General features: G+C 35.9%; 2 protein-coding genes and 1 pseudogene across 2 annotated transcripts; 1 reads left to right on the top strand and 2 right to left on the bottom strand.

Annotated features, from left to right (window-relative positions):
- The first annotated feature begins 12580 nt into the window (after positions 1–12580).
- LOC116599888 lies at positions 12581–13511 on the top strand (annotated as a pseudogene).
- A 5920-nt stretch (positions 13512–19431) lies between these two features.
- Positions 19432–20358, bottom strand: LOC116599886 (olfactory receptor 4P4-like). Its single transcript, XM_032359834.1, has one exon. The coding sequence runs from the start codon at positions 20356–20358 to the stop codon at positions 19432–19434; it is 927 nt and encodes a 308-aa protein (XP_032215725.1).
- A 20749-nt stretch (positions 20359–41107) lies between these two features.
- LOC116599733 (olfactory receptor 4C16-like) lies at positions 41108–42040 on the bottom strand. Its single transcript, XM_032359715.1, has one exon. The coding sequence runs from the start codon at positions 42038–42040 to the stop codon at positions 41108–41110; it is 933 nt and encodes a 310-aa protein (XP_032215606.1).
- Positions 42041–52170: the final 10130 nt, after the last annotated feature.

Here is a 52170-nt window from a genome sequence, read left to right as displayed (position 1 = left end):
TGAAATGGAGTAAGCAGAGTGAATACGAACATCAGTTGGAGCATGAGAATTGTTACAGGAAAGAATATATAACAAAGGCCAGTGGGTAAAAATGAGTATACAGGAAACCTCGTGAATTCAATGTGGCAATGGCTGGTAATTCATCTATTTAATCAACAATTATTTATTGAACTCTGACCATGTGCCTCGTGCTAGACAATGAGCTTATAAAAGGTAAATAACTTGATATGAACCTGGAGAGGGAGGAACAGGGAAGATGATAAAAAGTCTCCTAATCATGTTAAAATTTACTGTTGGGGTGCCTGGGTGGCTCAGATGGCTAAGCTTCTGCCTTTGGCTCGGGTAATGATCCCAGGGGCCTGGGATGGAGCCAGGCATCAGGTTCCCTGCTCAATGGGAAGCCTGCTTCTTCCTTTCCCTCTGTTATACCCTCTGCTTGTGCTCTCTTGCTCTATCAATATCAAATGTGTTTTCCTTAATGAACAAATTAACAGATTCTCAGATACCTGATATTCAGCGAGTGATTTCACTAATTGTTTCTTCTCTCCCTGTCAGTAAGGACCATTAGAAATAGTTTGATTTCAGCTTACAAGGCCACCAATATGCCTTCCGTGCCCTACCTCAGGATGTGTCAACACTACAGCACTATATTATAATTTAGTTCATGAGGACCTTGAGGACCTTGATTTATTCTATGAGCTATCCACAGTGGTCCATTATATTGATGACATCGTGTTGAGTGGATTGAGTGATCAAGACTTAACAACTCTAGATTTATTGGTAACACATGTCTGTCAGAGGAGGGAAACTAAACACAATTAAAACTCAGGGGACTTAAATTCAGTGAATTTTCCAGTGGCCCAGAGTATGGAGCATATCAAGATTCACCTTTGAGGGGCACCTTCATGGCTTAGTGGGTTAAGCCTCTGCCTTCAGCTCAGGTCATGATCTCAGGGTCCTGGGATCAAGCCCCACGTTGGACTCTCTGCTCAGTGGGGACCCTGCTTCCCCCTCTCACTCTGCCTGCCTCTGCCTACTTATGATCTCTCTCTCTCTCTCTCTCTGTGTCAAATAAATAAAATCTTAAAAAAAAAAAAGATATCACTTTTGAAGGAAAAACACAATAGGATAAAACCAGAGGCAGACGAACTACAAGACATACCTAACAATAGTGAACAAAACAGAATTACTGAAAGGGAGGTAGGTAGGGTGATAGGGTAATTGGATAATGGACATTAAGGAGGATGCTTCATGTAATGAGAACTGGGTGTTATATGCGACTGATGAATCACTAAATTCTACCCCCAAATTAATAATATACTCAATGTGAACTAACTTAAACTTAAATAAAACAAAACAAAATATATCCCTTTTAAGGTGAAGGGATAAATACACCCCTATCTTGGTCCATCTATCCTCTCCAACACCAAAAGATGCACAATACCCAATGGGCTCCTTTGGATTGGGGAAGCAATGTGTTCTTCATTTGGGTGTTTTACTCTGGTCTCTTTATCAAGTAACTCAAGAAGTTGCTAGTTTGCGTGGAGCTCAGAAAAAGGAAAAGTTTCTGCCACAGGTCCAGACTGTGGTCCAAGCTTCTAATCCACATGGCTGTTAGGATTCTGCACGTCTTATAGTATTTCATGCATCAGTGGAAGAAAGGAATGTTGTTCGGGTGTTTGGCAGTTCTCCATATATGAATTGCAGTGCAGGCCCTCAGGATTTTGGAGCAAAGTGCTGCCATCCTCTACAGATAACTACTCCCTTTTTGAGAAATTGCTCTTGCCCTGCAACCAGGCCTTAGCAGGGACTAAACACTTAACACGGGCCATTAAATTTCTGTGAAACAAGAATTGCTCATCATGAACTTGGTGTTTTCTGATTCATAGAGCCATAAAGTTGGGTGTGCAAAGCAGCACTCCTTTATCAAATAGAATAGTGTCCTAATATACAGTTTTCCCTTCCATGTTTTCAGAAGTTGATGATCCTCCTTCTGACATACTGCAGAAGATAAATAGTAGCCTAATGTTACAACACAATGCTTGTGTCATTTACCTCACTTCATCTTATCACAATGACATTTTATCATCTCACATCATCACAGGAAAAAGGGTATATACAGTACAATCAGGTTTTTTGAGAGAGAGAGAGAGAATATTCAGATAACTTTTGTTACAGTTTGTTGTTATAATTTTTATGTTTTATTATGAGTGTTATTAATCTCTTACTGTGCCTAATTTATAATATAACTTTATCACAGGTATGCAGATATAGAAAAAACATACTATAATGGTTTTTGGCACTACCCATAGTTTCAGGAATCACTGGGCATCATGAAACACATTGCTCTCCCCATATAGGTAGGGACGTCTGTACAGAACTTCTGGCCCAAGACGGAACTGAACAAATGGTTACATGAAGAAGTACCCAAATTCAGCCTGAACCCAAGGCCTTATGGAAAGTTCACTATGATCAGTTGACTTAAGGAGAAAAGATTTGGGCCTGATGTACAGAAAATTCTGCAGTGATATGTAGATACAGGTCAAAAGTGAATAAAAGCAGCACCACAGCCCTATTCTGGAAAATCCTTCAAGGTCAGTGGGGATGGGAAATTCCTTCAATGGGTAGAAATTTAAGCAATGCACCTGGTGTTCATTTTCTTGGAGGGAGTAATGGCCAGAAGTACAATGTATACTAATTTATGGGTTTTGACCAATGGTTTGCCTGAATGGTCAGGAACATGAAAAATAAATCACTGAAAAATTAGTAATAAGACAATCTGAAGAAAAGGCATATTTCCATACTTTTCTGAATAAGTAAAAACATACAAAGATATATTTGTCCCTTGTGAATGCTTACCAAGAGGTCACCAGCAGAGGAGGATTTTAATAATTAAGTGGATAAGATGAACCATTTTGTGCATTAAGCCAGTCTTATTCCTAGCCACTTCTACCTTCATTTGATGGACTCATGATCTCATCATAAGAATAATTCATGAGAACTTGTTATCCACCATTATAGTATTGCACACAGTTTTTCCTCTAATCAATGGTCTCACTTCACAGCAAATGAAGTGCCACAATGGTCCCATGCTCATGGAATTCAGTGTTGTTACCATATTTCCCAGTATCTTGAAACAACTGGCATGATAAAATGTTTGAATAACTTTTTCCAAATTAGTTGTAGTATGAACTAAGTAGCAACACCTTCCAGGGTTGGAGCAAGAGTCGTCAGTTCTATGGAAGGCCATATATGCTCTGAATCAGCATCCAATACATGTTGCTGTTCCTCCCATAGCCAGGTCCTGTAATCAAAGGATAGAAATGGGAGAGCCAACATTCATACTGCCCTTAATGAATGACTAACAAAATGTTTCATTTCTGTTCCCATTAACTTGTGTTTTTCTTGCTTCTAAGTCTTAATTCCAAAGGGATAAATTCTTCCAGCGTGAGACATAACAAGATCCTACTAAACAGAATCAAGACTGCTGTCTGACTTTGGGCAGTTCATGCCTTTGAATCAATAGGTAGAGAAATAAGTTGCTGTACTGGCTAGAGTGATCTATCATGGCAACAAAGGGGAAATTGGACTACTACTCCACAATGGAGATAAGAAAGAGTATATCTAAAATATAGGAGATCCCATAGGACCACCCTTAGTATCACCATGCTCTGTGTTAACATCAACAGAAAACTACAACAAACCAATCAAGGCAGAACTACTAAGGACCCAGACCCTTCAGTAATGAAAGTTTGTGTCACCCCACCAGCTAAAGAACCATGACCAGCATTTGTGCTTGCTAAGGGCACATTGAATATAGAAGGAGTAACAGAAGAAATTATAAATTAACCATGTGACTGTTACAAAAATGCATACTGTAGTTATTATATTTACTCCTTATAGTATAAATATTTGTTTTATACACATACACACACATCTTAGTTTTCTTCCCTTTCTTGCTACCTCATTATGTAACAGAAAATATGTTGACTTTCTGTCATAGCATGTTACTGTTTTAATTTCACATCATAGTATTTAACTTACTGAATATCAAGGAGAAAGTAAAAATCACTCCCCCAAAATTGCCTTTCCTTCTTGTAGAGGTTTTAGTGTATTTTCAGTTGTATGCAGGAGAGTTGTATGATGTTAGGTGGAATTCTGACCTTGTGTTGTCTTTGTTTTTCTTTAAACATTTTATTTATTTATTTATTTGACAGGGGGACAGAGAGCTCAAGCAGGCAGAGAGGCAGCCAGAGAGAGAGAGAGAGAGAGCAGCAGGTTCCCCTCTGAGCAGGGAGCCCATCATGGGTCTAAATCCCAGGACTCTGAGCCAAAGGCAGATATGTAACCAACTGAGCCACCCAGGCTCCACATGATTTCTTTACTTGGAGATTAAGTACAGTTTAATGAGATATGTGTAAGAGCTAGATGGTTAAGAAATAAACTTGTACTGACTGATTTTATGTGTTAACTCACCTAGACCACAGGGTGCTCAAATATTTGTTTGACTATTGCTTTGGGTTGTGACTATGATATTTTTCTAGATGATATTAAGTTTTGAATTGCTAGACTGAGTAAATTAATTTGTTCTTACTAAAGTAGGGTCTTCATTCAACCAAAGAAAGGCCTGAAAATTTCAAAAAGCTAATGTCCCCTGAGTAAGAGGAACTTTCCTGCCTAACTGAACCCTTAGCTTTTCCTGTCCGATGACCTGCACACTGACACATTAACTCTTCCTGACCTAAGGAGCCTCCTACCTAGGGACCGGAACTGCGACATTGGCTTTTACTGGTTTATAGCAGTTTCTTTAGACTCCAAAGGGGACATAGACTTTGCAGATTTTGTGGTACATGTACAATGGAATATTATTCAGCATGGAAAAGGAAGGAATTTCTGACTCCTGCTACAAGATGGATAAACTTTGATGACATTTTAAATGAAATAAGTTGTTATTTTTAGTAAGCTATATGTTATAACAAATTTATATTTACAGGGAAATTGTAGAAATGATGCAGAGTTCCCTTATGCTCTGCACTCAGTTTCCCCTGTTACCATCTTACATAGTATAGTACAATTGTCAAAACTAATTCAGTTTAGGCAAACACATTATTTTAAACTAATATCCATACTTTTAACAAGTCACTTTGATTTTAACTAATATTGTTTTTCTTCTCCAGAGTCTTATCAAGATACCACAATATATTCAGTTGTCATGTCTTCTTCAGGAGCTCCAGACAGTGGCAGTTTCTCCTAAGGTTCTTGTATTTATTTATTTCAAGTATGATTAACATATTAGATTAGTTTCAGGTGGGAAAAATAATGATTCAACAATTCTAAGGATGCCTTAGTAGGTTAAGCGTGTGCCTTCAGCTCAGGTCATAATCCTAGGGTCCTGAAATAAGTCTAGCAATGGGCTTTCTGATTAGTGGGGAGCTTGCTTTTCCCTGTGCCCATGCTGCCCTGGCTTGTCTCTTTCTCTCTGTCTCTCTCTGACAAATAAATAAAGAAATAAAATATTTTTAAAAAATCAATAGTTTACTCAGTGTCCATCATAATAAGTGTTTTCTTAAATTTTCTGTTTTTTTTTTCTTTATTTGAGAGAGAGAGAGAGCTCAAGCAGAAGGAGAGCAGAGAGAGAGAGGCAGAGAGGCAAACTCTTTGCTGACTTTGGAGCCCCATGAAGAGCTCAATCCCAGGACCCTGAGATCATGACCTGAGCCTAAAACAAGGGTCAGAGGCTTAATCAACTGAATAGAGCAGGCACCTCTGAACTTTTCTTGTTTTTGATGAAATTGACAATTTTGAGCAGAACTAGACAAACATTTTATATAAAAACCTTCATTTAGGGTTTGTCTGTTATTTTACTCAAGACTGGACTGGAGTTATGGGTTATTGGGAGAAAGGTTGCAGAGGCAACGTGCCATTTGGATCACATACTGTTAAGGAATATGTACTTTCTTTTTCTTTTTCTTTTTTTTTTTAAGATTTTATTTATTTATTTGACAGAGATCGCAAGTAGGCAGAGAGGCAGACAGAGAGAGAGGAGGAAGCAGGCTCCCTGCTGAGCAGAGAGCCCGATGCGGGGCTCGATCCCTGGACCCTGGGATCATGACGTGAGCTGAAGGCAGAGGCTTTAACCCACTGAACCACCCAAGTGCCCCAGGAATATGTATTTTCAATGTGACTCATCAACATTAATGTTAAACTTGATCATCTCATTGAGGTAGTGTCTTCCATATTTCTCCTCCGTAAATTACTCTCTCTGTCCCATTCCACAGTGAGCCTGTTGGAAGAAGCTCCCTGTGTACAGCCCACATATAAGAGATCGAGTGTTGTCTTATAACGTTTAAGAGCAGAGTACCTTCTCTGCTTGACTTATTTCACTAAGCATGATACGCTCTAGTTCCATCCATGTTGTCGCAAATGGCAAGATTTCATTTCTTTTGATGGCTGCATAGTATTCCATTGTGAAATAAGTCAAGCAGAGAAAGACAACTATCATATGATCTCCCTGATATGAGGAAGTGGTGATGCAACATGGGGGCTTAAGTGGGTAGGAGAAGAATAAATGAAACAAGATGGGATTGGGAGGGAGACAAACCATAAGTGACTCTTAATCTCACAAAACAAACTGAGGGTTGCTGGGGGGAGGGGGTTTGGGAGAAGGGGGTGGGATTATGGACATTGGGGAGGGTATGTGCTTTGGTGAGTGCTGTGAAGTGTGTAAACCTGGTGATTCACAGACCTGTACCCCTGGGGATAAAAATATATGTTTATAAAAAATAAAAAAAATTTTAAAAAATTGATTAAAATTAAAAAAAAAAAGAGCAGAGTACCTACAAAATCATTATGAATTATTTTTATGGGAGCTTTATCTATTATCCCCTATTTCTTGTTTATATCATCATGAATTTACAGAGTTTTTAAACTATGAGTAATATTTCAATTCAATGTCATTTATTTTTTTGCTCAAATCTTTTCCAAATTTTAGCACTGGAGACTCTTTCCATGGGCTTTTGTGTTCCTTTGGCATATTCTCATCACAGTGTGACCTCGTGTGTGTGTGTGTGTGTGTATGTGTGTATTAACACTTCTTTACCTTCTAGAATTACAGGACGTTCCAGTTCATCTCCTACATTCCCTGCCACAGGCCTAGAATCAGTCATTTCTTTAAAAAATCCTGATTCATTTCCTTTGATAATGGTATCAGAAACCATGTTGTGGCCACTAGGTAACTAGATAATCACTGTTTTGTTTTGTTTTTATTATAGTCAAAATAGGTCATTTATGGCCCAAATAAACCCCTTAAAAGAATTGATCAGCCTTTTCTCCATAATCTAATAATACATATTGAATTAATTTTGTTCTCTTATCTAGCTAATGCTTCTTAATTAAAAGGGAAAGGACACTTTAGGGAATGACCTTCCCTAGACTCTTATATTTTACATCATTCATGTTTGAATACTAGTGCAGGAAAGGCAGAGGGGAAGCCTTTGCATGTCAAAATTACATGTGAGGATGGGTTTTGGAAAGTGTGGGATGGATCTAGGACAAACTTTGTCTTCTGGCATGTGTGTGAGAACCTAAGCCACAGTGACATCAAAAGAGATTGGACAGAATTTTAAAAACACATTTTTTTTTAAATTCTCATTTGAATGAAGTGTGGCCAAATTACCTTGAGATGAAAAGAGTATGCTATTACACCCTATCCTTTGCAAAAGCTCTTATCAAAACTGGTAAGATTTGTTTTGGGGAAAAATTTAGTTGTTTTTACTTAGTTGTTTTAATACTCTGAGAAAATTAATTTGAACAATGCTACAATGTTCATCTAACACATAAAAGGTATCTGTGGAATGATAGAAAATTTAGGGAATTTTCTAGAAGAGCTTTACAACTGAAACTGAGAAGATGGAATTAAAGAAATGCAGCTCCGGGTGAAGAGATAAGCAAATAGAAATAATATCTGAGTGTCCAGGAAATGCTCTATGGAGATAATGATTTTACTTTGGGATGGAGCAGGCTTCCTTTTTCAGTGGTAACCACATATTGAATAGGATCAAACGCTACTGGACTGTATCAATAAGAAATTCTCTTAATTCTTTCATTTACTTTATGAAAATTTGTTATTAAATATATACTTTTTTCCGGATGTCAAATTCATCAGTGAACAGATGAAAATTCCCTTCCTTATGTTGCTTTGTTCAAATGTATATCACTGTTATATTTATGATTATGTGAACTATACAAACATCTGTCTATCTCTACCAAATAGATAGATGATAGACTAACAGATGGATCAATACATAGATAAATAGATGTCTTTTTATTATACTTAACTGTTAGAAACAACAGACAATTTTCATTCCTCTTTGCTGAAGAGCTGGACAAAGAACATATTTGGTAAACTCCAAAGAATGCAAGGGAACCTGTAGTGAATGGCAGTGTGGTTGGGGCATGTTGTGGTTAAGAGCTGTGAGTCCAGAACTGCCTCTACAGTGACTCACTCTCTGATACATATTTAAATCTTACTCTGGCCCTGGGAATATTGCTGTCCCTGCAGCCTATGTCAGAAGGCAGTTGTTATGAACCGGTAATGTAACTGGCAATATGAACCAGTGATTAGCAAACCATCTACTAAGAGAAGGTTTCTTTCTTTTTTTTTTTTTTTTTTTTAATTAGGTTATTTTTATTGTTGAGTTTTATTTCTTTTAATTTTTATTTATTTTTTTAAATTTCTTTTAAGAGGTTTCTAAAAGCTTTATTTTTTTTAATGCACCATTATTATGACATGTTTTCAATACCAAAGGGAATATTTTAAAATGCAGGTCATCCTCCTAAATTTGAGTCCAAAAAAAAAAAATTTCCCCATCCTGATTCCAAAAATATGTTTTTAAAAATTTTATTTATTTATTTGACAGAGAGAGAGATCACAAGTAGGCAGAGAGACAGGCAGAGAGAGGGGGGAAACAGGCTCCCTGCTGAGCAGAGACCCCCCCCACCCCGCCGCCGCTGATCAATGTGGAGCTCGATCCCAGGACCCTGGGATCATGACCTGAGCTGAAAGCAGAGGCTTTAACCCACTGAGCCACCCAAGCGCCCCTGAATCCACAAATATTATGTAAGTTTGGTACTCTCTTAAATACAATGATATGGTATGAGTCTGTGTGTGTGTGTGATATATATTATTCTTCTGATAATGATTACACTACCATCCTCTGCATAGAATCCTGAACTCTATCACTTTTCAACATATTTTAGAAACCACTGCATATATGTATCCACCTCCTTTTTATTGATGATTCATAAAATAGCATCCCTGATTCATTCAGCTTCCTTTCTGATGGGCTTGAAGTTGTTTCTTCCCCTTTTCTGACTTGGAAAGTACTGCTGTGACTATCTTTATGCCTGTGAGATTATTTTCAGCAAATGGAATCAGTAGACCTGTGTCTAAGTGCCACTGAAATATCCTCAGCAATGAAAATCAATCCCCAAGAAATTGCACCCCCTTAAACTCCTACCAAAAGTATGTGGGATCCGTTGTTTCCCACATCAATTTCAGTAGTGTTTGTTAGGATACATTTATCAATGGGGCACTTGAGTGGGTCAGTAGGTTATGCATCTGCCTTTGGCTTAGGTCATGATATCAGGATCATGGGATTGAGTCCAGCATCTGGCTCCCTGCCGAGCAGGGATTCTGCTTCTCCCTCTCCTCTGCTTGCTGCTCCCCATGCTCTTTCCTCTCTCTATTAAATAAGTAAATAAAATCTTAAAAAAATAAAAATACATTTATCAAAAAGGTCAATTTATTAATCTGATAAGTTAAAAGATATATAGTTAGAATTTAAATTTGAATATATATATATATTTTTTATTTGACAGAGAGAGATCACAAGTAGGCAGAGAGGCAGGCAGAGAGAGAGAGAGGAGGAAGCAGGCTCCCTGCTGAGCAGAGAGCCCAATGCGGGACTCGATCCCAGGACCCTGAGATCATGACCTGAGCCGAAGGCAGCGGCTTAACCCACTGAGCCACCCAGGCGCCCCTAAATTTGAATATATTTAGATATTAATTAAATTTATTATCTTTCCACATTTTTAATAAGAAGTTTCTTTTGAAATCAATTATTTGGCCCTATTCATTTGCACAGTTTGGTTTTTTAAAAAGATTTTACTTATTCAGAGAGAGAGAGGGAGAGTGTGTGTGAGAGCAAGGGAAGGGGCAGAAGGAGAGGAAGAGAGAGAATCTTAAGCAGGCTCCACACAAGACACAGAACCTGGCATGGGGCTCTATCTCACAATCCTGAAATCATAAGCTGAGCGGAAATCCAGAGTCAGACAATAACTGACTGAGCCATCAGGTACCCTAAACACTGTGTTTTTAAAGATTGATCTTTGAAATCTATATTTGAGAAAATTTTGCTTTTGTCTGGAACACATGTTGTAAATATACTTAAATGCTTTGGCATTTGTGCTTGTAATTGTTTTACTATATGGAAAATATCTGTTATGAGGACGGAGAAGATTATTCCACCATTTGGCATCTATAAATAAATATTAGCTCCCTTCCTGTTTCTATCTTCTCTTACTAAAATCAAGGTGTGGGACACTCAAGAATCTAGATTCCACGAATTTTATTGAAAAGTTTCTGCTATGAATTGGAACTTCCTTAATTCATCTTCTAAATCCCTGGTGCTTAAAGTAACATGAACTTTGGGAAAAAAAGAAGTATTTTGCTTTTTATGCCGAATGTTCTTTATTTATATTTTATTTAGTCTGAGTCTCTGTGTCTTAAGAAAATTTGCTGAGAGACCCATTAATATACTGAACAAGGTGAAGAATAATTTCAAAAGAACAAATTTTTATAGAAGCTGAATTTAAAACTACAAACAACTAGAAATTATTGAGAGTTAAAGTAACAGGAAATAAACAGTCAAACTAACAGATTAAAACAAATTTCAATATGGACTGGACCAGTTGAAGGAATGTTCACTACTAAAATATTATTTCTCCTTTCTCTCTCTCTTGCTCTTTTTCTCTCTTAGGTTTCATTAAGGGAAACGCTATCAAAGTTTCTACATCATTCTTTGAATGTTCAAAATATTTATGATAAGATATTTTATAACCAAATTACCAGGTTCAAGTATTATGAAAAAGCATTATGTATATCATGCATGAATTCTCTCCACTTGGCAACATTCCAACCTGATGGGTCTTTGGTATAAACTCAAGAAAGACATCCAATTCAGAAAGATACCCTCTCAATCCAAATCCCCTAATTTAATATTTTTATGGCTGAAGAATTAAGTCCTCTTTCATTAATGATATATTTCATTGTTTCCATAAGCAATCAGGTGAGTAGATTATAAATAAATATTATGATTTGCACTTTATTCAGAGGAAAATATCATGGAAGGTAGGGATTATAGGTGGGTAAGAATATAGATTTGAGGGCGCCTGGGTGGCTCAGTGGGTTGAGCCGCTGCCTTCGGCTCAGGTCATGATCTCAGGGTCCTGGGATCGAGTCCCGCATCGGGCTCTCTGCTCGGCAGTGAGCCTGCTTCCTCCTCTCTCTCTCTCTCTCTCTCTCTCTCTGCTTGCCTGCCTCTCTGCCTACTTGTGATCTCTCTGTGTCAAATAAATAAATAAAATCTTTAAAAAAAAAAAAGAATATAGATTTGACCTCCAAATGGAGTACTCATTTCATAATACTTCTTTCTTTGCAGATTAATTATTTCTTTTTTTTTTAATTTTTTCAATTTATTTAGTTTCAGAAAAACAGTATTCATTATTTTTTTCACCACACCCAGTGCTCCATGCAATCTGTGCCCTCTATAATACCCACCACCTGGTACCCCAACCTCCCACCCCCCTGCCACTTCAAACCCCTCAGATTGTTTTTCAGAGTCCATAGTCTCTCATGAATCACCTCCCCTTCCAATTTCCCCCAACTCCCTTCTCCTCTCTAACTCCCCTTGTCCTCCATGTTATTTGTTATGCTCCACAAATAAGTGAAATCATATGATAATTGATTCTCTCTGCTTGACTTATTTCACTCAGCATAATCTCTCCAGTCCCGTCCATGTTGCTACAAAAGTTGGGTATTTGTCCTTTCTGATGGAGGCATAATACTCCATAGTGTATATGGACTGCATCTTCCATATCCATCCGTCCGTTGAAGGGCATCTTGGTTCTTTCCATAGTTTGGCAACCGTGGCCATTGCTGCTATAAACATTGGGTACAGATGGCCCTTCTTTTCACGACATCTGTATCTTTGGGGTAAATACCCAGGAGTGCAATGGCAGGGTCATAGGGAAGTTCTATTTTTAATTTCTTGAGGAATCTCCACACTGTTCTCCAAAGAGGCTGCACCAACTTGCATTCCCACCAACAGTGTTGTTTCCTGTTTTGTTAATTTTGGCCATTCTAACTGGTGTAAGGTGATATCTCAAGGTGGTTTTAATTTGAATCTCCCTGAGGGCTAATGATGATGAACATTTTTTCATGTGTCTGATAGCCATTTGTATGTCTTGATGGGAAGATTAATTATTTCTAACCTGTGCTTTCTCTACTTTGCCTGAAATTATGCAACAAAATAATAGCATCATTGAGTTCATACTGTTAGGATTGACCCAAGATCCTATGAAAAAGAAAATGGTATTTGTATTCTTCTTCATTTTATATGTGGGAACCATGATAGGAATTTGCTGATTATTGTGATCATCAAGTCCATCTGGACACTTGGAAGCCCCATGTACTTTTCCTATTTTATTTGTCCCTTACTGACTTCTGCTTCTCAACATCCACAGCCCCCAGACTAATTGTGGATTCACTCTTTGCAAAAAGAATCATAACTTACAATGAGTGCATGATTCAAGTCTTTGCCTTGCACTTCTTTGGATGCATGGAGGTCTTTGTCCTCATCCTCATGGCTGCTGATCATTATGTGGCCATCTTCAAGCCCTTACATTACCCAACCATTATGAGACGGCAGGTCTGCATCATCTTGATTGTTATTGCATGGATAGGGGCTTTTATCCATTCCATAGCTGAGGCCTTTCCTGGCCTTGAAATTGCCTTTCTGTGGACCCAATTTGATTGATCATTACCGCTGTTATTTACAGCCCTTGCTGAAACTTGCTTGCATGCACAACTACATGATCAACCTAGAATGGGTGTCTAACAGCGGGCCCATTTGTACAAGCAGTTTTGTGTTTCTGATGACCTCATACATTTTCATCTTGCATTCACTGTGAAAGCATAGTGCAGAAGGGAGGGAAAAAAGCTCTCTCTACTTGCACTTCTCACATCATCATAGTAGTCTTATTCTTGGTCCATGTGTATTCATATATTCATGTATCCCCACCACTTTCCCCATGGACAAGATGGTGTCCATATTTTATACTATTGGGACCCCTTTTCTCAACCACTCATCTACACACTGAGGAATGCAGAAGTGAAAAATGCCATGAGAAACCTATGGCATATTACAACTACCTCAGAAAGCAAGACATGAATTGAGAGTTTTGACTGATTTCTTAATCTGTACAGATATGAAATATGATGTGTATCCTGACTTCCCCAATGTCTCTATTATAATACAGCTTATTTCCTTACCTTTTTCTGTACTTCTGTGCTCAAACTAGTAGCTTCCCTCATAATGCCAGCCTGGTTCTTTCTTTTCCTGAGAACTCAGTTCTGACATTGTGGATTATGAAACACTCCTCACATTTCACATCACACTTAGTTTGATAAGAAGAAAGATCACAACTTGTAAAACAGTGAATATCCATAAATAAAGAATATCATGTAATCTATGACTTGTAATTCTCTCTACAGCTCATTTCAAATAAGGTTTCCTGCTTTCTCTTGAACACAATCAGAGCAAAGGAGCTAACTCTGTGTGTCAAGAAGTTCTTTTCATTATATTACTAGTTTATCTTGAAAAAATTTTCCACACTAGTGAACTAAAGGCCAAATGCTGTATATATAAATATATGTAATTTTTGAATTTTTAGTATGTGGATTATATCTCAATAAAGCTTTTAAAAACAAAACTGTTAAATTTTGTGATTATTAGTACAATCTGGGTGGGACTAGAGGAGATTATGCTGAGTGAAATAAGTCAAGCGGAGAAAGTCAATTATATGGTTTTACTTACTAATGGAGCATAAGGAATAACACAGAGGACATTAGGAGAAGGAAGGGTAAAATGAACTGGGGGAAGACAGAGGGGAAGATGAACCATGAGAGACTGTAGACTCCAAGAAACAGGCTGAGGGTTTTAGAGCAGACAGGGGTAAAGGAGTGGTTGAACCATGGTGATGGGTATTATGGAGGGCAATTGTTGCATGGAGCACTGAGTATTATATGTAAACAATGAGTCTTGGAACAATACATCAAAAACTAATGATGTATTATATGGTATCTAACATAACACAATCAATTAATAAATAAATACTATTATTAAAAATTGATTTCCCATGAATGAAAGATTTGTAAATATGTATTAAAAATTAGTTCATAACAGTGACTTTGGATCTCTATTTTGATTAAAATACAATGTTGTGTCTATAGTTAATGACACTATAATCTTTATTTGAAAATTATAGTCAGTAGCTGTTAAAAGTTTTCACCCCAAGAAAAGTTATAACTATGTGTGGTGATGGATACTTACTATATTTATTAAGGCAATCGATTTAAAATATATACAGATTCAAATCATGAGGTTATACAACTGAGACCACTAATAATGTTATATGCCAATCATATCTCAGTAAAATAAAAAGTAGAGTCTATGTCTCCATGCTTTTATCTGGGCTAAACTTGTGATACATTGCTCATGTAACCTTTAACCACATGAACAGAAGGTAGTAAAAGTGGTCTTGTATAATCCCTAAAGTTTGGTTTGAGGGGTCTTGAAGCTTTTGTTTTTGAAAAACAACCACTGCATTAAAACAAACTGTAAAGCCCAATCTACCCTCCTGAGTGAACAAGAATTAATAAATATTAGCCATTTGTAACTTTTTTCCACAATACTCTTTCTTCTATATCTTTGCACTTAAATCTTGACTACCAAGAGACATTAGTTCTACTGAAGTTCTGACATCCTTAAAAAGGGAAAAGCTGAGGGATTTATTACTCTCAAAGACCAAGAAACTGACATATGGAATAGTATTCAGGTGTCTACCAATGGCTTCATACATTTATTCCTCTTCAAAGTCCTCAGGGCCAATCCCAGTCAGAGGAGTTCAGAGAGTCTACTCTTGGTTCCCTGGAAAGAGATCATTTATTTCATTAGAACCTAGACTCTCCCCAGTTACAGTAGGGGTGAGTGTGGTTTATACAATTTTATTTCATAGATGTATGATCACAACACTGACTGCCATCCACTGGAGTTTTATAGTTTTTTGTAATTTTACAACCTTGCTGCTACAAGATGACAGATAGGACTTTGATTAGAGCCCTCATTAACAAAAATAAATGGCAACCTTCTCATTTTCCAGATGGATAAATTAGTTTACATCAAGTGGAAAACAATAAAAGTGTGTCTCTCACTGTTTTTCTAACAGTGGTTATATTCCTATTCCGGGGAGGAGCAAAATCATTTTTTTTTCCTTCTGTCTGTTTTTTTTTTTTTTTATAGTTTATTTTTATTTTTATTTTATTTTTTTTATAATTTTTTATTTTTTATAAACATATATTTTTATCCCCAGGGGTACAGGTCTGTGAATCACCAGGTTAACACACTTCACAGCACTCACCAAAGCACATACCTTCCCCAATGTCCATAATCCCACCCCCTTCTCCCAAACTCCCTCCCCCCAGCAACCCTCAGTTTGTTTTGTGAGATTAAGAGTCACTTATGGTTTGTCTCCCTCCCAATCCCATCTTGTTTCATTGATTCTTCTCCTACCCACTTAAGCCCCCATGTTGCATCACCACTTCCTCATAAATGTTTTTCTCCTTGACATGTTTAAACGAAAAAGGCAGTGACATACAGAGGAACATGAAAACTATTCTTACGTATTAAACTGAGCAGTGCAAGAAAACATGTTTAGATCTTAAACATGTTTTCTTGCACTGCTCAGTTTAATACGTAAGAATAGTTTTCATGTTCCTCTGTATGTCACTGCCTTTTTCATTTAAACATGTCAAGGAGAAAAACATTTGTCACATGTCAGAGTCTCTAGAATTTCACCATGTTTATAATAACTCAGCAGGAACACCTCATTTTGACAGTTTTAATATATCCATATCTTTTATAGTGACAATTTTTTTTGAGGTATAAGTAACCTCATTACTTTATTCAAATCTTCAAAATATTCTTTATTTTACATTTCAGTGTTTAAACAATCCACCACGCAAGTGCACCGGAGTATAAAGAAAGACAGGCAATGCTGAACTTTCAAAACAGCCAATGGTAATGACAAATATCACATGTCCAGAAGATAAACTTTCAATTTCATCAAAGACTAGGATAACATTTCTGTTTTATGTCTGAGGAACAATGAGCTGCCTGAAGCATACCTGAACCTGCCCTAGATCAGCTAAACCCCACCTTTTGCAGAGACACAAATGAGCAAAAATGTAATGCTTGTTGTATAAGCTACAAATACACAGCATTGTTGAGCTGACTGATCCAAGAATAGCATGCTCAAACTGTAGAAGTTGGGACTGAAGTATACTCTTGAGTCAATAAAAGTTCCAATATGTTTAGTGTAAGGTACCTTGAAAGGAGCAGTATAAAAGGCCAAGCAAGAGATAATGAGCATGAGGGACAGCACCTAACCTTGGATATATACATAAAGGACAAATTCTAAATACCTAAGCATGCAGCCCCCTCCCTCTTTACTATTTCATTCATGGATAACACACTGGAAAAGAAGGACCTATTTATTATTCATGGGTAAGTTTCCTTTCCAACTCTCCTTTAATGATAAATCATAAGGAGAGTGTTAACAAAAGATACATAAGAGCCAGGTTCACATGGACTCTGAAAGACCTGTCTTCCTGGGGAAAAAACAAACAGGAAATTTGTTGCAATAAATAAATTTAATCCATTACCAAAGAATGTAGCCTACATGTGCATCAATAATAGACTAATTAAAAACAAACAAACAAGCAAAAACAAAACCACCAGAATTAGGCAACAGCCCATGCAGCTATAGACATTTCTGTTCACCCTCACATCTCTGAATTGGAGAATCCCACCAGGACATAATTGCCACCAGATAAACATCAAAACAAAATCTGACCTAATCTGTTATTGTCTTTCTTATCTCCTTTTCAATATACTTCATTACTTTTTGGCCCCCCTTTATGTGCTAATTTTCCTAACTTGCAGGCAGTACATATGTCAGGGTCTTTTGGAAAGAGAAAATCTAATGCTGAATCATCATCAACTGTGGCTATTTTCTGTAAATGCACTCCTATTCTTAAAACCCAGATTCCTGCAGACTCATAAATACAGAGAACAAATCGATGGTCCCCAGAGGGAAGGTGGGCACATTGGGTGAAGAGAAGTAGAAGAAACAGGAATGAATAAGTCACAGCAATAAAAGTCATAGTGTAGTGAATATAGTCTTTGTTATCATGGTAGCAGTACATGGGCATAGATGGTAGCTATACTTGTGACGAGCAGAACAAAAACTGGAGATTTGTGGAATCACTAGGCTGTACACTTGAAACTAATGCAACATTGTGTATCAACTATACTAAAAAACAAAAACAAATGAACAAACAAAAACAAGAAAACTGATTTCTGTTGCACAAAGGAAAATAATACTTTAAGTAAATACAATACAATTCAACCAGAAAATAAGACTGTGCCTCTCATATTTGAAAATGTGGTGAACCCATTCTCTGGGACTTAACTCCTCATATCATGCTAGTGGATGACCATGGATGATGTCAGAGGCCAACTTCAAAAGGTTTGAGTATTCTTGTATAAATTAAGGGAGCACCTCAATGCTAAGCGGTTCTTAGCCTATGACCCAGTTTTCAGTTGGCTACATCTGCTTCTCAGTCTAACCTTCTTTGTTTCTCTCTAGTATGAGAGCCTTTCTGAGTAGAACCAAGAGAGTTTTGCATAGCCCGATTGGTGGGGGGAAAAAATGTCAAAATATGCTGTTTGCATAAAGAGCAGTGAGGATTAACAAAATGCACCGCAGAGACGGCCAACTCGTCAACTATTTGGCTTCTTCTTCTTCTTCTTTTTTTTTTTTTTCCTGTTAAAATTTTGTTTATTTATTCGAGAGAGACAAAGAGAAAGAGAGAGCAGGAGCATGGGGAGTGGGAAGGGGAGAGGAAGAAGGACAAGCAGGCTCCCACTGAACAGGGAGTAAATCACAGGCTCAATCCCAGGACGCTGAGATTAGGACTTGAGCCAAATTCAGATGCTTAACCACTTAACCAACTGAGCAACCCAGGCATACCTTAGCTATGTGGCTTCTTAAACTGAGGGCCCTTTACAGAATGGGAGATTTTCCACATTTACAATAAGCATCAATTTGTATACTCATAAGGGATTTTTAAATGAGGTTATAAATACACCATGGAATTACACTTAAAGGTTTAAAAAGTGATGTTCATTATCTAATTTGAAATTTTAATGCCTGGAATACATCATCAATAGGCTACTAAGAATTAATTATAATAATGTCTATAAGGACAGTGTGAATAGTGTAATTACATTGAATTACATTATTTTAAAAGCATTATTTATGTAAAGAGTTAAAATATATAATAACATTAGTAAATTTTTTTTGGATTGCTTTTTCTTTGATTGCAATGGATACCACCAAAAAAGGGAATGCTTAGGATTTCTCTCTGTGTGTGAGATATTTTTCAGTCAAAAATCTCTTTCCTAAAGCAGGGCATAACGTCAAACAATGTAATCTTACAGTGTGCCTTGATAAGAGTGATATAATGTCCAGTATGTCTAAGATCATGAAGGAGAAAATGTTCCAGAATACCAGACTTAAGTTCCAAAATGTTAAAGCTGAAAGGACCTGGAGGTCATGTGATTTGTTCTCCTTATTCAACTTCAAAAAAGTAAAGTAACAGCAAGAGGGTAGTTGAGGGGCCTTTGAACTTTAAGTCTTGCAATTTGTTAAAAATACTTTACTTACTTATTTATTTATTTGAGATATAGAATGAGAAAAGAAGAGAAAGAGAGAGAGCATGGGGGGGGAGGGTCAGAGGGAGACACAGACTTCTCACTGAGCAGGGAGTCTGATGTAGGACTCTATCCCAGGACTCTGGGATCATGCCCTGAGCCAAAGGCAGTTGCCCAACCAAATGAGCAAACCAGGTGTCCCAAGTCTTGCAGTTCTTGATGAAATCACAAAACCTTCCTGTACATGCTGTATTTGTTGATATTAGAGTTATGTGGATAGAACAAGATCCAGGCCAATATTTTAACTCCAGAGACTTCATTTCTCTTCAAGCTGTGTGTTTTGGCACCATATTTTCTTCATGGCATTCTTCATGTCTGTGTTTCTCAGTGTGTAGATGAGAGGGTTGAACATGGGGGCAATCATGGTGTAAAATAGGGCAAAAACCTTGTCATTACTCACAGAATCAGCCATGGGGACATATGTGAAGATGAGGGGCAAGAAGAACATGAACACAACAGTGATGTGTGAGCCGCAGGTGGAGAGAGCTTTGCGGCAGCTCTGGGATGAGTGTGTCCTCAGCGTGGACAGGATGATGATGTAAGAAATTACCAAGGCAACAAAGGTCAAAATTGATAGCACTCCTGTGGTGCTAATGATCACAATAACCAACAGGCTAGTGTCCATGCAGGCCAGCTTCAACAAGGGGAAAACATCACAGAAATAGTGGTCTATCTGATTGGGTCCACAGAAGGGAAGTTCAATAATAATCAATACCTGCAGGATTGAGTGAAGAAATGCTCCGAGAATCGAGGCCATCAAAAGAACATAGCACACCTGTCTGCTCATGATGACCATATAGTGAAGGGGTCTACAGATGGCTGCATAACGGTCATAGGCCATAGCCACCAAGATAAAGATCTCAGTGGCACCAAAGAAGTGGGCATAGAACATCTGGGCCATGCAGCTGTTGTAGGAGATGGTCTTCTGCTGGGCCAGTAGATCTGTGATCAATTTGGGGGCCACTGTGGAAGTGAAGCAGACGTCCATGAAAGACAGGTAGCTCAGGAAAAAGTACATGGGCTGCTCACGTAGGCGGCTGCCACTGATGGTAAGAAGAATTAGGAGGTTTCCTGAGAGAATTGCAATGTAGCAAAATGAGAACACCACAAAACAGGCAATCCTTTCATCCTCATCACTAAAAAGTCCTAAGAGGATAAATTCTGTGATATTTTCATGTCCCATTGTTTCTGTGGGTGTGATCAAGTAAAGGAGAAAATTAATGTACTGGAAACAGTCAACTTTTAAAACTATTCATTTATTTTTAAAGTCATTCATTTATTCAATAATACATATTGATTGTTCATTACGATACAAACACCATAATTAGTGCTAAGGGTACAGAAAGCAGTATGCAAAATACATAAAGTCTTACCCACAAGTAGATAAAGTTCATTAGAGTAGACATATACTAACAATAATTGCACAAATAACTAATTAAATTATAATAACTCCCAGTTTCATACTATGAGCAAAAGGATAAATAATTAGAAGATGAGGTGTTCTTTTTTAGGTCAATTTTGAAATGTAATTTCCATAGTATACCTTAAGAGTAATTTTTAAATGTCTGCTATGTATCAACAACATTAAGGTTATCTGTTCTTCAAGAGCAGTCTCGTTATTTACATCCTTCCCAGTGACTAAATTTGTGCTGAATCCTGAAAGTTCAGTTAAGTCTTTAGACATCAGTGAGCTCGTAATTTTAAATATCAGATCTCTAGGTGACAATTTCAGAAAATCCCTTTAGCACCTTTTCACCAACATTGAGCAACGATGAGATCTTAGGGAAAAGGGGTGCTCCTTTGTATTGGATTGTAGTATATTTGTGGTTACTTGTAATTGACCTAATATCCCAGTTCACTTTCCAGCCTAACCCAGGAGTTTTCATCCCTTCATCCTACTTTCTAGTGCTTCCCAGTAGGACAGCATCCTTGGAGGATCAAATTCCATCCAAAGATTCTTTTTTACTAGATCTGTTTTACCTACCTTTTATTTCTTTGAATTGAACCACTTTCTCTCCTTTACAGGCTCACTACAGGTTTATGGGTCCCAGTCATGAAATATTTTAATTAAAAAGGACATACTGCTCTGGTGCAAAATATTAAACTATATCTCTTACTTCATTTTGGCAAAAAAAAAAAAATGTGTCACAAAATTGTTAAATTCAGTGCCCAGTTGGATAAAACATAAACTCTACACACTGATAAAGTGTGATAGCCTGTTTTGAAGGGTTATAACAGCAACTGAACAATGATTTTTACTTTTACTTTCATAATGTGTGATTTTCCATGAGATTATTTTGGAAAAATGTACAGTGGGCATACAAAAAGATTTTTAATAAGACTTTGTGAGGTTTGTGGACTTTTGGGTTGAGTTCCATCCATGAGCCCCAGATTAACAGGCTGTGGCTCAATTTCTTGCAAAAATCTCTGAAAATATCACTGCCACATAAGCAAAACCAGTAGTAATGATTTTGAGCTATGGTGTAATTTGTTTAAAACAAATGGTTCAGGATTATTTTATCTGTGAGTTATCTATTCTGTCCTTAAAAATAGAACTCCCTCATTGAATATAGTATCTTATTAACTGACATAAAAATATTGTAACAAGGTAAAAGAATATACCATATTTATGGTTAGGGAGTATCAATATATAAGAAAGATGTTAATTATTCCAAAATTAATCAATACATTTAATAATTAGAACAAAAATTCTGACAAACTTTTTCGTGAAAAACTGATTCCAAAATTCAGAAAGAATTAAAATGCAGAGGGGGAGGAGCAAGACAGTGGAGAAGTAGGAAACCTATTTTCTTTTCTGGTCCCAGGAATTCAGCTAGATAGTTATCAAACCATTCTGAATACCTACAAACTCAACAGAAGATTGAAAAAAAGAACAGCAGCAATTCTATGAACAGAAAAGTTACCACTTTCTGGAAGGTAGGCCATGCAGAGAAGTAAATATGAGGAGATATATGGGAAGACAGATTGTCAGTAGAGGGAACCTCTGTCAGACGACTCCCAGCAAATGATAGAGCAGTGGAGTACAAAATCAGAACTTTTAGAAGTGGGCTCTGCTGAGGGATGTCACTTAGTGGCTAAGTGGAGCCCTCACTGGGACAGTGTGGTCTCAGGACCCTCAGTTCACCAAAAGACTGAGAGTACCTGAGTTAGCAGAGCTCCCAGGGATCAGAGCAGGGAAGTTGGCTGCAAAGACAGAGCAAAGGAGTGGGCTTTCAGCTCAGGATTACCTTAAACCATGATCTCCAGCACAGTAAGACCACTGCTCTTTGAGCAGGGACCTCACAAGGGGCAGATTTGAGGAGACCTCCCAGGAGGAGCAGCACGGGATTGCACTGCAGGAATCTGCTGGGTTTGGAGCCTCCAAACAGGGCCATATGCCAGAGATAGAAACACTCAGTCACAGGCCAGGTAAAGAAGAACAGGCACAGACCAGGGAGACAGGAGTGATTGATCGCTTTTCTCTGAGGGCTCATGGTGGAGTGGGGCCCTGAGCTCTCAGCTCCTCCAGGCCAGAGGTTTGGAGGACACCATTTTCATTCTCATCCTCCAAAACTATGGGAACATTTCAGGGAACAAAAGCTACTGAGAGCAAAGCCAAGAAGATTATTTAGCCTGGCACTTGGCAAGGGCAGTGCAATTCTGCCTGGGGCAAAGACACTTGAGAATCACTGCTACAGACCCCTCCCCTAGAAGATCAGCAAGAACACTCAACCAAGGACAAGTTTACTGATCAATGAGAACTGCAAAACTCTAGCACTAGGAGAGTATAGCACAAATAATTTATGGCTTTTTTTCCCCCATGATTCTTTAGTCTTTCAAAGTAAGTTGTATTAATTTTATTTTTCCTCTTTCCTTTTATTTTTTTTAAATTTTCCTCTTTCCTATTTTAACCATCTTATTAGTACCTTTTTTAAAACGATTTTTAATTTTCATTTTAACAGTCGTATTCTATACCTTCATTGTATTTAACTTCACACACAGACACACAGACACACACACACACACACACATTTGGGATAAACTTCATCCCAAAATTTTTAAGAAAGAAAAAAATATATATATATATACACACACACACAAACATATATATATGTTTTTCTTTCTTAAAAATTTTTAAGAAAGAAATATATACATATATATATATACACACACATATGTGTGTGTGTATGTGTGTATATATATACACACACACAAATATATATATATAAATATATATATATATATATATATATATATATATATATATATATGTTTTTCTTTCTTAAAAATTTTGGGATACAGTTTCTTCTAACATACCAAAATGCACCTTAAATCTAGTGTATGGCTTTGTTCTAGTCTTCCATCTGGTCACAACCTCTCCCCCCCCCCCCCACTTTTTAAAAAATTTTTTTTCTTTAATTTTTCAAACAACTTCTAATCATTTCTTTGTATTGTTTTAATTTTCATCTTTGCAGTCATATTCTATCCCTTCATCCTATTTACCCTTTTTTTTAAGATTTTTTATTTATTTATTTGACAGAGAGAGATGACAAGCAAGCAGAGAGGCAGGCAGAGAGAGAGGAGGAAGCAGGCTCCCTGATGAGCAGAGAACCCGACGTGGGGCTCAATCCCAGGACCCTGAGATCATGACCTGAGCCAAAGGCAGCAGCTTAACCCACTAAGCCACCCAGGCACCCACACTTACTTTGTGTGTGCGTGTGTGTGTATATAACTATATAACTATAACTATAACTATAACTATATATATATATATATATATATATATTTCTTTTCTTTAAAATTTTGGGAGGCGCTTTCTTATAACAGACCAAAATACAACCAAAATCTAGTATGTGGCTCTATTCTATTCACCAGCCTGATCAATTCACCAGCTGGTGAATAGAATAGAGCCACATACTAGATTTTGGTTGTATTTTGGTCTGTTATAAGAAAGCACCATATATATATTCTTTTTTTCCCCTTTCTTTTCCCTTGGTTATGAATATTTTCTGATTTGTGTGGTGTATATTTTTCTAAGGTCATTGTTATCCTTTTAGCATTTTGTTCTTGCATTCATTTCTTCTTCTCTGGACAAAATGACAAAATGGAAAAAAAAGCATCTAAAAAAAAAAAGAAGAAGAACAATAGGTGGTACCATCTGCCAGGGACCTAATCAATATGAACATTAGTAACACGTCAGAGCTAGAGTTCAGAATGATGATTATAAAGATGTATCTGGTCTTGAGAAAAACCTAGAAGAAAGTAGATAACCCCTTTCTGGAGAAATAAAAGAAAAAAAAAAAACTAAAATCTACCAAATTGAAATACAAAAGACTATTAATGAGGTGTAATAAAAAGTGGAGGCAGTCACTGCTAGGATAAATGAGGCAGAAGAGAGAATTGGTGATATAGAAGACCCAATGATGAAGAATAAATAAGCTGGAAAAAAGAGAGATAAACTATTACTGGATCATGAGGGGAGAATTCAAAAGATAAGTGATATCATAAGGCAGAATTAAAATAACTGGAATCCCAAAAGAAGAAGAAAGAGAGAGAGGGGCAGAAGGTATATTAGAGCAAAGTATAGTGGAGAACTTACCTCCCCATCATCTAATAGTAAAACTTACAAGTCTCAGAGACAAAGACAAAATCATGAAAGCAGCTCAGGACAAGAGGTCTGTTACCTACAATGGTAAAAATATTAGATTGGCAACAGACATATCCACAGTGACCTGGCTGGTGAGAAAGGACTGGCATATTATATTCAGAGCACTAAACGAGAAAGATATGCAGCCAATAATACTGTATCACTAGGCTGCCATAGAAAATACAAGGAGAAATAAAAAGCTTCCAAGACAAACAAAAGCTAAAAGAATTTGCAAACATTAAACCAGACCTACAGGAAATATTGAAAGGGGTCCTCTAAGGAAAGGGACAGCCTAAAAGTAACATACACCAGAAAGGAAAAAAGACAATATAAAGTAACAGTCACCTTACAGGCAAAACAATGGCACTAAATTCATATCTTCCAATAGTTACCCTGAATGTAAATGGGCTAAATTCTCCAATCAAAAGGCACGGGTATCAGAATACATAAAGAAACAAAACCCATCAATATGCTGTCTGCAAGAGACTCATTTTAGACCCAAAGACACCTCCAGATTTAAAGTGAGGGAGTGGAAAACAATATACCATTCTAATGGACACCAGAAGAAAGCTGGGATAGCAATCCTTATATCAGACAAATTAGATTTTAAGCCAAGAATATAATAAGAGATGAGGAAGGACACTATATCATACTTAAAGGGTCTGTCCAACAAGATTTAACAATTTAAAATATCTATGCCCTTAACATAGGATCAGCCAATTATATAAGTCAATTAATAACAAAATCAAAGAAACAAATCAACAATAATACAATGGTAGTAGGGACTTCAACACCCCCACACTGAAATGTACAGATCATCTAAGCAAAAGATCAACAAGGAAATAAAGGCCTTAAATGAAACACTGGACCAGATGGACATCATAGATATATTCAGAACATCCCATCCCAAAGCAACAGAATACACATTCTTCTCTAGTGCACATGGAACATTCTCCAGAAAGATCACATCCTGGGTCACAAATCAGGTTCAACCTGTACCAAAAGATTGGGATTATTCCCTGCATATTTTCAGACCAAAGTGCTTCAAAACTTGAACTCAATCACAGGAGGAAAGTTGGAAAGAACTCAAATAAAAGGAGGCCAAAGAGCATTGTACTAAAGAATGAATGGGTCAACCAGGAAATTAAAGAAGAGTTAAAGAAGATTATGGAAACAAATGAAAATGAAAACACAACTGTTCAAAATCTTTGGGATGAAGCAAGGGCAGTCCTAAGAGGAAAATATATGGCAATAGAAGACTTTCTCAAGAAACAAGAAAGTATATGGCAATAAAAGACTTTCTCAAGAAAGGTCTCAAATATAAAGCCTAACCCTACATCTAAAGGAGCTAGATAAAGAACAGCAAATAAACCCTAAACCCAGCAGGAGAAGAGAAATAACAAAGATCAGAGCAAAAATCAATGAAATAGAAACCAAAAGAACAGTAGAACGGATCAACAAAACTAGAGGCTGGTGTTTGAAAGAATTAATAAGAGTGATAAATCCCTGGCCAGACTTATCAAACAGAAAAGAGAAAGAACCCAAATTAATAAAATCATGAATGAAAGAGGAGAGATCACAACCAACACCAAAGAAATACAAACAATTATAAGAACATATGAACAATAATACGTCAGCAAATTAGACAATCTGGAAGAAACTGATGTATTCCTAGTAATGTATAAACTACCAAAACTGAACCAGGAAGAAAGAGAAAACCTGAACAGACCCATAACGAGTAAGGAGATTGAAGCAATCATCAAAACTCTCCAAAGAAAAAGAGCACAGGGCCAGACCACTTCCCAGGGGAATACCACCAATCATTTAAAGAAGAATTAATGCCTACTCTCCTGAAACTGTTCTTAAAAAAAAAAAAAAAAAGAAAAGAAAAAGAAAAAGAAAGAAAGAAAGAAAGAAATGAAAGGAAAACTTCCAAAGTTATGAGGCCAGAATTATCTTGATCCAAAAACCAGACAAAGACCCCATCAAAAAGGAGAATTACAGACCAATATCTCTGATGACTATGGATACAAATATTCTCACCAAAATACTGGCCAATAGTATCCAACAGTACATTAAAAGGATTATACACCACAACCAAGTTGGATTTATTCCTGTGCTGCAAGATTGGTTCAACATCTGTAAATCAATCAATGTGATAGAATACATTAATAAAGGAAAGAACAAAAACCATATGATACTTTCAATAGATGCTGAAAAAGCATTTGACGAACATCTTTTCTTGATCGAAACTCTTCACAGTGTAGGGATAGACAGTATATGCCTCAATATCATAAAAGCCATCCATGAAAACCCACAGGGAATATCATTCACAATGGGGAAAAACTGAGAGCTTTTCCCTTAAGGTCAGTAACATGGCAGGAATGTCCACTATCACCAGTGTTATTCAACACAGTACACAGTACTCAGCAATCAGACAACAAAAATAAATAAAAGGTATCCAAATTAGCAAAGAAGTCAAACTCTCAGTCTTTGCAGGTTATATGATAGTTTATGTACCATACCCAAAAGACCCCACCCCAAAACTGCTAGAACTCATACAGGAATACAGTAAAGTGTCAAGATATAAAATTAATGTACAGAAATCAGTTGCATTTCTATACACGAACAAGATAGGAGAAAGAGAAATTAAGGAGTTGATCCCAATTACAATTGTACCCAAAACCATAAGATACCCAGGAATAAACCTAACCAAAGAGTAAAGAATGTATACTCAGAAAACTGCAGAATACTCATGAAAGATATTGTGAAAGACACAAAGAAATGGATAAATATTCTATGATGGATTGGAAGAACAAATATTGTGAAAATCTCTATGCTACCTAAAGCAACCTACACATTTAATGCAATCCCTATAAAAACACCATCAACTTTTTTTTTTCCAAAGAAATGGAACAAATAATCCTAAAATTTGTATGGAACCAGAAAAGACCCTGAATATCCAGAGGAATGTTGAAAAAGAAAAAAAAAAAAAAGCTGGCAGCATCACAATTCCAGACTTCAAGCTCTATTGCAAAACTTTAATCATCAGGACAGTATGGTACCAGCAGAAAAACAGAAACATAGATCACTGGAAAAGAATAGAGAACCCAGAAATGGACCCTCAACTCTTTGGTCAACTAATCTTCAACAAAGTAGGAAAAAAATCTCCAATGAGAAATGACAGCCTCTTCAACAAATAATGTTGGAAAAATTGGACAGCTGCATGCAGAAGAATTAGACTGGATCATTTCCTTATGCCATGCACAAGAATAGACTTAAAATGAATGAAAGACCTATGTGAAAGAGGAATCCACCAAAATCCTTGAGATCACAGGCGGCAACCTCTTCGACCTTAGCCACAGCAAGTTCTTCTAGACATATTGCCAAAGGCAAGGGAAGCAAGGGCAAAAATGAACTCTCAGGACTTCATCAAGATCAAAACTTCTGCACAGCAAGGGAAATGGTCAAGAAAAAAAGATGCAACCAACAGAATGGGGGAAGATACTTGCAAATGGCATATCAGATAAAGGGCTAGCATCCAAAATCTATAAAGAACTTATTAAACTCAATACCCAAAGAACAAATAATCTAGTAAAAAAATAGGCAGAATACATGAACATACATTTCTCCAAAGAATACATCCAAATGGCCAACAGATACGTGTAAAAGTGCTTAACATCACTTGGCATCAGGGAAATAAAAATCAAAACCACAGTGAGATACCATTCACACTAGTGAGAATGGTTAAAATTAATAAGTCCTATTGCTGGTGGGAGTTCAGTCTGGTACAGCCACTCTGGAAAACAGTACAGAGGTTCCTCAAAAACTTGAAATAGAGCTACCCTATGATTCAGCAATTGCACTACTGGGTATTTACCACAAAGATACAACTATAGCGATCTGAAGGGACACATGCAATGCTGGGTCAAAACTCCAATATTTAAAACAGCAATGTCCACTATAGTCAAACTAGGGAAAGAGCCTAGATGTCCACAAACAGACGAAGCAATAAAGAAGATGTGATTATATGTGTGTGTGTGTGTGTGTGATTACACACACACACACATACACACACAAACATATATGTGTGTGTGTATCTTCTGTGTATATATATATAGAATATAGAATGTGTGTGTATATATATATATATTCTGTGTATATATATATTTTTTTCTGTAAACACACACACACACACACACACACCATGGAATATTATGCAGCCATCAAAAATGAAATCTTGCCATTTACAGTAAAGTGGGTGGAATTAGAGGGTATTATGCTAAGTGAAATAAGTCAATCAGAGAGGGACAACTATCATATGATCTCACTGATTTGAGGAATTTGAGAAAGAAGACAGAGGATCATAAGGGAAGGGAGAAGAAAATGAAACAAGATGTAACCAGAGAGGGAGACAAACCATAAAAGACTTTGGTCTCAGGAAACAAACTAAGGGTTGCTGGAGTGGAAGGGGGTGGGAGTGATGAGGTGTTTAGGAGATGTACATTGGGAGGGTATATGCTATGCTGTCAGACTGATGAACTATAGACCTGTACCCCTGAAACAAACAAATCATTATATATTAATTTTAAAAAGAATTAAAATGTAGAGTAGTTAAACTAAATTTTCAAGCAAGAACAAAGAGAATAGACATATCTCCCAGAATTGAAGTATATCATAAAGCTATGGTAATTAAAAAGCTGTAGGTAGAGTTACCTGGTTAGCTCAGTAGGTTAAGCATCCCAGTCTTGATTTTGGCTCTCATGTCATGATCTCAGGGTTGTGAGGTTGAGCCCATACTCAGTGCTTCATACTCAGTGCAGATGCAGCTTGAGTTTCTTTCTCCTTCTTCCTCAGCCCCTCTTGCTGTTGCTCTCTCTCTCTTTCTCTCAAAAGTAAATCTTTTAAAACAAAGTTGTAGGTAAAGACAGATTGTTGGATTTGAAGAATGAATATATATATATATATATATATATATATATATATATATATATATATATATATTCATTTCAGGGAATTCAAATTGATGTGAACTTTAGTAACTGATGTTGGGACCTTGAATCACTTGCTGAAAACAATATAACTTACAAGGCACAAAAATTATAATCCAGTTTGGAGAAGGATACAAATGTATCGAACAAAAATAAAAAATTTGAGATATAATTAGAATGGCTTTCTATCTTATGTAGGAACATTATTTTAAGCAAAGCATAAAAAGGAAATTCAAAAAATATTTTAAAAATCTATTTTAAAACATCTTACATACAAAATTTCACATAAACCAAACATTTTTAAAAGTGACAAATGGGAGTAAGTATTTATAAACCCTGTGAATCAATCACATAAAGAAAAATAGTCCAAGTTTCTACAAAGCAAAATATTTGACAAGGCAATACACAGAAAGGGAGTCATAGCTGCTTAAAGTGCATATCAAAATATTCAACCTCATTAGAATCAGGGAAATGCAGATTCAACAACAATGAGATACTATACTCCCACTCATCAACTTCATAAAAATAAAATTTAAAATGCTTTCATTTAAAATTTTGATTAGTGACAGAGCAAAACTACCCCAGAAAGCATAAAAAAAGGATATTCCTCACAGACTTAATCAAATTTGGAAAATAGAAGTGATCTAAAACCTGACAATAGAATGGAAATAAAGGGTGGTATGTTCTCATTATGGAAAACTAAACAAATTTAAATGTTTAATCCCTAGGAGACATCTACCATGATACAAATCACTGAGACATAATATGTATTATTGTGGAAAACATAATAAAGTGTACAAAAATAATCACAGTTTAATTAATAAAATGCATGTTAAATAAAAAGATCACAGCTCCAGAATACCATGTAGGTTCTATGAGAAGCTAATAAATTAATAGAAAAAAGTACAAAAGGAAAGATTACTTCTCAGAAATAAAGGAGGTGATGACCAAAGGAGATTTTAGCATTGTTCAATATTTTAATTTCTTTATTAAATATATTATATTTCACTATTACTTATGTAATTAAAGTTAATTTTAAAACTCATTATTTTATTAAGTGGCTTAAGGAGAGCGTAAAATATAAGAAATGAAATGAAGTAGAATAAAAAGTTAACCTTTACTGGAATTAAGTAAACTTAGCATATCTAGTCATACTTTTATAATCCTGATAGGATTTAAAGAAATTTCAAGGTGATTGGTTAAATCTCTAGCTGTTATTACTGAGGACTCAAGTTCATAATTTGCTCTTTTTCATGGTTCCTTGGTTTGCTGAACCAACTCTAGCTCTTATTTTTATTTTAGGAAAGAACAAATTTGCAACAGATTGCTGAATGCTAGGATATACTACACAAAAGGTTAACCACCTCCAATATATATGGACTCAGTAGAAATGCCATCATTTTTAAAGTTCTGATTACCTGAAATCTTCATCTTTGCTGCAACAAGTTCATTAAGAAAATCTACACCAGAAAGGGAGCCCCTCTGAGCTTTGTTTTTTTCATCTGCAGAATAGTGGTTAATAGTACTTATCACATAGGAATCTGGTGGGAATTGAATTAAAATTTTCATATAAAACATTTAGTTATAGATACGTGCATATAATACATCATAGAATTAACTATGAACTCTTATAAATTTAAAATGTCTAAAATTCTATAAATGCTTAATAGTTTATAGGACAAAGGGAACTTTTAGAATAAATTTTCTTCAATGAGTTTGACATGCCACTGAATATATATTTCTACAGAAGTTATAATATTATTTTGACAACTAACCACTATTGAAAATCCCAAACTAATGACCAAGACTTGCAATAGGACCTGGGATTTCCCATTTCACAGATGGAAGAACTGAAATCAAAGGAAAAAAATATTCATAAAGACCTTCAATACCTTACAAAAGATAATCTTTCACTTATTATTTAGAATAAGTGAATGAAACACTTCAACAAAATAATTATTTTTATCCCTTTTTTTACTTAGGTCATTTTCTGCAGTTTTTTAACATTTTAATATATATCAGATCTATCTTTGTTAAAAAAATTAGTAATCGGTTATATAATTTGAACTGTCTACCTGTGGTCACTGAAATTTTCCTCCATATAATCCATGTTCATTTCAAATATCAGGTATTATTGCTCAGTATTACAGACCTGTGGCACTGTGAGGCAAGAAATGGAGGTTCTTGTACTGGTCTGCCACTTCCTGATTAAGGGATTTAGGAAAAAGCTCCTCAAATCCATTGGTATGCATTTCCTCTTAAGAAAAATAAGGAATTGCAGTTTTCGTGGATCCTTCCACTTACAAAGAACTTTTTTTTTTAATCAAGTGATTTAGTAACTCATTTACAAGTTTATCAAAATTATCAATTAACTTCCCATCATTCTCTTATTATCTTTATTCTCTTTATAACCTATTGCTTATTTTATTTAACTATCTGATTTTTTTCCAAACTTTTATTGTCTTTTTATCTTTCCTTTACTTCCAAAGTAGAGTACACAACATTCCACAATATCTCTGAACCTCAACCTGACAGCTAGAGAGTCCCATACTTGAGACCAGGAATTCAAAGTAGCATTCCCATTTTTTCATTTTTTATTACAACAGACCTTTTAAAGATGTTTTGCAAACTATTAAAATGTAAAATTGTTACATGACTTAGAAGCTCAAAAGTCATAAAAGAAATTGTTACCAAGGAAATATATTTCGTGTTATATTTATGCAAAAAATTACTTTATTAACCAAATGAATAAGGATGGATGATTGTATAGCTGCTCAAAAAGATCACATAGGCTCAAGCATGTAAAAATAGAAAAGGTAAGAATATAGAAAAGGAAAAACAAATATATAAAAACTCACATTTTTAGTATCAGCCAAATCCAATTAATATTGAAAGGGATATCCTTGTCTTCTTGAACTCATGACAACAAATTAAAAAAAAAAATCTTCAAAGTCAAAAGATAAGTATATATCTTAGGACAAAAAAAGTAATGGAAAAATTCCCATACCTTTGTTTGAAATTTCCCATGCCTTTGTAGGCAGTTTTCAAATTTTATTTAAAATGTAATGAATCACTGAATTCTACTCCTGAAACTAATATTACACTATATGTGGACTAACTGAAATATAAATAAAAACTTGAAATTACAAAAAAATAAAAATAATAATAATAAAAGAAAATAAATATGTCTTAAAAACTAACAGTACTCAGAACAAGAATGAGAAGTATATCATAAAACTGGAAGGAAAATCTCAACTGCATCCCATCCTTTCTATCTTTCCTTTTTTTCTCCTTTGGTGCAATAACGAGCTTCAAGGTCTACTCCCCTAAATGTGCAGCCTTGGGGTCTCCTGGGGAGAGAAATAGTCAGGAAGAGTATATAAAGGCACTGGTTGCAGGTGAGAACTGGACCTGCCAATGGCAATCCCTATGGGAATTCTTGGACAAGGCTAGTAAAAATAAACTCTGGTGATTTTAATTTGCTTTTGCTTTGGTTTTTCAAATGTGCTTTTGAAAATAGTTTATTTTCTATTGTATTTGATACTTATCAAATACAATTTCCATGGTCAGTAATACAATTTTTAAAGTGGACTTATTCTTCTCTACACAAGGAATAAGCCCTAATGCACCCATTATATTTATTATAGGTCTTCTACTGCTTCCATTATCAAAGCTAATTAATTATTAATATTGAAGTTATTTGGCTTTTTTATAATAATTAAGGTCAAAATTTAATGTCCCCATTCTCACAAAGCTTATCCTTTTTATATAGGTTTTATATAGGTTTTATCCTTTTTTTATAGGTTTTTTCAGTTTGGTTTGGGGGTTTTGTGTGTCTTTTTAAATATTGGTGTTCTTCTCTCATTTTCTCAATAGACTATTAACTCAATGAAAATAGGATCTATTGTTCTTCAGACTGTATTTAATAATTTAAATTTTGATTATTGCAAGTGTAACAACAGTAAGTGAAAAATCATTACTATGTGCTAGTAATTATGCTAAGGACTTTAAAGGGATTTTAAAAGTTAATGCACATAATGACCCCATGAGATGATATTAATATTCCCCCAGAGGCACAAAGAAATAATTGACAAGATTCGGCAGCTAGTAACTAGTATAGTAGAATTCAACCTTGCTAAGATGCTTTACTGACCCTACAATGATTGTGACTAGTATTTCCATACTTTACACAAAGTAAGACCTTAATAAGTATGTCTGAATTTTTATTGAAATAATAAAATAATGTGCTGCATATTTCAAATTACATATAAATTTTGAATTGTAGTACTTAGGATACATACTTTTATTTTCCAACTTATATAGTCCACTCATAGTAGAACTTCAATTGCACCAACAAAATAAATTACTAAGGTAATTTTTATAGTTTTGATTATTTGATGATGGCAAAGTAACATAAAATTTAAAAGATTTATTTTTTCATGCTTTATTATAATACAGTTATAATTCTGTTTCATTGCCTAAATAATTTAATTTCTATGCTTTTGATGTCAGAAATACTGCAAGGATGACTGTGTATATATGAATGGAAACAGGAAGATGGTTGAACAACGCATCACAGCAACAGTGTCAAAATCTAATTAGATATGCAGCTTAAACATTTAGTAGAAGAGGCAATTTTATGTGAGATGCATTTGCCAGATGTCCAGGATGATTCATGTTACCACCTCAAAAACTGAAGCCAGAGAGTCTGACTTTAAATCCCAGGTATACCTTTCATGGGCAATGTGACTTTGGGTAAGATACTTATCTCACTGGAATTTAGATTCTTTCCCTATAACTATAATTATTATATCATACATCAGTAATATGTAATCAATATTATTATTAGTAGTAGTAGTATTGCTATTATTCACTATTATTATTAGAAACTTTATGGCACAATTTACAAAGAAAACTTGGAAATATCTCCAGGACAAAGCATTTCAATCACAACCTTCAGACTGAAGTCATTGATACTCAAGGACAAAATAAGACAACAGCTCACTGCTCTGTGACACTGAAATATAAGTTCTACACTCCAGACCCTCATCTATGACATTGATGTGTTCATGAATGTAGACAGTTTGTTATAGCTGAACTCATTGTGTAAGCAACTTGATGAAGATCACACATTTAGTTGGATTCAAGGATTAAGTTAATATAAAATGTTACTTATATTTCCTCTAAGACTTGATTCCACACATAAGGGATTGTCCTATTTTCCACATGGATAACATTTCAAAGAGGATGCAAAAGTGGCATATTTAATAAGGATAGAACTATCCTCATTTTATACATATTGAGATATGCATTCTCTGGTTCTTAGGTTAAAGTTAGATTTTTTCAAAATTCCTTTTACACTGTGGTAGACATGATTCCAAAATGTCCCTCAGGATTTCCTGCCCTAGTCCTGGGAACTGGAAATATGAAAATAAAGCACATGTTAAATGTAGAATTACATGTCTAAAGGGATTTCAACAATGTAATTAAGGTTATTGGTATGTTAACTTTGAGTTATGTGTTTGATCGTATCTAATCCCACAAGCTCTCTAGAAGAAAATAATTTTTCCTGACTGGTAACATAAGAGTAAGTAAGAAAGATTCAAAGTACAATTAGACTAAAATGCACCATCCCTGACTTTGAAGACAGACAGTCCACATGCAAAGCCCTCTGGGAGCTAAGAGCTTACCCTCCCACCCCTTCCTCTTTCCAGCTAGGAAATTTCTGGAGACAAGAGACTCCATCTTGATGTTCCATTCTCCTATCTAAGGAATAAACTCTTGAACTGGTCCAGAACACTAATTGTTTTTTACAAGCAATTACTCAGAAAATCCAACAGAACAACTATCATTTAGACCATAAAACTATTAGCAAGCACTTCATGAGAACAGAAACATTAACTACTGCATACCAGGAATAGTTTTGTTTGACAGCATCAGTAGAATAATCATTAGAAATTAAAAGTGGGGTGCCTGGGTGGCTCAGTGGGTTAGGTATCAGGCTCTTGATTTCAGCTTAGGTTATTATTTCAGTGTTGTGAGATCCAGCTTTGTGTTGAGTGTGGAGCCTGCTTGGGACTCTCTCCCTCCTTTCTCTGATATGCCCCATCTCCCTGCCCTCTCTCTCAGAAAGAAAGAAAGAAAGAAAGAAAGAAAGAAAGAAAGAAAGAAAAAAAAAGAGAGAAGGAAAAGGTAATCAAAAAGAAGTTGCATCTGTCAGTACCAAATGAAGGTTTTCTCTCTCTCTCTCTCTCTCTCTCTTTCTTCTTTATCTAAATCATGTGATTGCTCCTTTCTTCTTTCTCTTAAAACAAATAAACAAACAACAACAACAACAAAAACCTTGCTTTCCCTGTGTTATGCCCCAATAATGGGTCTGTGATTAAAGGAGCAAGACTGATATAAAGCGAAGGTCAAGCAAAGCTTTATTTCATGCCAAGAATCAAGAATCTAACGGAATGTTTGGGGACACACCCCTTACAAGAGAGGGTGACCCTTCTCTGTTTCACAGACTAGCTTTTAAGGGCAAAGGTCATGTGGCCAGGCCTGGCCACGCACAGGTGACCAATGAGTTTGTAACATACAGAGGAATCTCCACAGTGATGCTACGTGACCAATTGAGTTACAATTTACCCTAGTAGACATTTGACCCAGCCTATTACACCTTGATTAGGATTGGCGCCCAAAAGGCTCCCAAAGGTGGTGGGGGGCAGGGGGCAGGCATAATCCTTGGTAGCTAGGGAGACAGTATGCAACCCCCCACTGATTGATGTCTCCACCTAGCCTGACCCACCCTTGTATCTGGGCTTTGTTACTTGGAGCTGGTTTCCAGGACTTGTTTTTAAGTGAATCCCCTGGGGGAAGGGGAGCAGGGACAGTTTAAGGGTTAAACAACAAGTTTTTTGTTTAAACTCAATGAAAGCCTCATGCTAAAATATAAAAATATAAAATAGGTCCTTACACCCCGTATGAGCAGGACACTTTTCCTGGTTACACCAAAATCCATGCTCCCCAAATTGCAGTTCTGAGAACCCTCAATAGAGGCCTGTGTTCTTTTTCAGTTTCTCCTCCTTTTCCCAGTTGAATGAAGGGACTTTGGAAAAAAAAAAAAAGATTTATTACTCACAAGTCACAGAGTGTACATCACATGCCTGTGGCCACACATTTTGATCACAGGCACAGAGATACAGAAAGAGCTCACCAATCTGAGGTTCTGCCTTTATTAGGTTCAAGAGTGGGGTACCCAGGATTTACCCTAGTAGACATTTGACCCAGGATATACCCTAGTAGACATTTGACCCAGCCTATTACACCTTGATTATGAGTTCACTACTGGTGAATTTAAAACATAAAGTACAGGAAGAAAAACACAGAGTCACACAAAGGTCAAAAGTCATTTAGAAGTCCCCCAGGGCTTTCCAAATGGGGGACTTCATTGGTAGGGCAGCCTGACTCCTCACCTAGTTGTGTAGCTGGCACTGTGTTCATTGCAGCTGAGATGTCTTTGAAATGGATGATCCAGCCATCAAAGGTTAATGTTAGTACTTTACATTATAATAAAAAAAGCCAGGAATCCTGGGGTTCAGTCAATTAAGTATCTGCCTTTGGTTCCAGTGATGCTAGAATCCTGGAATCCAGTCCCCCATCAGGCTCCCTGCTCAGAGGGAAGTGTGCTTCTACCTCACAGGGTAGAAGTGGCCCTATTTGTGAGCTCTCTCTCTCCCATAAATAAGTAAAATCTTAAAAAAAAAAAAAAAAAAAAAAGGAAGAAGAAGAAGAAGGAGAAGCAGCAGCAGCAGCCAATTGTCAGGCACTTACATTATGCCTAAATAGGATCAAATTTTGAGGTGCTGGGGATTAGGGCTCCAAAATATTCTTTTCTTGAAGGACACAAATTAACTTTTAACATAAAATTTCAAGTCTAGGTAAGTGTTTTATGTCAAAAGATTCTATGTTCAGATATATGATTTTTAACTGTAAAGGTTTTTTTTTATTACATGCAACAGTAGGCAAAATTATTTAAAGTATGTTTTCACTAAAAGAAATTCTATGTTATTGTTTTTTACTGCTCACAGATGTTGTCTTAGTTCCTCCAAAGTTTGAATCAAAATTTATCTTCAGGATAGCTCTTTTAAAAAGAACATCTTTTTCCTTTAATTAATATATTATGTGTAAATTTATGGTATATAACATGTTGATTTGATATATTAATATATTGTAGTATGATTGTGATTAAAAAAATAAGAACTTGCAAGATGCATTGAGAACAATGTAGTATCAGTAATGGAAGTTATAACATTCTGCAATGCATATGAAGTGTTTAACACTAGTATTAAAGATGTTTCTAAGGGGCACCTGGGTGGCTCAGTGGGTTAAAGCCTCTGCCTTCGGCCCAGGTCATGATCCCAGAGTCCTGGGATCGAGCCCCACATCAGGCTCTCTGCTCAGAGAGCCTGCTTCCTCCTCTCTCTCTGCCTGCCTCTCTGCCTACTTGTGATCTCTGTCTGTCAAATAAATAAATAAACAAAATCTTAAAAAAAAAAAGATGTTTCTAAGAATGATAAGAAGCATAAAAATAAAAAAATAATACATATATATATTTATATATATATATGTATCTCAATCCTCATGTCATGTTGTCATGTCATGTTTTGATTCTTTCGTTTGAGCTTATTTTCTCTGAACGTTTTATGTGAAAATGGACATATTGATGACTTTCTGATGGGATACTTTACTACCTAGAAACTTTGGAATTTAATTATTTCAAGCAATTTACTTTAGAGCTCTCTGAATATGAACTGACTTTAAATCACATTCACTCCTAAACTAGCAAACACAAGAATAATACAGACTATGAGATTATGACAATACCTAAGATTTAAAAAAAAAAAAATGGACTAGCAATTGTTTCATACTTTTGGCAGCTCTCTCTTATACTACTTTTCTACAGATCTAACAAATAGTTCTGTGACTAAAGCAAACAGCATAGTTATTCAATGAGGCATCTGCAGAAAAATGTGGGTCTGCAGAAAAAGTTGATCAAGGTAGACCTCAGCTCTAAACTTTTGTGTACCACACTGAAAATACCCCTACCATTAAGGACTCCCACAGGTCAAACTTGCACGTTGTGGCCAACCGTAATCCTACAGTTCTTTCATGTATGACATGCTCTCCTAGAGCAAGGCTGTACTTTCCTGCTTGGCCTTCCTTGTGACTTGCACCTGGTTAGATATTTGGAAGCAGTGAAGGGTGTGGGAGGAATCTCAGGAAGAGACCAAATATCATTGTCTGACAACTTACTCAAATGAGATAATCACAAGGTATCTAGGCAAGGGAAGACTGTTGTTACCCTCTTTCAAGAGAGAGGGACTTAACTTATGACAACCACAAGGTTGCAACTTCATCTGCGAGTTAATGGTTCTCTCTCTTACTCACACAAATATGTTTACTTTAGATATCAGAGTCCTAACCTTTCCCTATCTGAAATTAGATCAATCTCTATTGTCAACAGACATGGTTACAGCAACCACAGGAATTCCATTTCAGAAGCATACCCAGGAGACATTTTGAATATAGTGTCTCTGGGGAGGTACCTAAATGAGATCCAATGTACTCCCCTTTTCATACATGCCTTGTCTTGAAGTAGAAGAGGATTTCAACTAAAACTCTGCCAACTAAGATCTACTGAAGTGTGACCCTTGCAAGATGAAAATCAGCAACTATGATCAATGATAAACTGCTTGAGATGGATAAATTCTGAATCCAAAAAAAAAGTGATGTGTATATGTCCCTAGTGTTTATTGTGGAATCATGGCATTCCATTCCCACACAGAGAAATAGATGATTTTTTTCTTTCCAAGCTACCAAGCTAAGTTCTTTTTTCTTTATTCTTTTTTTTTTTTTTTTTTTTTTTTTTTTTTAAGTAGCTTCCACACACAACATGAGTCTCAAACTCATGACACTGAGATCAAGAGTCACATGCTTTTCTAACTGAGCTAGCCAGGTGCACCTCAAGCTAAGATGTTCTAATGTTCCCAGTACAATAAAGTTAATACAAACTTAGCAATTTTGATATAATTTAGTAATTTATAAATAAAAAATACGTTCAAGTAAACAAAAATACTCATGTTAAATATTCTATATGGATAAAAATACAAATTAGAAAATAGGTTAAAACTGAAAGATTCTTAGTAATCATGTAACTCAATACTGCAATGTTGATGGATGGTGACAAAAGGTGATATCCCTATCCACTGCCAAAATGCAGACTTTATACAAATATCTTGGTCTCTCTCAAGTTACCCTCTTTTCTAGATTCTATTAAAACTCACTAAGATAATTCATGCATGTGATGTAACTATTTCTCTTTCAAGGCCAAAAAAAAAGACTCTTTTGAGTTTTAACATTCTTTATCAGTTATTAAATTCAAATTTCCTATTTCAACCGTTGGTTGCTTCTATGTCTTACTTATAGCACATAGGAATATATCTACTTAATTTGGGACATGTATGCTATAGTCATAATAACCTAAAAGTGCAAATAAATTATTATAATTTGTATGACCCAAGAAAAACTTAATGTTTTCCCCAAATTAGAAGTGCTCATTGTAGAACAAAAAGTTTTTACAAAAAGAATACAAAGAGTACCACTCCAACTATCCAAGGTAAAAATATTCCTTCAGAAAGGTAAATATTTACACTATTTTCTGCTACTGTTCTAGAAGAATCTAAATAAATATGAGAAGAATTTGAAGTATGACCCCAGGAAATAAAAGGGAATTACCTAGCTAATAGACTGTCCCTTAAAACATAAGGATTTTATAATCATTTGAAACTGGTGCTTTCTGCTCAGTCAACCAAGAACAACCAAGTTGAAGATCCATAATCAGACATGATGTGACTGAAGTGTGTAATAAAAAGGAAGTCATTTGAAGGAGGAAAAACCTGACAGGCTGCGGATATAAACATATAAAACATAACTTGTAAACAGAGAACATGAAAAGTCAATTATCAAGAAGGGCAGGGAAAACACTAGGTCAAAACCACAGTGATGCCACACAGCCAAGAGAGGCAGAGACACAACAGTGAACATCAAAGGCATGTGTCTTGACATGGCTGTCTGTACCTAGTGCTGTCCCTTCTGTACATGAAAATGACTCAACGCTAATCAGTGTACATATTCATTCTTGAAGGAATGAATTCTCTGTCCTCTCATGATGTTAACACCACAATAAAAAGATTCTCAATGGGCTTCTAGGTGAATCCGAACTATGAAGAAAAAATTGAAATACCAATTCATCTTTTGTCATCTGAAATCAACTTTTTCCTCCATAACTTCCTCATGGCATCTTTCACCTCTGCATTCCTCAATGTGTAAATCAGAGGATTGATCAAAGGTGTTCCAAGTGTATAAAACACAGCTATCATCTTATCCATGGGGAAGGTGGTTGCAGGGCGTGTGTATATAAATATGCAAGGACCAAAGAAAAAGATGACCACAATGATGTGGGAGATGCAAGTGGAGAAGGCTTTTCTCCTCCCTTCAGCACTGTGGTTTCTCAGAGAATACAAGATGATAACATAGGAGCACATCAACATGACAAAACTCACTGTACAAATGGCCCCACTATTGGACACCAAGAGTAAGTTAACCACATAGGTGTCTGCACAGGCAAGTTTCAACAAGGGCTGCAAGTCACAAAAATAGTGATCAATCACATTGGGACCACAGAAAGGTAAACTCAAGGCAAGAAAAATCTGAGCTAAAGAATGCACACAGGACCCCACCCATGCCATAGCCACTAGAACAGCACAGACCCTTCGACTCATGATGGTTGTATAGTGTAGGGGCTTACAGATGGCCACATAGCGGTCAGCAGCCATGAGGATAAGGATGAAAATCTCTAGGCAACCAAAGAAATGAAATGAAAAGACTTGTATTATGCATTCATTAAAAGAGATAGTGGTCTTCCTCAAAAGGGCATCCACAATCATTCTCGGAGCGATGGTAGTACAGAAGCAGGTGTCAGATAAAGATAGATGGAAAAGGAAGAAGTACATTGGACTCCCGAGTGTCCGGCTGGTCTTGATAGTAGTAATAATCAGAAAGTTACCCAGCAACGTCCCCAAGTAGAAAAGCAAAAAAGTGACAAACACAATTTTCTTCCTAACAGGATCCTGGGTCAACCCAAGCAGAATGAATTCAGTCACATTATTATTCAGCTGCATGATTTCTTAAATTAGGAGATGCTTGAGTATGAATATGTTGATCTGAAAGAAATAAAGGAATTAATTAATGGTGTGATGTGTGATTTTATGGAATAATTTAAGCAAAATAAATAGTCTTCATCATTAATATTTTAGGGGTGAGTTCCTACATGTCACCTCAATAGTTTGTTCCTCCATTTATAATGGCCACTTCATAATGCCATTATGATTCTCAACAAACCTGTGAAAGTTGTATCTTCCTAGAGTATACTTCAGATACAATCTTGTAGCATTTAAATGATTTTGATTAATTTTGCCAATTCAATGAATATGAAGTTAAAAGATATGGCTCCATTTTATTATTAATGTCATTATTTTTACATATGTAATATCTTTGGGCCCATGTTTTGATGGTGTGTCACTTGGTATTTTAGATATTTTGACTGCCTTTGTAGGCTCATGATACCAGTATAAAATCACACTCCATTATATGTATAAAATCACACTCCCAAAAAGAAGAATGTCTTATTTTTGCATATATTTATCATCATATATTTTATATATACTTATAGAAAATGTATATTTTTATAAATATGTAGTATGCCCTCTGTCACTAAATATTTGCTCCCTGCTATTAGAGCTTGAAAAGAGGAATAGGAAGTACTTCTAACTTCTAAATAATACACTTTTACCTTGAAACACCCTTATGATATTTAGTATTTGACATACACTAATGCAGATAAGGGAATGAATGTTCTTTGATAGTTGATAATATCTCAAATATCTGAATTTTTAATTTTCTCCTTCCCATTTCTAGAAACACTCCTTAATGGACACAAAATCACTGAGGTTACATTTAAATGAAAGGGGGTATTATTATGCAATAGTTCATGTTTTCAGTAATCCAAATTTTAGCTTAAGCACTTTGGATCTGAGGTTATTTAGGAAGATGTCACCAGATAGTTCATGCAGGACCAAATCAAGACTGTAATCTCCACCAGAGTTCTATTAGTCAGGTAGTGAAAATTCCACATCCTTGTAACAGAACAAAGATTCAGAAGAGTGAGGTAGATATTGTTTTAGACAAGAATAGTAAATAATCAGAACTGACTCCATTTAATTTGTTTTCTATCCTGGTAAAGTCAGTGATCATTTATCTTTGAAATTTCACTTCTTTCAAATTCAAATTTGGAAAAAAAAAAAAGAGTACTGCTGACTTCACTTCTAGGAATAAAATCTTTTCTCTAAATCTTTCTTGTCAAAATGGTGTTGAAAGGGATACTACGTGCAAGTAAAAATACAAACTGAAATATAATTTGGAAGACTTACCAGATATTTAATCAACATTTTATCAATAATATCTTTCTATCCTGGAATGTCATTTCTACCTACTTCAGTTATCTCAAAACTTCAGGAACCAAATTCTAAGAACTCTTTTCTGGAGGTCTTCAGTAATTACACTTTGATCAACCATCAGAAAGGATGAATACCTTTGGGGCACCTGGGTGGCTCAGTGGGTTATGCCGCTGCCTTCGGCTCAGGTCATGATCTCACAGTCCTGGGATCAAGTCCCGCATCAGGCTCTCTGCTCAGCAGGGAGCCTGCTTTCCTCTCTCTCTCTCTTCCTGTCTCTCTGCCTACTTGTGATCTTTCTATGTCAAATAAATAAATAAAATCTTAAAAAAAAAAAAAAAGAAGAAGGGATGAATACCCAACTTTTGCATGAACATGGATGGAACTGGAGGAGAGTGTGCTGAGTCAAATAAGTCAAGCAGAGAAAGTCAATTATCATATGGTTTCACTTACTTGTGGAGCATAAGGAATAACACAGAGTACATTGGGAGATGAAGAGTAGAAGTGAATAGGCGGAAATTGGAGGGGAAGGCAAACCATGAGATACTGTGGACTCTGAGAAACAAACTGAAGGTTTTAGAGGGGAAAGGGATGGGAGGGCGAGACTGGTAGTGGTTATTAAGGAGGGCACATACTGTATGGAGCACTGGTTATGGCGCATAAATAATGAATCTTGGAACACTGCACCAAAAACTAATGGTGTATTTTATGCTGACTAACATAACACAATTAAAAAAATAATAATTCTCACTCATGTTCTCCAATGGCATCCTTTATAGTTTTTCTTATAACATTACATATCATGATTAAATTCACTTATGTGAGTGTTTTCTTTAGCTTCTTTCTTGGAATAAGAATCTTTGAAAAGTATTTATTCTCGGGATTCTATTTTTCATAGTTCAAGCCCCAATGCCTTATACCATGTAACTACTTAATGTTTTTTAATTAGTTTTCTCTATTACCTCTTAAAATATATTTATCTGATGGTTTTAGTAATATTTTGATTACAAAACACATTCACATCATTAATGCCTTGTGGCTCTCTATCTATTATGTGTGGCAGACAGACAAACATTCTCCTAAATCATAAATCCAGGAAGTAGGCTGAGATCAATTTTAAACAATGTAATAAACATGGAGTAGAAGATGTTGTATTCTGAAGAGCATCACAAAACCATGTAAGATTCTGGGACACTGATATCCAAAAAATGATCTTCTTACATATTAGCATTTTCTACATGAATCTTTAACCCATAAAGAATTCAAGGAGTACTTTGACATTTTTCACATCTTGCAACCGAGGCATGTTTTTGTCCATGTCTCTGTAGATGACCACATGTCCATTTTTTCCAAGTACATATTAACACTTTCATCCATTTCTCCAAGAAATATGACATACAAATGAGTTGCAATGACCTAGGGACAAATAACCCTAGTATAATAACACATCTTCTAATAAATATTGCACTTACCTCAAATTTTCAAACAAGTGTAGCCAACTTTGGAATGGCTAAATCTGTCAGCACAGTAGCAAACTATGTGTTGGGGTTGGAAGTAACAGAGAAGAGCTGAAAGAAAAGCACACAGGAAAAAATTGGAGAATAAATGAGGGTGGGATATAGACTGTCAGGTGGATCATTCTATCCCATAAATCTGTTTTTCTGCAGCAGCCACAGTGAGTACCACTGGTTTCCTTAAGGGCTTTCTTCAACTACCTAACCCTCTCTAATTTGGTTACACTAGACTTCCACCTCCGGGAGAACCACTATACTCATTTCTATGCAAAATCCACATTCTCTGTGGAAGGTTAACAGGCTGTCCCCAGATTCTTTATCCCTTAGGGAACAAACTGAGGGTTACAGAAAGGAGAGGTGTGGGAGGATGGGGTAACCGCAGAATGGGTATTAAGGAAGGTGTAGGTAGTTATGAGCACTGGGTGTTATACCCAACTAATGAATCACTGAACACTACACCAAAAGCTAATGACGTACTATATGTTGGCTGATTGAGTATAATAAAAAAAATAAAAAATGAAAACCTCCCACCTACCTGGCACATTACCTTTCATTTTCATGATATCCTGTTGCCTCCAAATCATAATGATTCATCCAAACTTCCCATGAGAAGTTGCTATTCAGCTCTGAGATTAAATCTCAAATGTGTGTATCAATTGCAAATTAAGTTCTTCCAATATTTTGAAACATATAAAGAGTAATAATTCCATACTGTGATGTACAACTTTCTATGTTTTTATAGTTTTTTTGTTTGTTTGTTTGTTTTGTTTTTTGTTTGTTTGTTTTTAATTCTGAGTGAGAAAGAAAGAGAAAGCAGGAGGAGGAGGGGCAGAGTGAAAGAAAGAGAGAAACTCAAGCAGACTCCCCACTGAGCATAGAGCTGGATGTGGCACTCAATCCAGGACCCTGAAATTATGACCAGAGCTGAAATCAAGAGTCAGCTGCTCAAATGGCTGAGCCACCTAAGCACACCACAACTTTCTATTTACAAATGTCACTTGGAGATGGGAAAGCTGGCATTCTCCTAATGTTGTCAATGTCACTGCCTCAGTTGACCTTTTCTCTAATTTCTCACCAGGCATAAGCTCTTCTAACCTTTAATAACCATATTGAGGATGTATTCTCCTCAGCTACCTTACATGAGAAGTATTTTCGAACCTTTCTGCATTCTGCTACAAGAAAGTATTAAGAAAAACAAAAAACAAACAAGCAAAAAAGGAACCCTTGTAGTATGGAATCTATCCTTCCATCCCCACACAGCAATGGAAAGCCACACAAAGACTTTCGCATGCCTGGTACTCATAAAATATTTGCTGAGTTCAAAAACCATTTTATGCCAAAGCTTACATTTCATTTATTTCTTTACTATATTAACAGTTAACTTTGGCAATTTTTTTTTTCCTCTTCCCTTCTCAGAGGATGGGGAAGCAATAGTCACGAGACCTATGAAAATGTATTGTTTAAATATGTTGAATTATTCTATAATGATGCCTCTCTGAGTGCAAAGGTGTAAGCAATCTGTCACTTACCTGTTAGAACACTGTAAATTAGTGATACATATTTTCATCCCTTTTTGAAAGCAGCCTTTCCATAGAACACTGAAAAAAAAAAAAAAAAAAAGTCCTCTCTATATCCCTGAGGGAATATTTTAAATATAATGATGTAAAATACTAGCACCTTAGAGAATACTATTCCCTAAAGTTGTCCCTTCTTTGTTGCTCAAAAACATCCTAGATGTTGTAATACATTTAACTTTTGGTTCATCCATTCAGCCTACAGTAGAATAAGTTAACCCCTCCTCAGACTCAAGACCAAATACAAACAAGGGTTTGGTGGTCTTAGGTGCCTCAGGCTAACCAAAGATAGAGGGTAAAAAAGGAAAATATAAATATACGGTGCTAGAGAACAAGAACAAGAAAAAACAGTCTGCTGGCAAGAAGAGGATGTGGTTCTCCAAAAAACTACTCTGATCCCGCCCAGTGCCCTACGTTTATTTTCTGTGCTTTAGGAGACAAACTTCTCTAGCTTTTGTAATTTATTCACAAGCACAGTCCAAGGAAAGCAGTAAAGTGTCCTAAAACCAGAGGTTCTGTTCTGTGTGCTATAGCCAAGCTCCATCAAAGAACCACGGATTTGTAGCAATTGATCTGAGGATTAATACGTATACTGAATAGATATCTCCTATTATTTCAAACTGATTTCCATTTGTTTCATTAACTAATATTAGTAAAAATACACTTGTTAAGGAATTCATCTTACTGAAATAATTTTACCTCACCAAATATTTATTAAATGACTTTTATATACTATTTTATCACTTTATATCTTATATATTTTCTTTTTTAAAGATTTTATTTATTTATTTGACAGACAGAGAATACAAGTAGGCAGAGAGGCAGGCAGAGAGAGAAAGGGGGAAGCAGGCTCCTTGCTGAACAGAGAGCGTGATGCAGGGCTCAATCCCAGGACCCTGGGATCATGACCTGAGCCAAAGGCAGAGGCTTTAACCCACTGAGCCACCCAGACACCCCTATAATTACTTCTAAATAATTACCCACATGATTGTAGATGGAGTAAGTTGAAGAGATTATTTCTGAACTAATCTAAAACTACTAATTTAGAAATAATGGATTGAAGTGAGGTCTGGTCTAGGGAGACAACTAATAGTCCTCTAAGAGTCTCTTCAGTGATGGGCCTCAATTGTATCTAGGGTCAGTAGCACTGAAACACTGAATCTCACTAAACATCAAATAAGACCTTGAAAATATCAAGTTGTCCTTATAATACAATGTGATAGTTTTCATGAGGAGCTATAGCATATATCATCAATAAGGAAAACCTTTTGTGGACATTTGTTGTTTTGATGAAACATTTCTAACACTTCAGCAGATGCACTGTGCCTACCTCATGAAGATGCTAAAGATGAGCTATAAAAACTGTCTTGGTGAGCCTTGATTGATTTTGCCTGAGATGAGTTTGTCTTCCTTCTTCAAATGAACCTTGATTTTCCTCTGAGGACCCACACATTCTCCATTCTCAGTATGAGTTATGAGTAGTGTTATGCCCTAAGGGTGGGACTATAACTCCTGTGTGGCCAATCAGAGAGCATTCCCCCCTGCCATTGTAATGATCAGGTCAGAGATCTATTAGAAAATGAGAAGCAAACTCAAAATGTTTGTTTAGACTCTTGAAAAAAAAGTGGTTTTTTTTGTTTTTGTTTTTTGTTTTTCTAATAGAGTTTCTGGAGTAAAGATCCAGAACTCTTGCCCATGATCTTGGCATAAGTAGAGAAAGCCTTATCCAAAAGGGAGCCAACACAAAAGGAAGCAGAGCAAGCAAAGTAGAAGAAACTCATTCTTATCATAAAACTTTAACTGTAGGATCCACACATTTTCAACTATTTTACTATTTGTATTTTATTAATTTTATATTAGTATTTTTGCATTTATTTAAATAACATAATAAATACTTATAAACTTAACTCTATCCCAAGAACTAAAATATTACCAATAATTAAATCTATTTTAGCTCTTCCTATCTTGTCCCCTGCTTAAATCTAAAAGTAACCAATAACCTGATTTTTGAATGTATAACTACCCTGCTTCCTAAAAATAGAATATTATCATATATATATATACTATATATATATATGATTGATTTTTCCTAGCTTTGAATTTTAAAGAATGTAGCCAACTGTATGTGAATTCCTAGGAATGGCTTTAATTTTTTCATTCAACATTATATATGTTACCAAATTTTACATCAGTTTTTAAATATAGTTTTAGATTCATTTTTACTATCATAATATACTCTAGTGTATGATTATTTTAAAATGTGTTTACCTGTTATCCTGCCAATAATTACTTGTGTAGTATGAACAATAACAATTAACATTTATAAGCATGTCTCCTACAAATGTAATTAGTGGGTAACAGGATATGGCAATATTCAGCTTTACAGGATAATATAAAAATTTCCACAAGAGGCCAAGGAAATGCAATGAATTATGTTCCAAAAAAGAAGAGACTAGAATACTTATGAACAGATCTAATAATTCTACTTGATGAATGAAGATATTTTATATTTCACTATTATTTTAATTAAAAACATAAATTTGTAATCCACAGATCTATCTGGGTTTATATTTTTCACTGTCAACTAAAAAATGTCACTTGTTAACAATATAATGGGACAGATAGTAGCTATACTTTTGGTGAACACAGCATAATGTATAAAATTATCAAATCACTAAGTTGTACACCTGAAATTAACATTGTGTGTCAATTATACTCAAATTTAAAGTTGCCAATTCTTAGCCACTTTATCTGTGTCATATTTAGAATAAAATTTTTGAGCACTAAAATAGAATGATGTCCTGTGAATGGAAGAGAGTTTCTGTGAAGCAGAAAAACTTCCCATTACTTATTACATGTTATTAATATTATTAGAATATGTGAACTGTAAAGTTAGATTTGAGGTATATGATTGTACTTCTATTAACGAGAAGCATATGTATACAAATATTTTCATCTACTCCTACATACCTATATTAATTGAAGATGACTTGCAAAGGTTAGGAGAAGCATGGTAATGAATAGAGAATTGTATGATTGCATGAAGTTCTTTGTTCCCTAGAATATATAACCTGGGCTCAAAAGCCTGGTCAAGGAGAATAAGATCTGTTTGGAAAATGATAATGAAACATATGATCTTTACTGCCTTATTGATAGGATACAGAGCTCTATAAATAGATGAACTTCCAGAACCTTGAGTGTTAAGTGTACCTGGTACCTTCTAATAGACTGCTTGCCAGTACTATAGCCTATAAAGAACTTCTTAAAAGTGAAGATGTCAAAATGAGAGAAAAAATTTACCTTCATTCGATTTCATAATTTAAAAAACCAATTTGAAGAGGTAATGGAGGAAGATGAATCGAAGCATGGAGGATCTTTAGGGCAATAAAAATAATCTGTGTGACAATAGAATGATGGACGCATGTCATTATTATACATTTGTCCAAACCACAGAATGTACAACAGCATACAATGTACAACTATGGACCATGGGTGATTATGGCATGTCAGTGCAAGTTCAATTGCAACAAACATATGACTCTGGTAGGGGATGTTGATAATGAGGAGACTGTGCATGTGTGGGGGCAGGTAGGGGAATTTCTATGCCTTTCTCTCAATTTCTCTGTGAACATAACAGTGCTATAAAAAATAAAGTCTTTAATAAAATAATTTACTAGCCAATGTATCGACTTTTACACACATATGCCAGGTTTGTTTCTGAGGTATAATTTCTTGGGGTCATGATCTATCCTGAAGCTATGACAATGATGTGTTTTTTGGGTCAGCCTTGGGTCAGATGCCTTGGAACTCCATTAGCCTTTGGCTCATGATGCAGGGAAGGAAAAAGCAGATTCCCTGAGGTACACAGCAAACTGTGGTCAATAACTCCTTCCAACATGGTCTCTTGGTCTCCAAGGCTGATGCAATCCTTTAATTATCAGAATATGTGATGCCAAAACCACCTCCACACTAACAGGCACTTTTGTTTATCAACTCCCCAGTGACAATTTCTTCCATCAGCCAATGTTCTTGGCAAGAAGCTTCAGAGCCAAATCCTACTCTTGAACTACTGAAACGGTTCCTACAAGTACACCCTAATTCCCCCAACATAATGAAAGATTCTCTGAAGACATTACATCAGCCACCTTGAATGGTGTCTGTGTCTCCAGTGCCTTGCCCAGTCATGAACTGTGACTAAGGCCTCCTGTCTGTCTCCCTATCCATGAGCTAATGCCAACTCTCTGCCTTTACATGGAACATATTCCTGGGATCACTCTTCTGCTTCCTGTCACTCAGAGCCTGGGCACAGAGCCATCTACACATTCAAGTCTTGTGTGATCCATTGAAGTGTCCACTCTTTACACACATGGCAAGTACCTTGATACTTGATCAAGTGCACCTTCATAATGTGTAGATTATTGTTCCTCAAATTTGCAAAAGACTTTTTAAATAGGTATGCTCTGAAGCTTAACTTCAGCCTTGGTATTCAGCCAAAATAACTTATCGGTTTAGACCTCAACATTTGAAAGACTGAAGAGACGAAGGCCTACATCAGTGTCATTTCTGGTTGTCTCTACTCTTCAGGGACATGACATCATAGGCTACTTCTGTTTCCAGTCTGCTTAATGGTATAATTACAGATTAGTCATGGCATTCAGATTCACTGCTGATATATGAATATTTACTTTCAAGTATTAATGAACATTCTAAGTGTGACTTGGAGAAAATACCTCCTTATGTAGTTTTGTTCTTTTTTTTTTTTCATTTTGATTTTCTTGTGGATTTAAAATACTTTGGGTAGTATTTGGATCATCATTCTTTTAATACTAATAATTAGAATACTAACCTCTTTCCCAAAATGTGAACGCACACATGATAGCCACAGCTGCAACTGACAGCAAATCACTTCAGGAACAGGCACAAATTCTATCACAAAGCAAATGAAATTGCATAAGTTCTTTTTCTTTTTTTTTTTTCTCTAACAACTTATTGATAAAGAAAGGAATTCTATTTTTTATTCTTGTTTCAAACTAACTACCAAAATTATCTACTAAGGCTAGCATAGTACTATATTTATTATAATATTTAATTCTGAAATGTTTAAATCTCTTGAATTCCTGCAATGAGACACTGAGGGAAGTTTTCAGCATAGGGCAGAAAGGAGGAAGAAAAGAAAGAAATATTAAGATGCAGGATACTGGGTTAAGTTAGAAACACAGTCCTTGAAAGGAAAGAAAATCAGCTTTTTGGGATACCATCTGGGAATGGTAAATGGTCAAGGTACCACTTCTGATACCCACAAAGATCTCCAAAATGATCTCTCTGCCTTGCTTCCCCATAGAGTATTCCACCACAGAATTGACCTGTAGATTCCAGCTACTGAAAGAAGCTGGAAGAATTAACTAATGCTGAAATTTTTATTCTTGCTGTGTTTTGATAAACTTGGAGCATTAAAAGTATAATGAATAATTAAATTCTCAAACACATTGGACCATGGGAAGCTGAGTTCTTCTGACATGAGGCCAGACTTTCTCAATCATTAATGTCTTTCCACAAATACTCCTAAAACTAGATGTTCCCAGCATATAAAGCACACCATCTTCTCTTCCCTTTAATTTTAAGAAAATTACCACTTTTATTCTCCTTGTTTTCCTTTTTGCTTCTCCTCAATCCTTAAATTTCCCCCCTGTTTAATCTTGTTAGGAAAGCT

This window comes from Mustela erminea, chromosome 9 (assembly GCF_009829155.1).
Source record: "Mustela erminea isolate mMusErm1 chromosome 9, mMusErm1.Pri, whole genome shotgun sequence".
Lineage (NCBI taxonomy): Eukaryota > Metazoa > Chordata > Mammalia > Carnivora > Mustelidae > Mustela > Mustela erminea.
Note: the sequence above shows the minus strand (reverse complement) of the source record. Positions and strands in the feature narration are given on the sequence as shown.

What these genes read in the sequence shown, in the direction of transcription:
- LOC116599886 (XM_032359834.1), bottom strand. Translation starts at nt 20,358, where the DNA reads ATGGGACATGAAAATATCACAGAATTTATCCTCTTAGGACTTTTTAGT.
- LOC116599733 (XM_032359715.1), bottom strand. Translation starts at nt 42,040, where the DNA reads ATGCAGCTGAATAATAATGTGACTGAATTCATTCTGCTTGGGTTGACC.